Source organism: Ananas comosus, linkage group 15 (genome assembly GCF_001540865.1).
Source record: "Ananas comosus cultivar F153 linkage group 15, ASM154086v1, whole genome shotgun sequence".
Taxonomy (NCBI): Eukaryota; Viridiplantae; Streptophyta; class Magnoliopsida; order Poales; family Bromeliaceae; genus Ananas; species Ananas comosus.
The window spans coordinates 2,232,552-2,294,650 of NC_033635.1; the positions used below are offsets into that span (position 1 = coordinate 2,232,552).

At 38.2% G+C, this 62,099-nt stretch overlaps 8 protein-coding genes across 17 annotated transcripts in view; 3 read left to right on the forward strand and 5 right to left on the reverse strand.

Annotated features, from left to right (window-relative positions):
• LOC109721259 (chromatin modification-related protein eaf-1) overlaps positions 1–4,712 on the forward strand; it is a 9,469-nt gene extending 4,757 nt beyond the window's left edge. The window contains exons 8-12 of the mRNA XM_020248755.1: positions 1–1,131; positions 2,047–2,267; positions 2,366–2,499; positions 2,793–2,831; positions 2,923–4,712. The exon at positions 1–1,131 is cut by the window's left edge and continues 182 nt beyond it. Of these exons, the coding sequence (XP_020104344.1) occupies positions 1–1,131; positions 2,047–2,267; positions 2,366–2,499; positions 2,793–2,831; positions 2,923–4,392 (2,995 nt within the window). The 3' untranslated portion in view covers positions 4,393–4,712. The remainder of the gene's footprint in view (positions 1,132–2,046; positions 2,268–2,365; positions 2,500–2,792; positions 2,832–2,922) is intronic.
• On the forward strand, positions 16,430–22,105 carry LOC109721495 (probable flavin-containing monooxygenase 1). Its single transcript, XM_020249146.1, has 6 exons — positions 16,430–16,752; positions 16,936–17,059; positions 17,581–17,821; positions 19,048–19,226; positions 19,921–20,270; positions 21,168–22,105. The coding sequence occupies exons 1-6, from the start codon at positions 16,430–16,432 to the stop codon at positions 21,514–21,516; spliced, it is 1,566 nt and encodes a 521-aa protein (XP_020104735.1). The 3' UTR covers positions 21,517–22,105.
• Positions 22,187–25,797, reverse strand: LOC109721740. Of its 2 annotated transcripts, none has more exons than XM_020249505.1 (5): positions 25,672–25,797; positions 24,145–24,816; positions 23,627–23,866; positions 23,428–23,519; positions 22,187–23,135 (listed from the first exon to the last, which is right to left on the reverse strand). In XM_020249505.1, exons 2-5 carry the CDS (start codon positions 24,790–24,792, stop codon positions 22,517–22,519), a joined length of 1,599 nt encoding a protein of 532 aa, XP_020105094.1. In that variant the 5' UTR covers positions 24,793–24,816; positions 25,672–25,797; the 3' UTR covers positions 22,187–22,516. The 2 variants fall into 2 exon arrangements, with proteins under 2 accessions (XP_020105094.1, XP_020105093.1); XM_020249504.1 differs by having other exon boundaries at positions 24,145–24,819.
• Positions 27,619–34,361, reverse strand: LOC109721496 (ABC transporter B family member 19-like). The gene is made up of 11 exons (XM_020249147.1): positions 34,326–34,361; positions 33,021–33,974; positions 32,875–32,929; positions 32,617–32,792; positions 31,895–32,059; positions 31,169–31,464; positions 30,759–31,075; positions 30,414–30,637; positions 28,822–30,325; positions 28,307–28,737; positions 27,619–28,177 (listed from the first exon to the last, which is right to left on the reverse strand). The coding sequence occupies exons 1-11, from the start codon at positions 34,359–34,361 to the stop codon at positions 27,830–27,832; spliced, it is 4,506 nt and encodes a 1,501-aa protein (XP_020104736.1). The 3' UTR covers positions 27,619–27,829.
• LOC109721741 (protein FAR1-RELATED SEQUENCE 5-like) lies at positions 35,040–39,618 on the reverse strand. Of its 6 annotated transcripts, none has more exons than XM_020249506.1 (7): positions 39,415–39,616; positions 39,132–39,310; positions 38,296–38,398; positions 36,265–38,154; positions 36,110–36,172; positions 35,759–35,825; positions 35,040–35,541 (listed from the first exon to the last, which is right to left on the reverse strand). In XM_020249506.1, the coding sequence occupies exons 2-7, from the start codon at positions 39,203–39,205 to the stop codon at positions 35,501–35,503; spliced, it is 2,238 nt and encodes a 745-aa protein (XP_020105095.1). In that variant the 5' UTR covers positions 39,206–39,310; positions 39,415–39,616; the 3' UTR covers positions 35,040–35,500. The 6 variants fall into 6 exon arrangements, with proteins under 6 accessions (XP_020105095.1, XP_020105096.1, XP_020105097.1 ...); XM_020249507.1 differs by having other exon boundaries at positions 36,265–38,139; positions 39,415–39,615; XM_020249508.1 differs by having other exon boundaries at positions 35,712–35,825; positions 39,415–39,615.
• Positions 41,292–46,432, reverse strand: LOC109721742 (3-ketoacyl-CoA synthase 10). Its single transcript, XM_020249513.1, is given in 3 exon segments — positions 41,292–41,817; positions 42,051–42,676; positions 45,798–46,432. Coding segments are annotated over 3 exon segments (1,362 nt in total). The 5' UTR covers positions 46,209–46,432; the 3' UTR covers positions 41,292–41,492.
• LOC109721375 (protein ROOT PRIMORDIUM DEFECTIVE 1) lies at positions 52,410–57,800 on the reverse strand. Of its 4 annotated transcripts, none has more exons than XR_002219204.1 (3): positions 56,060–57,800; positions 53,074–53,235; positions 52,410–52,724 (listed from the first exon to the last, which is right to left on the reverse strand). XR_002219204.1 is itself a non-coding variant. In XM_020248961.1 (2 exons), exon 1 carries the CDS (start codon positions 57,398–57,400, stop codon positions 56,069–56,071), a length of 1,332 nt encoding a protein of 443 aa, XP_020104550.1. In that variant the 5' UTR covers positions 57,401–57,800; the 3' UTR covers positions 52,410–53,235; positions 56,060–56,068. The 4 variants fall into 4 exon arrangements, 2 of the variants coding, with proteins under 2 accessions (XP_020104550.1, XP_020104551.1); XR_002219203.1 differs by adding an exon at positions 54,927–55,121 and having other exon boundaries at positions 52,410–53,235; XM_020248961.1 differs by having other exon boundaries at positions 52,410–53,235.
• Positions 57,904–60,734, forward strand: LOC109721376 (ubiquinone biosynthesis protein COQ9, mitochondrial-like). Its single transcript, XM_020248963.1, has 6 exons — positions 57,904–58,268; positions 58,371–58,478; positions 59,429–59,590; positions 59,674–59,845; positions 60,266–60,339; positions 60,429–60,734. The coding sequence occupies exons 1-6, from the start codon at positions 57,999–58,001 to the stop codon at positions 60,507–60,509; spliced, it is 867 nt and encodes a 288-aa protein (XP_020104552.1). The 5' UTR covers positions 57,904–57,998; the 3' UTR covers positions 60,510–60,734.

Below are 62,099 nucleotides of genomic sequence, written 5' to 3' on the forward strand. Positions count from 1 at the left end.
GACATTGCATACAGCATCAGGTGGGAGCCAAACATTTGGGGTGAATAGCTTTTCTCATGAAGCTCCGAGAGCGACTTTACCCTTATCTTCTCAATCCAAGATTCAACAAATGGTCAACTACTCTGGTCCTGCCAATTTTGCCGGAGTCAATGCAAATATTTCTTCATCTCAAAATTTGTTTAGTCATTATGCTGATGCCGTAAATAGTAATGCCCCTCTTCCCATGAAGAGGGAGAACCAAGATGCTCAACTCCCGATGTTGGACGTTAAGAGGCCAAAGCAGGGTTCGGTGGGAATAGATGCTATTCAGCAGCAGCAGCAGCAGCAAACAGAGCCCTCACTGGTCGGCATTGGTGGACTGGATATGCAATGGAAAAACCAACTTTTGCACCCACAAGTAGACGTCAAGGGAATCCAGTATGCACCTAATTTGGGCGGTCAGAGATATCCTTCTCCTGTAATAAATAATATGCAGAATCAGGATCCAGGGGCATCTTTGTACTTTAATCAGCAAGGTATGAGATTTGCTGCCAGGGAAGAGCAAGCAGACCCAGAAAAGCAAACAGCAAACAACATGCCGGACCAGCAGCAGTCACGACCTCAACATGTATTGCAGCAACAGCCTGCAAGAAACAATATTCCAAATATTTCGCAGCTGCAAAATCCCCGATTTATGGCTGAGAAGGATAAAAGGAAGGTGGCGCAAAGCCCGCGCGTCTCTTCAGGGCCCATGGTTCAGTCTCCGGTTTCTTCCAAATCCGGAGAGAGTGGTTCAGTAGGACATTTTGGTGCCATTGCAACTGCTTCTGCAATGGGATCCCAGAAGGATGGTAATAAATTGACAGCGAACCCTAATGCTGTGGCTATTAATGCCCCTTCAGTGGCTTCGAGTCCCAGTGAGTCTATGCAGCGACAGCACCAGGCCACAGCAGCTGCAAAGAGGAAATCTAATTCTGTAAACAAAACACAAGCGATGAGTGGAGTTGGATCTCCTGCCAGTGTTAGTAACATGACTGCCTCGCTGAATGCCGGTAGCCCATCTGTTGGAGCTGCTCCTGTGGGTGGGGCTGGTCCTGTGCTCGATCAAGTAATGCTCGATAGATTTGCGAAAATCGACGCAGTAACACAGAGGTATGCAATATTATTGATGAAAATACAAATAATACTGCTGCATGTTGGTTGGACTGGTAAAGATAGATGGTTGCAGGCAAGGATTAAAGTGCCGTGGTACGGGGTCGTGCCGGAAACTTGCCGGCACGGTGCGTGCCGGGCCGTGCACCGTGCCGATACGTGCCGGTCAAAAAAATATGTGTGTCGACACGTAATAGTATGAAATGTTTATTTTCTTTAGCAACAAAATATGCCAATTATTTATTATGTATTTTTATCAAACCTTTTGAATTTTGTTGAGAAAATTATCTACTAATTTAAAGAATAGAGGGTTTCGAGTTGTGCCATTGGCACAGAGGCTGTATCGTTCCGATATCTTACTGGCACGATACAGCTCCGTGCCGATGGGCACTTTAATCCTTGGTTGTAGGTATTGTTTGGCCTAATCCTACAATAAAATGATTTTTTTGTGCTGAACTTTTAAAACAGAATAACTGCAGACGCAATGTGTTAATATAACACTATCACGTAGGCTAAACAAAGATATCTGAACATGGTGTGATTCCACAAGATTTATATGACGACCATATATTTATTACTCGCATTTCAAGATATACACTTTTGAATGTTATTATTTAAAGATGTTTTAGGGAGAAAAACTATTCCATCTCCCAAACATTTGTTGGTGTACTTTAATGAGATTTACTGCTATGTTGGCCCTTTGCAAATCGCAACCTAACAGTTGTTTTTTGGGCGTGATGTGTATGTGGACTATAATTTTGAGTTTTAACTATCCTATGGTAGGAACTTCATTGGAATAACAAGTTACTCGAGTTCTTCTTCATCAGCAACTGATAATGCAAAAAATCATAATTGCAGCTCATCTATTGAGTATCTATACATGGTTTGTTCAATCTCTTTCTCTGTTTGTTTCAGACACCATCTGAACATCAAAAAGAACAAGGTTGACAATTTTCCTGCAAGTAAGCCTCCAGCATATGAAAAACGAGAACTTGTAGCCTGTCTCTCTGATTCATTCCTTGCTGGGGACTTCACGGATCCGGCGAGACCGATATCTAGTTCTCTTTTAGGTGGATCAATAAATACCTGCAAGAAACGGATTATGAAGTTCATGCGTGCCGAACTCGTGTATCAAGGTTTGTGGTGGTTGCAGAGTCATAGCTAAAATGCGGCCTTTGTTATGGTAGTTAATCATCAACATATTTATTCTTCTAATTTGTAATGTTTTTGACAGGTGTTCCTATAAAGCCTCATTACCAATTGGTTATGGAGAAGGCCATCGATGGCACAGTGGGTATGGAGTATGGAGATGTTGAAGATTCCAATCACTCCCATTCCAAGGAATATCCATTCACATTACCCACTACGGTGTGTTCCATTTTTTCAGCGCAGCATCCATTAATATCTATTGGCTAAAAGCCTAAAATGCAGAAAGCTCCCTTGGGCATATCGCAGTTTGTGTTTTACCTCCTTCAATAATCAAAATACAGATAACTTACTAAAGTTTTAAAATTTTCATTCCTTTCTTTAATTTGATGAAGTACAAGGTTTTCTAATTAATTGAATTGCAAATCGAGATCCCTCTATAGTCATTTTCTGTATTTAAGAAAGATCTGTATATACAAATTCTTGTCTAACCTCCGAATTGCTAATTTTGCCAGCTCTATGCAGACCAACTTGCAGCTCAATTTTGTTTACTGGTGGGTATCCTCAAGGCCAACTGTTTCTTGATATTTTTAAGTTCTAATCCCATCATAACATATTGAACTCTCTTTAATCTGCATTTTCCAGATGGACCGAGATGGATATCAGAAAACTGATGATCAAATCCAACCTGTAACTATCCGACTGATGGCTCCTACCAGCAGTCCAAGTGCACTTCCGGGAATGTCATCCGAGAACCCTGCAGCTGAGGCAAAACATCCAGAAGTAGCTCCAAGTCAGCCGTCTAATAATACTGCCCCAATAAACAACAACATTATGGATTCAAATACTATGCGGGCCCTGGCCGCTGGAAATAATCCACAGGCTCTTGCGATGCCTCAGAATTATCTACCAGGGCCTACGATGCCTGGGAGGCCACAGCAGCAGCTCAATCAACCTCTGCTTCAGCAGCAGCAGCAACAGATGCAGCAGCAAAATCCGCAGACACAGCAGCAGCAGCAACAGCAGCAGCAACTCCAGCTTCCTCAAATGCAGAGATCACCTTCACTTTTATCAACAAATCCACTTGCTCACATGCTTGGGCCCAACTCAAACCTCCAAATGGGTGCTAACCCGATGGTCAACAGCAAGCCCACCACCTTGCAGCTTCAGATGCTGCAGCAGCAAGTGCAACAGCAGCAGCAGCAGCAGCACATTACCAGGAAGATGATGGGGCTGGCCTCTACCATGGCTACGGGTAACATGGGCCAGAATGTCGTTACGCTTGGTGGGCTTAATAATGTCATGGGCATGGGGAATGTACGTGGCTTATCCTCTCCGATGGGCCCCATGTCGGGCTTGGGCAACATCGGCCCCAGTCAGATGAACCTGGGAGCCACATCCAACTTCAGTGCGGGGCTGCGCATCCAGCACCAGCAAGCTGCCCTGAATAAGATGAGGATGATGCAACCAAGAGGGACAATGTATGGAACTCAATCCGCTATAGCTGGTATAACAGGGAACAATCAGTTGCTCCCTAGTTCGGCTGGTCTATCTATGTTGGGCCAAGCCCTGAACCGGCCCAACATAAACCCTTTGAACCGGAACTCTGGTGCAATGTCCCCCATGGGTCCACCTAAGATCACCGGAGCTAATTTTTATTTGACCCCACAGCAGCAATTACAGCTGCAACAGCAGCAGCAGCAGCAGCAGCAGCTTCAGCAGCTGCAGCAGCAGCAGCAGCAGCCGCCGCAGCAACAGCAAATAAGCTCTCCTATGCAGCAGGCCCCAGTGGGCTCGCCGCATGTTGTGGGATCTCCACAGGTGGTGGGCTCTCCGCAGGCAACGATGATGCCGCAGCAGCAACAACAGCAGATAAGCCCGCAACAACTGGGCCAGCAAATGGGTCAGCAAGTGGGCCAACATACCGCGATGAGTCCCCAGCAGTTGAGCTCGGGTGCTTTGCAGCAGCAAATTAATAACGGAGGCAATGCTGGAGCTACGCCGGCTAGCCCACAGTTGAGCTCCCAAACTCATGGTTCGGTTGGTAGCATCACGAGCTCTCCAATGGAGCAGCTGCAGGGTGCAAATAAGGTTGGTTCTGCAGCCAATATTTAGTGTAAGTGTATCGTTGATTGATTAGTCTGCATTGGAAAGTTATTTGATTTAGCATCCGACGCTATCCATTGAGAAGGAGGATCTTGGCAAGTTCTTTGCTTACACAGTAGCTGCACATGATCTGTAAGGCTTGGCTGTTCTAACATAATCAATCTCAGGTCGCACCAGAAAGTAATTGATGTCTTAATAATGATTATATATTTATGTTTGTGGTGCATTTTGTAAATTGGATTGGTAATTTTGTAGTGTTTAGTTTGTATTTATGGATAATGTATTGTTTTATGGGAATAAAATATGTGTAGAATAATTTTGTGAGATAATGGAGTTTCTGATCTGTTCGTAGGGTGGAATGTACTATCCAAGTTATCCTATCCTAATAAATTGATTTGAGATTATCAACTAATAGTAAGAGCTCGGTTGATTCCCGAGCTCACGCTATTATTATATATACTCGAAAACCTGAGATCGGATTCAGCTAAACATAAGATTAGCTTCTATGTTGTGGCTGAAGTTGTTTCCGCCGCAGTACTGTCTGCCACTGCAAAATCCCAAATCTCTGTCTAGACGGCGGAGGTGGGCCTTCACCAAAGCTCCGGCGCTTGGCAGAAAATTCTATGAAACTATGCTCTAGAAACCCCATAGAATGCCCTGATTTTCTTTGTGTGCTTATTATACGCGCAGTTCAAAGTGCAGTGTACGGGGGATACATCCGCCGTTTTTATTGATGGTTATTTAACATACGCTTCTCTGTTTTCCTATGTAATTACAGATATCTTATTTTAATCGACTCATTGCAATACACGTGAAATTACATTACCTAAAAAAAAAACACGACCTGTATCATTTTTCTCCCGTTGGCTTGAAGTCAAAATAAGGAATGCATCAGTAAAGCTCTGAAATTTGACCTGCACCAAACTTTGGGAAGTGTCATGTTTTACACGGTTCATGAGTTTTTCCACGCGATCACTTCCTTTTACACTTACAATTCAAACAAAACAACTGAAATTAGTCATTCATATCAGTGACTATCAGTTTGCAGCTGTACTTTTTCTTAACCAAAAACTCACGGAAGAAGAAGAACACCTGGCCTTTGTTTGGTTGGGGGTTAAGGGGTGGAATAATCCTTTAACCCCCATATTATTCCCAAACACTCAAAAATAGGTGGGGTTAGCTAACCCACCTAACCCGGGATAGCTCATTTTGGGTGGGGTTAGCTAACCCCACCTAATCCCACCAAATCCCAACCAAACATTATTTTCTATTCATAACAATCCACTATCCTTCTTACCCCACTTACTCCAACAAAACATTATTTTTCACTATTCTGGACTAACTCCAACTCCCGATCAAATACAAAAATACTTTAACCCCACCTTAACCCTGAATTTAACCTTATCCCTGGAATAACTAATTTTTTCTTAACCCTGAACCAAATGGTAGCCTAAGGATCCGCTTGGGATTGAGAGTCATCGAATCTTATTATACAAAAAAGAAGAGAAAAAGCTAGAGCAAAAGCAATATATCTTTTTGTTTTTCTGGTAAGAATGTACAAGACGCAAAATCAATTTACTATGATAGTGTTACTCTACTCTACGTAACACAATTTTTTTTTGTTTTTTCAAATCTGGTTGGCTCGGCTGGTTCGACAAGTCGGACCAATGACCCGCTCTATAAATTAGTTTAGTTTTAACCTCTTTAAACCGTTGGAGTTATCAGCTCAACTATCGAACTGGTGAATCGGTCGGCTTTAACTGAACCGACCGGATTTTTTTTGATCAAGTCATATTAAAATCCTAGAGCTGAAAATCAATTTAGCGGGTTTTATTTTCCATTATCGCATATTATTTAATTGTCATAAAAAATGAAACTTGAAAGCTTGTATCTAATTAACTTAGTCTAGAAATCGACATTTCATAAGTAATTGAATATGGAACTAGAATGATAAATACTTTTAACATCATGTGATTTTTAATTTAATAATATTTTCGGATCGCTGTTTGACCTGATGTTTAAATGTAACTCAAACACCCACATACGACGCATTCATGCGCAGCCACTGGTCGGTGAAATGGCACGTCCAAGAGGGCCCAACCCACGAACCCAAACCTACCACAACATTAAAAAGGGGAAAAAAAAAAAAAAAACTTAGATTAATTTGGGAACTTTGCGCATCGCAAGCCACATTTCTACTGTTTAATTTCCAAAAGAGGAAAGGCTCAAATTAATTAATTTGGAAACTTTGTGCATCGCAAGCCATATTTGTATATTTTTTTTTTTTTGTGGCACGTTTTCTCTCTCCTTTTTTCTTTTTTTCTTTTTTTTTTTAACTTCAAATACCATCTTTATAATTTTGCATTTTTCTATTTTAATATTCTGTGGTTTAAAATGTATCAATTTAATATCTCGTGGTTTCATTTTTTTCTTTTCTTATTCCCTTCACTAATTTTTTTCGTTAAATCAGTAATAAAGTTAAAACAAAAATGTATTAAAATAAATATTCGATAAATCTAGGTGGGATATCTAAAGCTTTTTGTATATAATTTAACGAAATGTCAACGAAGAAGCTGACAAAAAAAGATAAATGAAACCATAGGATACTAAATTGATACACTTTTAACTAAAAAGAGTATTAAAGTGAGAAAATGCAAAACCACAAGAATACTATTTGAAGTTTATCTTTTTTTTTTTTTATTTCGAGAGAGAAAAATAGTATGCTATCCATTTCGTTTATTTATTTTAGAAATAAACTTAGCTGGAAATGTGAATCGATTAGAATTCGAATTTCGGACTTCGGGTATGAACCAGTAAATTTTTTACCACTTGCGCTAAGGATGGTCGGTGACTCTCCTTCTTAGATCTTCAGGAAAAACGGGAAATGCGAGTTTAGGTACGTTTTTGTGGTGGTTGGATACCGTGACCCGCGTTTGGGCTCTTAAGATGTTGAACATAGTGTGATAGAGAGGGTTTGTCGTTGTATAAAACAAAAAAATAAATAAATAAAAAAAATTCAAGCAATATTAATAAAGTAGACAAGTGGACGGACACGTAATCATTTTTTTAAAATTTCTTAGATCGATCTTAAAAGAAATGTGTAGTATCATAGCTAGTTTTAAGCCTCCCTCTTAATAAATTTCCACGAATTCGCATTTGCTATTTTGTGACGTATTATCATTATATATTATATATATATATGGCATGTATTATGTTGCTTCTTCAGTCGCTTTTCCAAATTAATCTCACGAGTAACACACACACATTTAAGCATTCTTTTTCTGAAATTAATGTAAAACAAAAGAAAGAAATAAATGACAATGTTCGGTTTCCGGCCGTAATGCATCGTAAGCTAGCCAATAATATATATGACGTACAGAATATTAAAAAAAAATTATTTGTAAGTGTATTAATTTGCGTTTAAGAATAGTACTGCATTCCAACCGTCCCCAAAGCAAGTGGCAAAGGGTTTGGTGGTTGGTACCCGAGACCCAAGTTCGAATCCTAGTTGATTCACATTTCCAGCTAAGTTTATTTCTAAATGAAATAAACGAAGCGGGTAGCGTGCTACCTATCTCTCTCAAAAAAAAAAAAGAAAAAAGAATAGTACTGCATTACCATACAGAAGACTCTTATTATTATTATTATTATTATTATTATTATTATTATTATGTGATCGTTTGAATTAACATAACTTGTATGCGCAAATTAAAGGCCATTTCCACGAGTTCATGTAGTTTACTTAGAACCGAAGCTAGCCGTGCATGTGTTCTTCAACACCTCCGTGCTTTTCGTGGGTCAGAGTTTGATCGATACATATATATGTGTCGTGCTAAACGTTGTTGATGGATTTACACATAAGCTCCGCAAGTAAATTATATATTGATGTGAACTTCTAATTCAGTTGGGTTAATTAATTTTAACGTAAAATTTTGTTGGCGTATATGACTAAGTATGGGAGGGGACCATAAATATGTATAGCTAGAAGACGCATATATTGAATATATGAATACCCAGTTCAATTGGATCACATTCGAAAAAGATGGATAACCGCATCGTCCATGTGAGACCCAGATAGCCTTATATAGAAAATGTGATAGCATTAAAAGTCTTAAGCGGATTTAAATATTTTGGATGGTGGCTAGGTCTAAGGGGTTAAAAGAGTTAAGCGTGTTAAAACGAGAGTAGTCCTGTGATGGGTGACCTCATGGAAAGTTGGGACGTCACAGTTAGTATGAGAGCCAATTATCAGCCAGAAGTGTACGAGATGAGCCTTGGTTGAGACAGAATTATACAGCGGAGAGAGGGAGACTCCCATACTGTTAATTGTTGTGGGTGAAGCGCAATTCACCACAAGGTTAGTTTAGACTAGCGACACGAGTCTCACATCACCTGATACTTGTGAGCCTGAATCTGACGAGAACGTCAGGGCTTAAAAGGGGGAGAATGTGAGGTGGTGACTAGACCCAAAAGGTTAAGAAAGTTTAACGTGTTAGATGAAATACTATCTACCCGCTGCAAAGTGCAACGCTCCTGCACTAGTATATAAAGAACTAGGCTGGAATACTATCAATAGCACCAAGCTATTGGTGCTATTGATTTTTTAGCTCTTAGATTAAGAAATGGATGGTTAGGATGATATGGGTCCCCTAGGGTTGAGTGAGTTGTTGGTTGAATAGTATAATCTAACAGGTAAAAATAATTAGAAAGTTAAATCTAACGGTGNAGCATCAAATTCTTGGTGCTATCGATAGTACCCCTGCTGGACTATATATATATATATATATGCATGCGCATACGGCATACCCATCATACATATATATCATGTGTTCACATTTTGATGAGACTTGGGATTAATCTTAGAAGTAAAAGGATGAAATTGTAGAACAAACAAGCACATATGATTATGCCTGTGGACGCTTAATTAATATTTTTAAATCGTGGTAAAGTTGTTAGTGATTAATTGAAAATTTTGTGGAGTCCATATATGTGTTTAGTCTAATTTTTGACGCAACTCTTTTTTTTCTTTTTTTTTTTTTCTCTGGCAAAAAAATAATATTGAGAAAAAGGGTAAAAGAGGAAGAGAAAAACTCATGATATATAACGGGAAAGCTACACTACAACAAAAATAGTCTATAGCAACACTTTTAAATGTAGGTATATGTCAAAAAAGTGCTGCTAGCTAAAATTACCGACACTTTTAAAAAGTGTTGCTATATGTGGGGTCGCTAGATATATAGTGACAGTTAAAGAGTGTCGCTATAACCTACAAAAGTGCTACTAATTTATCAACACTTATTTAAGCATTTAGCAACCGCCGAAACTCTATCTCGTTGGCTGCCGTGGTGGAGAAGGATGACAGTAAAGGCTCTTCGTCTAGAATTTCAGTGAATTGAGTGAAGAGAGAAGAAAATATGGTAATTGATTTTTCTTTTTTTTTTTTTCTTTTCTGTTTGTAATCGGGCCAAATGGACTGGGTGTGGTGGGTTGAGTAGAGTAATCTTTTATTTTTGGTTGGATTGGACTTTATATTTAGCCATTAGTAGATGTGTTTTTAAGTTTTAGCATAAATGGGACACTTATTCAAAAGTGTCCCAAACATGTGTCCCTATAACCTAATTCTGTTGTAGTAAGCCGAAACAGTACTTAAGCTTTTATATATAATAATTGAAACTTCTATTTTCATTGCAATGGTAAGTGATACTTCTTTTGAGCGGTCCTAGTCAAACTATATTTCTGCAAAAGTTCTGGTTAGTTCACATAATGTTTGAGCCAATGAACTAGTATACGATATTTTTTAGCTTACTGGGCGCACAAATTGGCATTTAGAAACAAAGGATTAGAAATGAATTACTGTTTATGTAATACATTTACAGGTACAGAATATATATTTTTGAGAGCAGGGTACATAATATATTATATATTTTGTACGCAAACAGCGAAAACAAAAAGAACTATGGTGACAGATAAAAATATAAGCCAAAGAACATATATACAAGGCATTAGTGGGTGGGATCACTTATTCGTTTTAATTAAAGATAGTGTTGATTTGTGCCAATACTAATTATAACTTGTCTCGATCGGGCACAACCTTTAAGTTAGCTTGAATGGTTTCCTTACTTTCAATGCATGGAGACATTTTCTATATATAATTTATATGGTGCACATTTTGCTTCTCCTCTCATTAATTAAAGGAAAAAAAGCATTCCTGATCACCTCTTTTCCACTACTTCAAGATAATATTAATTATTTTTTCAGAGAGATAGCACGGTATCTGTTTTATTTATTTTTAAGAATCGAACCGAGCTAAAAATGTGAAATAATTATGCTTCAAATTTGAGAACTCAGACACCAACTATCAAATTCTTAGCAAACTACGTACGGTCGGTAAGATTGTATAAGTTATTGCCATATACTTTTGCCCACCATTAATATATCCCTTAGATAGCTAGAGTAAAATCCAGTTATTAATTAGAAAAAAAGAAAAAACAAAAATGGTATTAAGTTGCGTGCAAAGTTATTCTTCTTATTTCAACATCTTGCTTAATATTAGCATTCACCTATGTATGGAAACAAGCGAGGAGATTTTTGTTTCCCAATTTAATATATGACACTTTTTTTTTTTGATTATTTATAAAATAGAGATACTGCAATAATCCTTACTTAAGAATACATAAAAATGTTGAACATACAAAAAACAAGAATTAATATAGCAGTTTCTTTAAGAGCGCCCACAAACAAGCTTGTTTCTCTCCACAAAAAAAATTAATTATCATCTTAAGTGAAGATGTGAATGCGTTGCATGAAAAATTTTCTCGATCGATCTCACGTGCATCAGATTTAAGTCAATATTGGGCATGGAAAAGTATGCGCTAGATGACTTTTTTTAATCGACTACACACTGCGTGCATTAGTTCTTGGATATACCATTCATTCAATATCTATCCATCTATCGACATCGACTGCAACAAGATGGAAGATGAGTGGAAAAATTGATCTTCTTCGCGAAATGTCAAAAGAAAATAAAAAAAGAGAAATACTATTCCTAATGCATGCATTGTTGTGTTGTTCTTAAGTATCTTTTTTTCTTTTTTTTTCTTTTTTTTTGAGAGTAAATATATGTGGTTGGTCTTAATTAATTCTTTGATCTTGTAATGAAAATACATGGAAAGGAGTAGGAAGCCACAGCACGAGTCAGAAAATGCATGTCTACTAGCTAGCTTTGAGTATAAGCCAAAAATTCAAACTTGTATTCAATGTGATTTATTATTCTCATTCTTTCCATTGAACATTGAAAGGTGTTTAGAATATTACGTCATAGCTAGGTTGTGTTAATTATCTTTGTTCAACTTAAGAAAGACAATAGAATTTGCCACCTTAGAGATCTAGAAGAGTATTTGGCATAAAATGAATAGCTAAAACAAGTGGTATAAGAAAATATATATATAGAGGGGGGCCCATCTTAATTATATCTACATATATATTCCTAGTCCATGTTGCTTCTCCTATTCTAACAAGGGAGGTTGAGATAAAAGAACACATAGAATAAATGTTAAAGCACATATATATATGTGAATCTAGCTAGCTATGCATGCATGTGTTATTGATCTCATAGTGAGTCGTAGATATATTTTTTCATTAGAAATCACATAGCTAACATATCACTGCTCCAATCGCTGCTTTTGTTTCCGTATCAAAGAATATTGTGTAGAAAACTTTATGGAGAAAGCCATTTTAACTTTTATAATGGTGTTTAATCTTGAATTCTTCTCCACTTTCTCATGCACTTTTCCAAACTTGTTACCATCTTTAATTTCCATGTAATGATGCCCCACGCACGCATGTCACAAGCGTGGGTAACTTCTTGGTTGCTTCTTAATTTCCCCATCACTGTACAGCTCTTCTTAGGACCCTTGAATCATCTTAGACTAGAATAAGAATCCACAAGAAAGAAAATTACTTTTCTCCTGAAAGAGACAACAAAAATATTCATAAAGAGGGGGAAATTGATGAAATTGAATAATAAAAGAGGGAGGAATATTATGTGCTATAGTGTGTTTTGAAAATTGGGCACATATCTTTGCCAGTCGCTTTGCATGAGAAAATGTTAGGAAAATGGAATTTTGCTTTATTTAAATGGCTTACCCTCTGGCAAGTGATAACTCTTGTTTTATAATACATGCATGAAGGCTATATATTTATATATATATATAGGGAGCTAGGCTTCTATAATATCTATAGTAGCGGAGCTCTGGTATTATAGTCTTATTTTCAGCTTTAGAATGTTCAAATTAACGATCTACAGTATTAAAACTGATCTAAGATATTTAAAATTTTATATATTTTTTTAAAAAGTCAAACTATTTCAGAATTGTCAATTTTAAATGGCTATTGTAGCGACTTTGTAATTTAACGATATAAAAAAATCTAAATTTATTCAAATTTTAATAAAAAATACTTTAAACTATCTAGATCAAAATCAGTATCTTTGATCTTGAATTCAAAAGTTCTATCCTTAATTTTTAAAGATTGATCAGTTTTTACTATTCATTTTGATATGATTTATTTATTAAGTAAACGATGTCGAAAAAACTTAAATTTTTTTTCCAAAAGCTTCATATACTCTAAACCATATTTAACATATGAATCATTAATTTGAACAACCAAAAATCGAAAATAAGACTATAATACTGAAGCTTCGGGACTATACATAGTATAAGTGTATAACAACCTTTCTCTCTCTCTCTCTCTCTCTCTCTATATATATATAGATAATTGTAGGAGAAATGTCAGGAAACTGGACTTGTTATTATTTAAGTGGCTCATCTCTGGCAATCCTAGTGTTGTAATACATTAAGACTTGGTTCATATCATAATTATTAAATGCAATCAAATCCTACCTAACCTTAATTAGTACCAACATTCATTAATAATTACTGTGGAGCTTGTCAATATTGTGACACTCCACATGGGACTGCGCCAACTGCATGTCATGACTAACGATAACAAAACCATTCCACCCTAAACAAAACCACATGCATGGGAAAGCGTCAAATGCATGGTTAGACCAAATTGCAATTAACTTGATTTCTATTATTACTACTAATTTAAACATTTCCATTCCTTACAGTTTACTATTTTTTTCTTATTTTAAACTAATCTTTTAAATAAACCAACCTTTTGATTCTAATATTTGAAATAAACTGAAATAGCTAGTTGAGTTATATATATATAATTGGGCTGGAATGCTATTAATAGCACAAAGTTGTTGGTGCTATTAGGTTTTTGGCACTTAGACGAAAAAATGTACAGTTAGAATGATGTGGACCTCCTAAGGTTGAGTAAGGTGGAGTAAGTTGTTCTTTTTTTTTAGAGAGATAGGTAGCACGCTAGCTGCTTCGTTTATTTAATTTATAAATAAACTTAGCTGGAAATGTGAATCAACTAGGATTCGAACTTGGGATCTCGGGTACCAACCACCAAGCTCTTTGCCACTTGCTCTAGGGACGGTCGGTGGTTCAGTAAGTTACTGGTTGAATAGTATAATCTAACGGGTGAAAATAGTCGAAGGGTTAAATTTAACGGCGGAAAACTCGATAGCACCAAGTGTTTGGTGCTATCGATAGTATCCCAGTCGGACTCTCTCTCTCTCTCTCTCTTTATATATATATATAGAACTAGACTGGAATACTATCAATAGCACTAATGACTTGGTACTATTAAGTTTTCTGCCATTGGATTAAAAGATGTGCGGTTAGGATGATGTGGGCCCTCTAGGGTTGAGTGGGTGATTGATTGAATAGTATAATTGAACGGATGAAAATGATAAAAAAGGTAAATATAATGGGAGAAAACTTGATAGCACAAAATATTTCATACTATCAATAATATCCCAGCCGTTCTATATATATATGGAGAAAAATGGTTACTTATAAGAAAATTTTTCTTTGATTGTCAGGGATTAATATGCATTATATATATGTACATTAAAAGTTCAAGAATCTATATAAGTGCTTTACTAGAAAAGTACAGTGAATCTGTTGTAATATATATGCAGGAAAAGTATATATATATATATATATGGACTATTTTTTATACATTAAACACCCATTAAAAGCATAGATGGCTTTCATTTGGATGTGAACTGTTATACACATGCATGTCAATCCACATCCAACTCCCTGGTCTAATTAAAGGTCAACCATTCACACCCCATTAATTGCTTGTTTCAAACTTCCATTCCCCACCTTTGCTCGGCAATATGGACGTAGTGTCCAAATCCCTTTTCCTTCCTCTCCTTCTTTCTCTCTCAAAAAAGGTAAACTTTTTTTTAAGATAAAAAAGAGCCAGGAGCATCCAAAAAAATGTTAATGTGGATACTATGCCCACACAATTTTTGCCCACCTTGCTCCACCAATTCCACACACTCTTCCCTCCAAAAAAAAATCAAAAAATAAAAAATAAAAAAAATGTTAGCAGTGTGAAATGATGAAACTTTGAGTTATTAAGAAACCCGAGTTCGAAACTTTATGATGTAGCCATGACGTGGATTGAATTCAATGGGAGGGTATTAGATGAGTAGGCGCCTGATGAGATTGAAACTTAGAATCTTCACTACTGAAATCTCATGTGAAATAACTAATTGATTATTTTGAAATTTTGAGCTCCACTAGAAAAAGATTTTTTTAATATTTTGTATTAAAGAAAAAGGGAAGAACTAACTAGCAAAATGAAACGGAGCTGGTTCATGGAAATCTCTTATCACAATTGGGCACCAAACAAATATAGCAAAATATGGCAAATACACTCGAGGTAGATCTGACAATCTTGACCCAAACCCGCGGGTATTCGCGGGTTACCCATAAATTTACGAGTATTGGTACTACCTTTTTCAACCCAAAAAATTACGGATAAAACGGATGGGTACCCATTAAGCAGTGGATATTTTGGATAATCCAATCTGCCCATTTGCCAGGTGTACTCCAGGGGAGAAAACTTAAATAATTGTGGCAAAAGAATGATCCCTTCATTTAATTGGTCGGCTACTATATATGGGAACTGTTGAAAGAATTTAGCCCAAGTCCTTGATTTGTTTGAGTCAATTTTGGACTTGGGGTCAGCTCAAATTACTCACCCTATTTTACCAACCCAGTTGCTAAATTAATTATGCATGCGTTACAAGAGAGAAACAGGATACATCAAAGAGCGCATGCAATTGGTAATGACAAAAGAAGTTGCACAATTGCGAGAGCACATACATAATATCTTATCGAGATTTCAATTTTTTTTATCCGTCAATATAAAAAAGGTAAAAACATATCTAACTTAAGTTAAAATATAGACCATTATGTATCGGCTACTTAATCTTTCAATATATTTAAACTTATATAGCTGTTGACTGAATTCAATCAAACAAATTGAGGTATTGGACAGTAAAATCAGTATCTTAAAAGGTTAGATAGCCAAATCAAAATAATCTATTAATCAGATAAATTCTGTACGTTTTTATCTAATAAAAATTACTCTGGAAATACAAAATTGCTTCTAGATAAGAGATGGAGGCATCAATAATTACGTGGCTCGTGCATGGAAAACAAACATAAACATGGAACACATAGACCCAGCGCAATTATTATATATTCCAATTAATTTCGGTTGTTATTGTGAAAAGTGGGCCAAAGATTTGATTCAAAGTCAAAAGCGCCACAACGTAAGGCCAGCTTAAGCAATGTCCCTAACGTGAATTTTCGCTTCGGGTCACGCGACCTTCACGTGCGGACCCAATGGTTCGTGCTAAATTTTTCTCACGCGTTGTTTTTTATGAACAATAAAAAAAAGAAAAAAAGAAAAAAAGAAGGAAACATGCCACGAAATTCCGTAACACTCGCTATATATATCTCTCGGAGGCTCATGCTTCTCCCACACCACCACCACCACCACTTCCATTTTAGAGATTCTACTTAGAGAGAGAGAGAGAGAGAGAGAGAGAGAGAGAGGAGAATCTATATATATTTATATATATACGTAAATATATATAGAGAGAGAGATGGCGAAGAGTGGAGAGACGAGGGTGGCGATAGTCGGAGGAGGGATCAGCGGCTTGGCGGCGGCGAAGCAGCTCGCGTGGCTGAAGCCGACGGTGTTCGAGGCGACGGAGTCGATCGGAGGGGTGTGGCGGCACTGTGCGTACCGCACCACGCGGCTGCAGACGCCACGGCCCGACTATGAGTTCTCTGATCACCCGTGGGCCGACCGCGCCGACCCGACGTTCCCGACGAGCACAGAAATACTTGACTACCTCGACGGCTACGCCGACCGGTTCCGGCTTCGGGACTTCATCAAGCTGAATTCTAAGGTCGTCGAGATCAGGTACTGTTAAATAATATGAAATAACTATTATTCAATAAAAATTTAAGCTAGTAGGAAACAGCATTACATGACTCAAACTCATGACATATTGTTCTAATATCATGTTAAATAATACAATATAACTGTTATTCTTCAAATATTTAAGATATTAGAAAACGATGTTAAATATTTTATATTTAACAGGTACCTCGGCAGCCCAGAGAAGGATGCCTTCGCCGCGCAGTGGGGCGGGGACTGCACCGCGCCGCTCCCCGGCCAACCTGTCTGGGAGATCGGGGTGGTCGCCGGAGAATCGGGCACTGTTCAGGTTGTGCCCTGCTGCTTTAATATTCGCGCTCCTGTAATATTAATAACTATGTTTATTACTTTAATACCCTTATTAGAGCACTAGGGTTTTTGATAACATAAGTGACGTTGAAATTAACTAGAATTAAAGGTGTCTAGGCTAGCCAGAAGAGTTCATTTATTTGCATAATTATTCCTTCGTATAATTAATGTTTTTAACACAAAGAGTTGCTACGTACACTTATTACGTACGTACGATCTATACATGTAACAAATATATATATATATATATATATATATATATATATATATATATATAGAGTGAGACTACTATGCTATCGGAAGCACGGAGCCTTCCGTGCTTTCAGCTCGTTTTCGATGTTCCGACTTTCGAATCGTNATGAAACCATGCGATATATATTCTCAACGTTTTATGTACGTATGAGTTTTCTTCTTTTTTTTTTTCTTTTTTTTTCTCTATATATATTGGTTGACGTCTATATATCTAACCTCCATGCTATATATATATATGGTTTGAATCAGTGGTACAAATTTGAGTTCATCGTGATGTGCATCGGAAAATACGGCGATCTCCCAAAGATGCCGGTTTTTCCGTGGGGCGGGGGCCCGGAGATATTCCAGGGGAAGGTGATGCATACATTGGACTACTGTAAACTGGACGAAGAAGCTACTAAAGAGTTGATGAGAGGAAAGAAGGTTGTGATCCTCGGTTACAAGAAATCGGCGATCGACCTCGCTGTCGAATGCGCCGAGGCTAACCAAGGTAATTTATATATAGACTAAACAATCTAACACTGCAAAGTCAGCTTAATTATATGTCACTTTGTTTTATTCTTTTTTGTTTTCTTTCCAGTTTCTTACCTCCTTTTTCTGGATTCAGGTACATATTTAACCAATCGTTGAGTGTAATTAATGATGTACTCTAGTGGTTGGTTACTCACCACTAACGTACGTAACTAAGAAGATCAATAATACAACTTAGATGTACCATATATATAACAGGTAGAACAAAACCTTATATATATATATATATATATATCCTCCAATTATTCAGTTTTAAGTATGGAATACGAAACTGAAACTGGTGCCTTTTCAATAAAAGAAGACAGGAAATTTGTTTTTCATTTTCGTGCGTTCGCGCGAAAACTTTCATCTTGTATTATCAGCTCTAATCTCTCTGTACTATATTTGTAATAAGAAAAATTCTCTGTTCAGTTTTTATATATACCAACGCACGTGTTTAGAAAACGAATTAAGGCACATCAATTAAACAGGATTTCGTCTTAATTAAATACGTGATTATTCCACTATTAATAAAACGTTAATTCTAACATTAATTATATATAAGAAAAAAAAACACTTTATATACAAGAGAACAAAAATCAATCATTTTCATAAGAAATCAACAAAGGGCCATGTATTGTACTCTAAAGTGCCATCTAATGATAAATATAAACTTAATTGTGCTTATTAATTAATTCTATATGAGAACTAATAGTATGATAAGAAACACTATTAAAGTTATTCGAATGATGCTTACTTTTTGCTCAATCATGCATTTACTATAGTAAACTATTTTCAGTGGAGAGGAATTGTATATATAATACGATAAAAGTCTCANATATATATTCCAAAACAAGATGGACAATATATATACCATGTAGATTCAACATAATAACTAGAAGAATCAATGCATGCAATCACCACTCATTGGTTGGTGATCTCATGTAGTAATTAATGTGAGTTGCTAACCAATTTATACATGGACTTAGGTCAACTATTTAGCTTTATATATATATATATATATATATATATATATATATAGATAGATAGCTGGTAATTAATATTTTATCAGTTGACTTGGGCTATTTTTGTTGTATTTGTTGGGCCTAATCAAGTGTATTTTGACTTGGTTTTTCTTAAGGAAATCAACTGGTTGACTTGTTACTTAATTAATTGTGTTTGGATGTTGAATTGATGTTAATTTAGGGCCAGATGGGGAGCCATGTACAATGGTGATAAGGACACTGCATTGGACAGTTCCCTCCTATTCTATTTGGGGCCTACCTTTCTTCTTGTTCTATTCAACAAGGTTGTCTCAGTTTCTGCATGAAAGGCCAAACCAAGGATTGCTTAGATCTCTTCTTTGCCTCTTCTTGGCCCCATTGGTACATAATATTTTCTCCCACCTTTATATTCTATATTGTTGCTACATTAATATGCTTAATTTGAAGATCAAGAATTAATTATATATATATCTACATACACTTCTGTTTGAAGTTTGTTCACAATTAATTAAACTCTCACATTATTTTTTCCTTTTCCTTTTTTTTCATTTGTGTCGCGTTGATCTCGGGCCAATGGCCTGTTTCGCCTCGCTTCTGTTGTCATTTTCAATAGTAATTAGGCTCTAAATACAGCATTTTTGCAATAGAGAGAATACAAGTATATGTATATATATATATATATATGTATATATATATATATATATGTATATATATATATATATATATAAAAAATTTAGGACTAGCTTCTGTTGTTACAGAAAATGAAGATAAAAAAATTTAACACGAATCTCAAAAGAAGAAGCTCCGTTTGAAGGTTTTTAGTTTTGCTGTAAAATGAAAATCCAACACGAATAAATGAATGTTGTGTTCTAGGCCTATTTAATTTAAGTTGACCCGGACCCAACCCATTCATTTTATGGGTTTAATCAAACCACACATGTCGAGTTAGGCTTGAGCTACTTAAAACGAAACTTGTGCAGGGGAGGGACGTGTCCTAGAAAACATATATCCTAGAGAACATTTACGAGCAAAATTTGCATAAAATAATTTTTCATATTATACAAAACTTGTGCAGAGGAGGGGCGTGTCCAAGTTCATCGAATCATATCTCACGTGGAAACTGCCACTAGAGAAGTACGGTTTGAAACCGGACCATCCCTTCGACGAGGACTATGCGTCATGTCAAATGGCCATATTACCGGAAAACTTCTTCGCCGAGGCCGATCGAGGCCTGATCCGGTTCGAGAAGTCATCCAGGTGGTGCTTCTGGGAGAAGGGTGTTGTGTTGGACGACGGCACCAAGCTGGAAGCCGACATCGTCTTCCTGGCCACCGGTTTCGACGGCAAGAAGAAGCTCAGATCGGTGCTTCCCGAGCCGTTCCGCGGGCTGATCGAGGATTCCAACGGTGTCATGCCTCTCTATAGGTACAATCGAGCTACAATCCTATATATATATATATATATATATATATATATCTTATCCATCCATCTATCATTTTGATCTAGTTTTATTATCAGTAGTTGATATCATCTGCTCTTTCGATCTCTTGTAAATTTATTATCTATGAAGATATAATTTTAATTTTATCGAAATTGAAATGAACATTACGATACATCCGAATTTACTACTCACTCTGTTCTATCGTTTAGTTCTTAGCATATAACTGTAAATGATCAATGCTTTACGATCGATTTAGACTCACTATTTTTAATGGCCTTAGGACATAAGGTAAAAGATCAAATAACTCAAAAATGTTACCAATAAGGCTTCAATTCAAAGCTATTACCTTTATAATTAATATTATATAATTGAAATACTAACCACTGTTGTCACGTCAACATGTCCTTTTATTACCCTTTTGAAAAATCTATTAAGTCCACATGCATGCCCATTAGAGTACGGGGAAAAAACAAAAAAACGCCCATCTCATTGTCACAGTTGAAACACAGGGAAAAATTTGCACAAATCATGCGTGTAGACAAAAAGAGTTAGCTAATTTAATATTTGATAGCTACAGATGATCACGTTCTTTTTTGATCCATGTATGTACAAGTCCCAAATGGTCAAAAACGTGATGACCATGTAGTGCAATTTTGTTCTAGCTACTTGATTGATCACAACGGTGATTTTTGAATTTTTAATTAATTAAAGGCTTCTAAAAACAACACAAAGTTGACCGCAAAATCTATTTGATTGCTCCACCCCTCTAACACCATACGAGCAATTTTGACTTAAGCATTTCAGGCCATGTGGTTAAGCGTTCATTCGATAATATTTTTACACGTGTGTAGTATAGTAACACGTAACGTCGAATATTGCAGGGGCACGATCCACCCTCTGATTCCGCACATGGCGTTCATCGGGTACATCGAGAGCGTGTCGAACCTCCACACGTCGGAGCTGCGGTGCAAGTGGCTGGCGAGGCTGCTGGGGGGGCGGTTCGAGCTGCCGACCGTGGAGGGGATGGTCAGGCAGACGAACGAGGAGACGGAGGTCATGAAGCGCACGACGCGGTTCTACCGCCGCCACTGCATTTCGACGTTCAGCATCGACCACAGCGACGAAATCTGCGCGGAGATGGGGTGGAAGCCATGGAGGAAGGGCAACTGGCTATCTGAAATCTTTAGCCCTTACAGTAACCAGGACTATAAAGCAGATAAAAGTGACTAATTATATATATATATATTCTTATGGATACATAGTTAAGTTTTTGTTTTGTTTCTCAGTTAAGGAGAGTTTCTCTGATTATTTGTATGTGTTGATGGGGCTGTTTGATTGGTTATGAGGTTATGAAGCATTGGTTAATTGGTAAGAGGGTTATTCACATATATGTGAACTAAAAAGAGTTTTGCTGTAGCTGTTGTCACAAGGTGAATAGTTTGCAGTGTTATGCTGCACTATGAGAGTCAATCCAAAGTTGTGAAATAAAGTTGTATTGTAATGTAATTAGTACTCATTTGGAATAAAAGCAATGAGAAAATCTATACTGTTCATTTATAGTTCATGCCTTTTTACCAGAAGTAGAAAAAAAAGGGAAATAACTTTTAATGATGGATTCTTTCATTTTATAGCTGCAAACATAGAAGAGAATTACTTTGCTCTGAAAAATATCAGCTCTTTATTATCAGAAAAAGGTTTGGATGATCAAATATGCGCGGCGGTGCAGAAGTTATATAATCTTGGAGAAGAAAATGAGATGGCCGACTTGATGTATCGAAGAAATTGGACTAGTTTTTGAATCGATAATCGCGAGCTGAGGAGATTGAGAAGGGCAAATTTATAATCCAAATCCAAATTTATGAATAGGGGATAACTAAACATATTTGGTAAACCGAAAAAATGAATAGGTAGGTAAAGAAATTGGCAGATGTTTTAAGCATTACGAAAAGAATAGATTTACAAGAATGAATGAAGTATGTACACAGCATCATCTTCCTTTTAGCAATCAAATAAATAAATAAATTACCTTCTCGGAGTCGGAATCTCTTCCCTGTAAAGTTTCTCCTTCAGCACAAAACCAAAAAAAGAAAAAACCGTAATAGCAGATACCAAATATTTTCTCACTTTGTAGATCTTTCTGTCGCTGTATCGCAGAGGCTCTTCCAATAAATAATACAATCCGAAGACTCATGCAGTTTGATAATTTAGCGAGTCATTGTACCGAGAAATGCTAGCAAGCGGTTCTGCTTTCGAGTGCTGATGCCGCTGACTCGACATTTCCTAGTAAGCAAGTATAGACCTTTCGCTTCAACCGATCGATTGTCTCGACCGTTCCATCTTCTGTATTACCTACTTCACTGCGAAGTTGATCTAGCCAGTTACTGGCAGTCTTGAGCTGCGACAGTGTAACTGCAATCAGCCCGTCAGAGTCCTTCGAATTCCCTCCAGATCGATCCTTGGTACTCTTTTTAACTCGGGCCTCTAACTTAAAGCCGGTTTCTAAGGCGCCTTCCAAGAAATTTAAGAACCACGACCGCGACTCCTCCCTGAGAGTGGACCAAATTTCTTGGATCTCCTTGGAACCGTCCCCTCGCGCCCACTCAATCTTTTCGTTCGTGCACGGTTCCTCGAATTGTTTTGAAGAATTCGCACCTGCTTTTTTGTGGGAGGTCGAAGTTTTCTTGGCAGAATTCTCCTTGTCTGATGGCACTTGTTTAGGGATGTCGGGGGCGTATTCTTTCCAACTGACGATGTTTGGTTGATTTATAAGCCGACATAGTTGGAAGAACTTAGTAAGAGATTCATGGGGGTTCTCCTCGGTCGCAGATTTACGGAGATCAGCAAATATGCTGGAAAAACAACCAGAAAAGATTAACAAAAAAAGAAGAAAATCCTGTTTCTCAAACTCACAAGTATATTCGGCAGATTTGTATTCCTATATATCCACTCATGTGGTACTTCATCATACGATTCATATAAGATCCGTCTGTCTAGATATCATTATATGCATCTTGCTCAACCAAAGAAGAGGTGTTCTTTGTTGATCTTGGAAAATCTAACCAAAACCTTAACATGTACAATTTTACGATGTTGTTAGATTCTTTTCTTTTTGATATTTGTTCGGTTGTGTCCATATCTCACCAAAGTCCCTTAACAAGGGATGAAGCTGCAGTTGCTTCTCTTTGCGCCTCAGCTGCTACTACAAGAGCCAGGTTTTTCCTTCTCACAATGCCCTGTTAAGATACCAGAAAAGTTAGGAAACAAAGGGTATGTAAAAGAGAGACATATTCTCTGATCGAATCAACGGCAACCAAGATATGCAGAGTTTATCTAAACATACCTTGCCAGGTTTGATTAGGCTATTCGGAAGGGAGTCCCAAGGGATGTTATCGACAACTCTCCTTTTACTGCTAGATGCGGATGAGATCGACTTGGATGGCGATGTCTGCTTCGCAGCAGAAGCAGGCTTCGCAGATGAGCTCTTGGTGGTTGTTTTCGCATCTTTCTGACCATCCTTGGAAGCTTCTTGCTTTGTCAAAACTGAACTATTCTGACTAGGCGACGTTGTGTTTGGCCGTTCCTGTAACACTAGCAGCAAATGTAATCATCAATCGTCTCAGAGAACAATCTTATGAATCAAAAATCCTTGGACACAACTCATACCCGATGTTTCGTTTTGCGACTACATAACACAACATAAATATATGCATAGTTAGGGTCTAATTACAAATTTAGTCTCCGATTTTCAAGGACGCCAAGAGTATGATGAAAAGAACAACAAAACATTTAAAATAAACTTGCTTATCGGAATCATGTCATTGTTCATCAGGAACACGCGCTGCGACCGTATAAGCATACCTGAGATCTAAGCTCTTGTTTGGCCTTCAAAGGAGTGGCCCTCTTGTTCACTTCGGGACTGCCCCCCCTTCCATTAACTTTATCAGCATCAGCATTAGACTCAAAAATACCGCTTTTCGCGTTATTACTTGAAATTCCCTGCATGTAGCGCGAAGCAACCACAACCTTCTCCTCCTTAATAACTACTCTTCTTTGAGGATTTTCCTTCTCCCCCTCAGCCGAGTCACTTGATTTGCTACTCCTCTTTTCATTATCCACTCCCTCAAGAGTACCAGAAGGAACAGACATATGCATTAGATCCTTTGGGTTCCCGACACACGGATTCCTACCCGGCACGGGCCGCACGCCAACAAGGACCGGAACAGGGATTCTGGGCTCGACTTTGTCGACATAGATGAATTGTCCGAGTTGTAGTTTGTTAGACAATATGAGCTCATTATCATCTTTAGATAGAGAAACGTACGTCGAATGCAAAGAATCCGACACCTTTATGAAGAAGCCGTGGTCTGGGTATAGCTCGGAGCCGGTTAGGGCGGGCACGATGCTGATAACTTGCAGAAGGATGGACCGGTATTCTCCGCAAACTTTTACATTAGAGTTTATGTTCTTCAGAAGCTTTATAAGAATTCCCGGAGTAAGCGACGCCATTTTCGTCCTGGGCTCGTCTGCTTACTGCTGAAGATAGCGAGCTACATGTTAATATCATAGAAAGTATCTCAAATCTGAGTAAATCAGAGAAACCACCTGCAATTCTGTTCTTTTTTCTTCGTGGCAAAAGATGTCTTGTATAATAGGTTGATCTACTTTAATTTGAGATAATCCGCAAAATCATGTAAGGTGCACAAAGTAAACAAAAACATAATGCAGGAGAGAAGAAATAGATAGATAGCTACATTTAGCCATCTCAGATTCAACTTAAGCTATTTGCCGAGAAAAACAAAAGATTAGCAGCTGCTGCTGAGCGGAATTTTGCTGACGAAAATTCGACGAGAGCCTAGACAGAGGAAAAGAACAGGTTGCGAAATCGTCCAAGTGCCAGAATAATGTTTGGTTTCCGAACAGGCTTTTGATTCCAGAACACTTATGTAAGTTTAGAGGAAATAACAGAACAGCAGCAGATTAAGAAAGCATCCGAGGGGCCAAAATAATGGTCAGTTTTCTGATGAGATTTTCCTTTTACAGCAAATTTGAGAGCAAACATGAGATTAACAACAAGCCCACAATTTATATCTCTTTGAAATACGAATAAGAAGTGGCACCAAAAGAATTCATATAGAAGATACAATTTCCTTTTTCTTTTGCCAACACATCTTCGACAAAGAAAGGCAAAACTACAACAACAAATATAAATTCATCATCGAAACAATAATTCCGTTGCAATTCACGGCGAGGCGATCTGGTCATTCGGTTCGAAATTTATTATCTAGAGTTGGAACGGTGAATTACGAATCGGAGAAAAGTTCAGATGATTCCGCGGCATTTTTTTTCTTCTTAAGAAATTTGTTAAAAAAAGGAAAGGAAACATACCTGTGGGAAGGAGAGAGGTTTTGGGTGGAGTGTTTGGGGGGAGAGGAGTTGGGAGGAGTTCCACATCTAAAAGAAGTTTTTTTGGACTACGTGCTCATATATTTATTATTTATTATTTATTATTATTATTATTATTATATTTGAATTTCCTTGGCCGGCACGGAACGTGAGGAGAGCACCGAACCGGTATACCGTGGCTTTCAAGAGAGGAATTCCCTCTCCACCTCCGTCAAGTGAAATTACTAAAACGCCCCTTCCGCATTCCACTGCACACTTTATCGCTTTTGGGAGACCTTTTCTGGACAGGTGGAAAAGTCGGGAACGTCGGCCTCTTGCAGACGAAGGAAGAAGTTATTTTAAAAAAGTTTAACGGTTTCGCGGGCAGGTACGTTACGTACACAACATTTAATATGATTTGATTGTTCTTTTCACTATAATTTATGGCCAATTTACATAAAAAATTCAATAGTTTTAGCGATTTGTAAAAATAGGTCTTTTTTTGACTATGCAGATTCAGACCGAATTTTCAGCAAACTGACTAAAATATTTCTATACCTTTGTCTCTCTCCTTTTTTTTTAATTTCTTTCTCTTTCCAGAAAGCGGGACTTTTTTTTTTTTCCCTCTCCGACCCTTCTCTCCAGCCTTCGACAACGACGCCTATTTCACCCTCTTTCGTCATTCTCGTCTTTTCCCTCTCCCTTCTACTTCGCCTCCTCCGCCGCCTTCAACGAGGAGGCATCTTCGCCGACATCGGTGCTGCTGAGGTCACTGCGGCGGCGCAGCCTCGCAGCAGGAGATCTTTAGCTGCGTCGCCGCCGGCGCCGTGGCCGTTGGCGGAGAGGCGTGATAGAAAAAAAATTATAGAAAAAAAAAGAAAAATAAAAAAGACAAAAAATTATATAAAAGAGAAGAAGATGATGAAATTGCACTTACACTATTAAAATAATTTATTCTGCACAACTTTAGTTTGAAATTAGATATATATTTTTTGTTTCTTGTGATCTATATTATTTAATTTTATATAAAAATCTCGCCTTGTTATGGTTATGACTATGGTTATAGTGTTTTTTTTTTTTTTTTTTTTTTTTTTGTAAATAGCAAATTGGTAGGTCAAATTTAACTTCCCGTACCAGAATTTTTTTTTAAAAAAAGGATAGCAATTCCTTTTTCTTTCTGGCGCAAAATTACTAGCACGTTCAATTACTATTTTGCCAATTTAACTAAAAAACCCATTTCTAATCATTTTAATAAAAGATGATACTTCTTTTTAGTTTCAAAAATAAAAAACCTTCAACCAACTTTCAATTTTCAGAATTATACGGGTTCTACAAAATTTAGTGTTGATATATGATATTAGATGATTAATTTGTAATTCTTATAGGAGAATATAGTTGCATTTTATAATTACGCATCATTGTCATATATCGTTGGGAGAACTTAGTCCTCAATTTTTTTTTTTTTTTAAATAAAAGCTAAGTCTACGAAAAATTTTGAAAAAAAAAAATAAAAATCCCTGTTGGGTGCAGGGGAGGGGTATTATGGTAATTTGAGTTAGGCAGGTTAGACGTTGTTCTCTTCGGGATGGCGCCTATACACCTGAAACCGGTCTAGCGTCGCGGTCGCTCGGGGTACGGGTGGTTGAGTCGGGCCGAGCCCGAATTGGACCGTTTCGGATTTTGATCCAATCTGGTCCGTTGCTTCGAGTCGATTCGGGTCCCAAATGTACGGGTCACATCAAACCATTTGATTTTGTCCGTACACCGAGTTGGTGGGCCATCTCCTGGTCCCACAGCCCATGTCAAAATTTTGAAATGGTCCAGCTAAATTAGGTGTTGAACATTGTACTGCTGTGCATGATGGTGCATATAGGTCATAATAATAATAAAAACAATAATAATAACTACATGTAATCATCACTTGATGGTGTATAATAGGTAATGATAATAATAATAATTACAACATGTAAATTAAATATCGAGCATTGTAGTGGCATGCATGATGATGTATATAACTAAGTAATAATGTCGAGTTGGTCACGGAGCTATGAATAACATAAAATTTTCATCCCTATCATCGTATAAACAATGTGCAATAATATATCTATCTAAAAATTAATTTAATAAACAAAAATGTGAATTTTGTAGCTCTTCTTAAGACTTAGGAGAGAGCATGGGCCTCGATTTCGGCCTTCATCATCGTGGCATACACCCCGTCGGGATGGTTCGCCAGCAGCGCATTGTGGCTGCCGAACTCAGCAACCTTCCCATCCTTCACCACCGCGATGCGGTCGGCCTCTCGAATGGTTGCTAGCCTGTGTGCAACGATTATCGTCGTCGCCCGCTTCGATGCCTTCCTCAATGCTTCTTGCACATACTTTTCCGACTCCGGGTCTAGCGCACTGCTCGCCTCGTCCAGTAACAAGATCCTCGATTGCTTTAGTATGGCACGCGCGATCGCTATTCTTTGCTTTTGCCCGCCCGATAGCTGAACCCCACTCTCTCCCACCTGTTCAAGAAGAGAGCATAGTCTTTTTAATTTGATATGATTTAAATTTTCGCGTCAACTTAAAATCGTAATAATTTGAACTTCTGTTTTTTTTTTTTTTTAAAAAAAAAGTATATATATATTTTTTACCTCGGTTTCATATCCCTGGGGTAGCCCACAAATGAACTTATGGATATGGGCCTCCTTAGCGGCTTCCTCAATCTCGGCCCACGAGGCCTTTGGGTTGCCGAACCCGATGTTGTCCCTAATGGTCCCAGCAAAAAGCGTGGGCTCTTGGCCCACTAGAGCACACTCTCCTCTCAGCCACTTTACATCCAACTCCATCACATCCAACCCTCCAACCATCACCCTCCCTAGATCTGGATCGTAGAATCGCTGCACCAGCCAGATCACCGTCGATTTCCCGCTCCCGCTCCCGCCGACGATCGCCACCGTCCCCCCAGCCTTCACTCTTAGTGAGAACTCGTTCAGCACCGTCTGATTAGGTCTGGACGGATAGGCAAACGTCACCCGCTTCAGCTCGACGTCCAGCGGCTTTCCGCCCCTGATAGTCTTACCTGCTGAATATTAAAATATTAAAATATTAAAATATTTTTCGCCAACATCTTGAAATGTTGAATATATATATATAAAAGACACATTACCATTCTCCCGATCGGCTTCGATAGACGGGCGACGCTTAACTATCGAAAGCACTCCGGCGATCGCCGACGGGGCGGCCGACGTGTCCGGCGCGAGCCCAGCGAGCTGGCCCACTGAGAACGAGCTGAGGACCAGAATCAAGAATATCTTGAACACGTTCCCGAAATTGGATAGGCCCTTCAGGATCAAGTAAGCCCCGACCCACAGAGTCACGGTGTACGCGCCGTACATCGCCCCCTGGGAAAGCCCGAGCGCGAGGCCCATGATCTGCGTCCGCCTCGCGGAGCTCCGCGCAGGATCCGATAACGCCCGGTCGAACGACGACACGATCCGGTCTTGGGCCGAGAGCGTCGCGACCGTCCGTATGTTGGACACGGCCCCCGCGGCGATTCCGCTCGCGCGTGCGTACGCGCCGTTGTCCAACCCGGGCCCCACGTTGACGAGCAGGTTGAGGTAGTTGGCGCCGAGCGTGAAGGGGGTCACGGCCACGGCGACAAACGTGAGCCTCCAATCCAGCGCGAAAGATATGCCGAGCCCGACGCCGGCTGAGCCCAGGCCCATCAGCAGGACCGAGTAGCGGTCGCCGAGCACCGACCGGAACGCGGCGGAGTCCGTCGAGAGCCGCGAGACGAGCCCGCCGGTCGAGTTCTCTTCGAGGTCGAACCAACCGGGCTCCTGCCGGAGAATCGACCGAAACAGCAGGTCCCGGACTCTCACCGTTAGCCTCGTCCCGGCCCACCCGCAGAAGCCTTGCTGGCCCGTCATGGTGACGATGCAGCCCAGGCCCAGGCCCACTAATGCCAGGGCTAGGTAGCCCACATCTCTCTTCATTGTGGCCCTGTTGTTGTTGAAGTAGATTTGGAGAGCTTCCCCTAAAAGCAGTGGGAAAATAGAGAAAATAGCTCCGGCAATCACGCCTAGAAGAAACCCGACTAGGAGGATTGGGATCTCCGGCTTCTGCAGCTTCCATATCTCTGATGTTTGAATTTCGGCCGGCTTTGCAGCCTCGATTCGTTTATCGTCCTCGTCTTCTGATTCTGCTTCTGCTTCTGTTTTCGGTAGTAACACGGATCTTCCGTACCGTGACCTGGACAGGTCATTTGTGGACTCATCGGTAAAGCTAGCAGCATATTGGGCCTTACTATGAGTTGGGCTGTGCCGGTGAGGCCCGGTGTCGCTGTTTTCTGTGGCGAGCTTCACGAGGTTGGCGTAAAGCCCGGCCCGTTTAATGAGATCGTGGTGATGGCCGGACTCGACAACAGAACCGCGGTCGAGGACAATGATAGTGTCCGCGTGCCGGACGGTGACGAGGCGATGGGCGATAACGACGGTGGTTCGAGCGGCCGAGATTCGATCTATGGCTTGTTGGACCACAGACTCGGACTCGGGGTCGAGCGCGCTAGTTGGCTCGTCGAGGAGAAGGATTCGTGGATTCCGGATTATAGCCCGAGCTAGTGCGATTCTTTGTTTTTGCCCGCCAGACAGTTGTGCTCCGCGGTCGCCTACCTATTATTTAGAAATAAGGCATTGACGTGAGATATCACATCTTTTTTTCTAACATTAAAGTTATCGAGGGGGTAAAAAGGTAAATTACCTGAGTGTCATAGCCTTGAGGAAGGCCCAAAATGAAGGTGTGGGCATTAGCAGCAACACAAGCAGCAAGTGCCTCTTTTCTAGTAGCCCCCTCTTTGCCCATCATCACATTCTCCAATATTGATGTTGAGAACAACATAGGCTCCTGGCCCACGAGCCCAATTTGCTCCCTCAACCACTTTAATCTTAGGGACCTTAAATCGTGGCCGTCCAAGCTGATCGATCCTGTCGACACACCCAATCAAAGTATGTATCACCTTTTTTGAAAGAAAAATTTTATATTTTTGACGCGCCCTGAACATTTTCAACTTTGTCTAGTTTGACCGGAATTGAACTTGTGACTGACCTTGGTTTGGATCGTAGAATCTCTCTATGAGTGCGAAAATTGTGGACTTGCCTCCGCCGCTGACTCCGACGAGTGCTACCATTTTGGATGGAGGGATAGTCAGGTCGAGATTGCGCAGAATCTGGGTTCGAGGACGAGAAGGGTACGCAAAGTTGACTCCTTTGAATTCAAGCCGACCTTTGACCGATGATAGTGTCCGTCCTTCCGAGCCATAGGGGTCGATCTCCGGGACTCTATCGATGATCTCGAAGACGCGGCTCGCCGCCACCGTGCCTTGCGCAAATTGTGCGAAATACGAGAGTGACAAAGCCAGACCCCTGCATTACATCAAAGTCAATTAGAAGTGTTGCGAAAAATAAGTTCAAATCTAGTGTTCGGATTTTGTCACTCAAAAAGAACAAAATTCGCACCTTCCACCAACATTGACACCGAAGAAGCAAGCAATCGCATCTCCCCCGCTGATCTCCCCCTTAGCGACCAAAAGTGACCCGTACCAAAAGGCGAGAGCCCATTGCGAATAGGTGACCAAATAGATCACGCCGATCCCTGCACCTTTCGCAAATCCAATCTTGACACCGATCGGTGCCGATTGCTCGAGCCACTCGGCGTACCGGCGAGCCATGTCGTCCTCCATCACGAAGGAGAGCACCGTCCTTATTGAGCTCATTGCTTGCTGTGCTATGTTTCCCGCCTTCAGGTACGAGGCCTGCGTGAAAAATTCAATTAGTAGAACCAAGACCGTGTTGTGCCGAGTCGAATTTATGTTCTTCTGAGTTAGTTATAGTCACAAACTCATAGCAATCTTGAATTTTATTTTTCAATAACATTTCAAGCTCAGGTGAGACGAAATGGGGCTGGATCAGACCAGCATGATAGAGTGGGCCAAGCCAGGAAAGTCGAACCAGATTTCCTTAGGTCTAATTGTGATTTGCAATATTCTCGAAAGTACGATATGTTACAGTAAATAGATCAAAATGAATAGTTAAGCGATTGTAAGAGAAAAGTTTCTACCATATGCGTCTTATCAGACACAGACACACCCCTAGTCAACGTTGGATGTTACTTCCTCTCTATCTCAAAGTAGTGTAAATGATTTCTGACGATGACAAAATATGTATCTTAGTATGACGCCTTACCTGTTCCTTGGCGGTGAGGCCAACGTAGACAGCTTTGTAAGCAATGCCGCAGAACATCATTAACGGGGTGACGGAGAAGACCACCAAAGCCACCTTCCACGCCTTGATGAAGCCCACCACGTATCCACATACGAAGGTGAAGATATGGTGAACAAAATGCGCCATCTACATATGCCAGAACAAAATATGATGAAAATTTTAACATAAACTAGTTATTAGTGTGAAAGATGTTGATGAAAGATGTAAGATGATTTTTTAAAAAAGAAACATTGGAAATATCCAAACAGTTGACAATGCGATTAATTGAGAATCATGATGATGATATACTGTTGTTATTCAAAGAAGTTCTGTATTAAAATTCTCTCATCAATTTCTCTATATAATGAATTCAGAAATTTCAGGTTAGAGATTCTCTATTTTCGGGTCTTGAATCTTACTTCTGCTTTTAATTGCACTAAAAACTTCGCGTATTATAATTTCTCAAAAACTCTATTAAAAATTAGTGTTGCTGAAAAAGCAGTCAACCACCCTGACTACAACATCTAGGCCGGCAGCTGGCGCTTTCATTTTTGGCCGGCCTGCTGCCAACGGTTAAACTTTCAACCTTTAAGAACAAAACAAACCTCTATCTGAATCCTTTAAATGGATTTTAAGTGAGAATGATAATAACTTATAAGTCCAATTAATAATAATAATAATGGTAAAAATTCCTTAAAAATTACCTTCTCCCCCATGACCTCTTGGATCTGCGCGACATCGGTGGATATCCCATGCATCACGTCTCCCGTGCTCACCTGCATATCGAAGAATGCAATATCCTGCCTCAGTATCGCCTTTAAGTACTCTCTCCGTATCCTCTGCGCCGATCTCTCCCCCACCATTCTCCAACATGTTATCTCTGCACCCACACCACCAATTAATTAGAAAGAAAAATGATACACTTTGAATCGTAGAGTAATAAACTGTAAATTAAGAAGTACCCATGTACGCCCCAACGACCACTATTGCAGCGAGCACGCCCATGTAGAGACATATCTAAGCACACAAAAATCAAACACCAAATTAAGCACACAATTCAGATGAACAGTATGTTTAGAGAGAGTGTTTTTTTAAAAATTTTATTTACCATATTCACATCCTTCATCATTTGAGTCTTATCATTTATAGACTCCGACGCGATCTTATCGACGAAACTCCCGAACAAATAAGAGTACCAAGGAAGTGATCCTCCGTTGATCATGGCTCCGACGCAGCCCAAGAACACAAGAGCCAGGTCCCACGAACTCGAGTACTTGAACAAGCTAAACAGGCCCACAGGTTGGGTCACACTCTCCTCGTCCTCCTCATCGTCATCATCGATATCAGCAGAATCATAATCGTCACTTCGATAGGCCCCATCATGATCATCATCCAAATCAGACCCATGCGTCGAATCCGCGCCTCTTTCGTTCTCTCTTCGCGGGGTTACGTAGAGATTGTCGGTGTGATAATCATGGGAGAACGAAATATCGTACGAATTATTATTATTATTATTATTATTATAATGTTTTGACGATCGTGGGCTACTTGGAGGAGCAACATAATCCACCACACTGAGATCATCCTTACTAGTCAGAGAGGATTCGAAATTGGACGTCAGATTTTTCCGACGACGGCGTTGGCGGGAAGCTTTGGAGCTACCCGAATTTGTGTGCACAGTAGACGTGCTAGTGTCGAGATTTGGACTACTAAATTGGCCCGATTGGGAGTGGCTCGGACCCGAGACGTGGCTCAGGAGCTCGAGTCGCCGAGCCCATTTGGATTGCGCGTAGATCGGGTTCGAGGTCCGGGACAGGTAGTAGTCCTGGGCGGAGCGTCGGAACAGGGCCGGGCTGTGATTAGGCCGGCCCATGGCGGCCGACGGTGGGGTCCACGGGCCGAATGCCGTGCCGAGCCCGTTGGGCTGTTGGGCCCATGCCGACGTGGGCTCGGGCTGCCACGACACGGAGCTCTGCCATGACGTGTCGTCTGAATTGGGCCCCCGGTGGGCCTTATGGGCCCTCCGGCGGGGGAGGTCGGCGACGGAGGTGTCCGGGGTGGGCTGCGGGAGAAGGAGCGGCCGTCGACGTCGAATGAGAATTCAGCCGCCATTAGTGGCGACGGCGGCGGTGGCAGTGGCAGCAGCAGTGGCAGTGGGATGATAAGCAGGGATTAAAGGAAGTGAAAGGATGGAGTCTTAATCGAGGGAGTTTTTGGTTTTGATCGTGGAAATGGCTACAAAAGTTTTAGGGACTAGATATAGATGCTTTGGTTGCATCGTTTGCCTTTTTTTTTTGTATGGTAGCGAGTGTTTGCATGCTATTTTTTATTTTGTAAAAGCGGCAGGGAACAAGAAAAATTGTCCTACGTAGATTTAAATTTTATATACATTTTTCTAAATTTCTTGACCAACCCATTTTGTATCATTAATGTCACGTACAAAATTCATTACATAATCTGAGCAAATGTATACAATTATAAGATTAAAGTATCCAATTAATAGTTTGTGCTGTGCCGCCCCGGTGCGTAATTAATGGACTCATTCATTGTCCTCATTCTTATTATTATTTTCTTGTTTACTTATTAAGTACTTTGGTTTCATGGTTTCTTCCAAGTGGCGATGGCTCAACTAGTTTGGTTCGGTATTAAACAAATTTGATTAGGTAAAACAATTTGAGCTTATATTGACCCCTTCGTATTAGGGGCCACTTCATTTTAAGTTTAAAATATAATAATTATTTCACATTCTTTTATATGGTATCATAGTAAGAGCTTCAGAATTCGAGTTCTACCAAACTCCTACTATTATTTAATTTTTTATTATTTAATTAAGTTTACATTTTGTACCAATCAAAAAGTTTCGAAGTCAGATGTGAAATGAAGTAAAATACTATTCTAGAGCACCTTAAACTTGTGACGATGAAGAATAATGAATATTTTCACATAAGACTTATTACAGGCATTAAGAATAAGACTACAACGGATAAAGCAGCGAATAATATAAGAATAAATTTTGAAATTCTAAACTAATGAAAATTCTACAAAATTTAATAAAAATTTCAAAATTGACCAAAAAAATAACTACAATGGACATCGAAAATTTGTTACAGCACTTTCAAAAGTGAAATTGTCGAAGAGACTTCTATTTGAAGTTAAAAAAAATGCACACGCTCCTGCAGCCTTTTTTCAATGGGAATTTGCACATACACTTAAAAGTTTTCGACGCTCCCGATCGTCGATGCATCAAAGTATAGCACAACAATCGGAGACTGGAGAAAAGAAAAAGACAGCAGATGCTCTGAAACTAGTTGAAATGGTTATTTCCGGCCTTCGAGTGTTCTCTTACAAACATGGACTAACTAGCAACTACATGCCAACAGGCATATACTCTCTATTTTATAGATCATTTAAGATCCATAGATACTGATGATCATACAGGATTTGCAGCTTCCAAGTCAATGGCAATCGCTATCTCGTAGCTAACCTATTAATAACAATCAATGACGACGTGCGGCATATTCATCCAACCGTCAATGGTTTATTTCTCAATGCAGCGACAATTTTGCACTGAAAGTCTCTTTCTGGTGCCTAATGACTAGCTGAGACCATGACACCTGGAAGTGAGAATCCTGAAAATGGAAGATTAATACTCACTACATCATTATTGAGACAAATGATTGAAGGAAAACAAACTTTAACAAGTAAAATATAATTGACTAGCTAATATAATCATAGTATTTTGAGGGGAGTGTATGCAAAGTACCGTAAATGTAATTCTAGCTAATATGCAGAAACTTACAATGAAAGAGAGCAGTGCAAAGCAAATATGTCAGTGGCCCTGCTCACCGGTTTGATGGTTCAAATGGGAACTCCTGAGGAATAGATGGGAATGCATGTCTTGTGTAGAATAGCCCTGCAGAATTAGAATCAGGGTGAGCAATGACTATCAAATGTCGACTATTTAGGATTAAAAAAAGAATGACACTGATTTTAGCCCCCAACATTTGTTTTATTTTAATCTCTACTTGTTAGTTAAAATTCTCGATTACATGTTACTGCATTATGAGTTTTCTTCAGCAGGCAACTCGTTTTGCAAGTTTAAACACAGCCACGGCAGAAATATTAGTAAGAGAACTTCGCCACAAACAGCATAAGAAAATGAGGCATCTTAAGTCCATTCTATGTGTAAGTTTCCACCTGGCTTAGTTGATGAGCAGCCCCATGAAATGGCTGTTGATGCAAATCAGAAGCAGCAGAATCCTACAAATTATCGCGTACTATCAGATTCCAGGTATATAAGCACTAGGCATTGGAGTTTTTTTCATTTGATACATGTACTATGGTTAAATTACCTGACTATATAGATTCATGGCATGAAACCCTTGTTGGTTTGCATATGATGATGCAGGAACATTCAGCGACGAGCTTGTAGGGGATCGGGAGTCCCCTTCATTAGCAACCCCTTGATTTTCTCCTTTATTTCCAGACTTGGCGTCTTTTCTCCACCTCTTCAAGAAATATTTTTGAGGCAGCTCCTTGATGTTCCTAAAATCAAGTACCTTCAATGCATGACAACATTGAATCCCCGTAAACTCAAACTTCTTACAACTGCAGACGACAGAACAATCGCTCGACTCAAATCTAACAAAGTGTTCCTTAGGTTTCTCTGTGATGGCGACTCTGTAGTCTGATGCCGTGCCGACCTCGCCACAGCTGAATAACATAGAATCCATGAACATCTCAAACTCCTTACGGAAAATTTCAAACACCACGGGTGTATATATGTTAGCGGCTTGTCTCAACATCTTCGATGGGGGTATTCTCGGAAAGCTTTGACTTGCATGAAAGTCAGCTTGTAGTTCTGCGTAGCGGTGTTCTTCCAGTACTCTCTCGTAATTCCTGAAAAAGGACAAGAGATCCAATTGTGGACTTAAGTACTTCTTCAGCACATTGCTCAAGCTTTCGCACTGTAAAGTGCTCTTTATGTCGGCACAGAATACATGCCTCCCATAAGCCAAAGCCCATTTATCCCTCTCCTCAAATAGCTTACACAACCACTCATTGTTTGCAAGGTCATACTTCTCTAACAGAGCTCTCCATCCTAGAAGGAACTCCTCTTCTTCCTCATAATCATAAACGCACCTGCTAAAGTCCTTTGCGAAAGTTTTTGAGCCTTGAAATACATGATTGAGGTGCTTGACTGCATTTTGATACACATGCCATACACAAAGCCTATGGTTCGTACCAGGCCATGCTGTGGCAATTGCACTACTTATTGCCATAGACTGATCGGTCAACACTGTTTTTGGTTGTTTTCCATGCATTGAGATCTTGAAGGTCTCAAACAGCCACTTAAAAGATTCGATAGATTCATCATACAGCAAAGCTGCACCAAAGATAACGGTCTGTTTATGATGATTCACACCAAGGAACAGAGCCAGCGGTCTACCATATCCATTTATTTTATAGGTTGTATCGAAACAAATGACATCACCAAAGGGGTTAAAATCTGCTCTGGATTTCGCATCTGCCCAGAAAACATTGGTTATTTTATCATCTTCGTCGACTTGAATGGCGTAAAAGAAAGAAGGATTATTGAACTGCATACTCTGGAGGTACTTTAACGTGGCTCCTGCATCACCCATTTGCATAGCCTTCATACGTTTGGACTGGAGAAAATTTTTATAATCTGGAGGGGGAAAGGCGACATTTTTAGGGCCACCTACTCGTTTCACCATATTATCATTGGCTGATTTCGGTGGTGTTGTTCCCGAATCATCGGACAAATCTGCTTCAGAAGCTTGAAGCTCGGTAAGTATCCTCTGCGACCTTAACAGATGGGTGGTTGAAGGTGGGGCTGGTTGATGGTTATGGTCAGGTACAAATTCAGTTACACGATATTTACCGGTCGATGTTATTTTAATAGTCATCCGTGCCGGGCACCCAATTCTTGTTTCGGGCCGCGGCCTTTTCACTTCTTTTGCTCCCTTTTTGTCTTTACGAAAACCTTCTCTTGAGCACACAAAGGTTCTTGATCTAGTGATATTTTCGGCGGATTTATCTGATGAGCTTTTTCTGACGCTGAAACCGACATGCCCGGCGTACCGATTGTAGTACTCATATGCCTTCTCTTCGCTTTCGAATTCCATGTCAATCGTAGGGACCAGCTTCTCAATAGCAATGTCATCTAGAGGAGCATCAGAATCAATTACTTTTCTCATTTTCCCCTGTTTGTGCAAATTCTAGAATAGTTCATCACATCAGAAAGAATTGGAATTTTCACAAATAAATAGCTCTCAAATTTTAAAGCACAATGTTACAAACAAGACACAAGCCCTCGAAACTACAGTACCTAGTGGCATTGAATGCAAAAATGGAACTACCTTTGTCCATGCAATTCCACAAGCATTGCATAGAGTCCTCGGTCCCTCAGGCCCACGGCGCATATGTGGCGTCGCATTTGCACTGATGCCACAGCGTAGGCATCTGAACAACCCAAAAGGAAGCTTGAGAAATAGTCATAATTCTGTACAATGTTACCAAATAAAATAGCAATTCTCATGATTTCCTTTTAATTCTTAACGGAAAAATAAACTTTACCAGAAGAAAACTAAAGATTCTTCTCTAAACTTATCTTCAGTTTCCCAAACATTAGATGGTTGCATTCCACATTAAATAATCTAAATGCCAAATTTTGATTAGTAGTACAAATTACAGTTTATACATATCTTGCTGAACATGAAAACCATGCTCATAAGTGCTCATTAAGTCGTTTGCCGAACTACGAAAATCCTATTGGTATGCAGTTTGCAACTTTTTTTCCTGTAGAATTTGACAGTCTATATCTCTAACTAATCAATTTCTTACATGCCCTAAGAATTATGGCATTTGGCTATGTCTCTAACTACATGCCAAACTTAAGCAACTGGTGCCTTAAGAAGTTCAACACCTAAAATTGCAACTAATAAACATTAAACAGCTAATCCAACATGATAAAAAAGCTTAAATTGAAACTAACAATCAACCAATCCAGCATAATTAGCATTTTTATCAATTTTCACTAGGATTGGCTTCACAATGGAGCGAAAAATGTGCAAAATGAGAAGAATAAATCCGAAAGCTAATAAAATATTGTCCAAAGATCAAAATTTTCTTCACTGCTCCCCAAAACTGCTTCAAATATCAGCTCCAAAAGCCAAAGGATGCAATTTTCACATACCTAACGGGACCCTCCAAACCATCGTCGCCATTGTTGTTGTGGACCTCGAGCTCTTGTTCGTGCTCGTACTGCATCCTTTGGTTCCTCCCGTCCCCGGGGAAAGAGTAATGGGGCTTCAACGACTACTCCACCAATCCATCCTCTAGTGTTTCAGATTCTCCCCATATCCTCTTCCACACCTGAAATTGAACAAAAATGATCTATTTTAACTAAGAAATTTGGGGAAAACCACTTATTCAAGTTAATCTCGTGGGAACCGACGACAAAAATATAAAATTCGAACCTTGTGAGATAGGAAGGGTTCTATTGCTTCTCCAATTCGACGATCACAGACCTTTTGCAAGGGATTGATGAGCAAAAACGAAATAATACCCTAGAATTAGGGTTTTAGAGCTTGATCGAAGGTCGGGGTCTCGGGGAGGACGACGACACTCGAACTAGTTTGGGGAGTGGATCGGCTGCGAGGGCCCGAATCGGGAAGCCACGGAAACGTCTCATTTGGCGTTGCCACGTGTCCTGGTTCACTTAATCCTTTCAAATAGTCCATAGCCACGTCTACAGCATGTTTGTAATTTTTTTCGCTATAGCCCCTACAGTTTGTTAATTTTACAAATATGCCACTAAATAATCATCTAATAATTTATTTAATACAACCTACTGACGCTTCGGTATTATAGTCTTACTTTCGATTTAATAACATTCAAATCAACAATACACATAATTAAATATAATATAAAATATATAAAAATTTTAGGAATAAAATTAATATAATACTAATTAAATAATTACTATAAATAATATTTTATTTCATAAGCATTTTATGTGCCATTTGTTATGGTGCACTCGAAGCACTGATCCCCCCCTACGTGATCACAGCTTTTTCGATGTTCTGCAATTATTTATAGTAGTATGCCTATTCCGTCGATTAGTCAGTAAGTTTGTAGATTATTAATTTTTTTATTCTGCATCTGAATTAGCTGATCATACTCTTTTTTTTTTTTAGAGAGAGAGATAGATAGCACGCTATCCACTTCGTTTATTTTATTTAAAAATAAATTTAGCTGGAAATGTGAATCAACTAGAATTTGAACTTAAGTCTCGGATACCAACCACCAAATCTTTTACCAATTGCTCTAGGGACAGTTAGTAGCTGATCATACTCTTATTGGAATCTCTCACGAAAGGTTGATAGAGCCATCCATCGGTATCTAAGTATCTTTCCAATCTCTAAGGATGCTCATTTTTACTGTTTGTTTTCTGTCATTAGTTTATTTTCTTATTTCTATTCTCTTTATTTTATATTCTTGAATACTAATTGATTAATTCAATATGATGTTTTTCCTCTAAAAATGATGTAACTCTAAACGCTACAAATGCATGATTTGAATCCTAGGAGTCCTTTTTTTTTTTTTAAGACAAAAAGAAAAAAAAATTCATAGGGTCACCCCCGCACACACAAATTTCTCAATTTTATTTCATGATCCTTTTACCCCTTTTTTAATTAACAGTTGAGATTTTTGATTAGATATATTTGTAATGACAAAAAAATTATTTTACTTATAAAATAGATAGTGCTTTATACGGTAACAAACCAAATAAATATATTTAAAAAAATTAAAATTTTTATAGGAACAATATATAAAAATTGAACTTTATAGAAATATATTTGTAATTCATTATGTTTGCGCACAGAAATGTATATGAACCATTTTTTTTAATGCCAAATAGATTGGAATACAAGTGGATCCGTAAGGCCCAATCCAAACCCAACCTGGTTCATGAGATAACCATACAAGTGTAGATATACATAAATATCAACATATAGCTAAAACGAGATAATAATAATAACAACACATTAATACTTAGAACCAAGTTTTCAATGTTCAAACTTGCACACAAATTTTCCATACCACATTCTTAGGTAACCATCACACTGAAAATGCCACAAGAAAAAGCAAAAAAAAAAAAATAGAGACCAAATTAAGCAAATTGAAGAGTTTTGATCGGCCATTGTTATCGCCGGCGCTTCTTGATCACCGGTTGCGCGCGGCCTACAGCCCGGCAGGGTAGCAGTCGGCGCAGTCGAGCCAGGGGCTGCGGCTGGGTCGCCGCACGCTCCTCACTGCGCGCCACACCGCGCTGTTGCACTTGAACCCCGAGCCGAATGCGAGTTGCCAGACGCGGTCGCCGCCGCGGACGCGCCCTTTAGCCTCAAGATAGCCGAGCTCGTACCTGTTGCAGTATATATGATTGAGCTGGAATGTTTTTAAAAGCACTAAGATCTTAGTGCTTATGATTAGTTACATTGAAAATCTATCATTATATGCATAATTCAAGAACATATAGGATTTGATTTGACGATCAAAAGAAGTTATAGGACGAGCACTTTTTTGTTTTTAGAAGTATCTCGGTCGGACTCTATATATAAGTACCAGATGCGGAGGCGGATTCGGAGGTGGCCTTATTGTTGCCGGTGCCGGATTTGGAGGAGGAGGACGAGGAGGCGGAGGGGAAGAGGTGGCGGTAGAGGAGGGTGGCGAAGAAGAGGAGCTGCTCCGAGAAGGGCAGCACGAGCGGGCCCAGCGTGGTTATGTTGGTCTTCAGTGCATGCCCACCCACCTCCATTAGGTCTCGGCTTATGGCTAGCCCCTTCTTACGCTGCTCGTCCTCCTCTTGGTACACGCACCTATATATCATATTCATCGTGTGAACAAATAAAAATAAGTCGAATCATAAGTTGGTTTTATAAACTTCGACCCAACTATTGTTTTTGATTTCCTAATTTTGATCGCGTGAACAAATAAAAACCTCAGATACCAGCTATCAAGTCCATAACTCTTTTCGTTAAAAAATTTGGATGCTTCTTAAGCATTTTACTTTGTTATGATATCAGCTACATAAAATGAATTTCAGAAATACCTGAAGCTGCGGTCGTCGGCCCCCTTGTGCGTCCTGACGATGTGCTCGAGCCGGTACTTGGCCCGCCGGAAGTCCCTCCGGCGGTTCGAGAGCAGCACGGCCGAGCACCCCATGCGGAAGTAGCAGTTCGGAATGAGCATCGACCGGTTCCGGCCCGAGTACCACGTGAACGTCACCGCTTCCGTGCTCACCACGACGGCGTAGTTGTTCGGGTTCGCCTGCAGCATGTCGCGCGCGAGATCGACGGCAATTATGCCGGCGCTGCAGCCCATCCCCCCCAGGTTGTAGCTCAGAATGTTCCCCCGCATCTTGTAGTGGTTCACGATCATCGCCGACAGCGACGGCGTCGGGTTGAAGAGGCTGCAGTTCACCACGAGGATCCCGACGTCCTTGGGCCGGACACGGCACTTCTCAAACAGCTCGTCCAGGGCCCCGAACATGGCCGCCGCGGTCTCCCCGCGGCCCTCTTTCATCGTCGCGCAGTTCCCCGGCGAGAAGATGGATTTCGGGACGTAGGTCTCGTCGCCGAGGCCCGATGAATTGAGGATGCGAGCCTGGAACGCCAGGCTCTCCTCGTCGAACTTGCCGGACTTGCGCGCCTCCTCGATGAACTCCTCTTTGGATACCTGCATGGAGCGAAAAGTTTTTGAATTTAGACGCGGGAGCTCTAATTTGATGCTGATATATATTAATATAAAAATTTAATTAAATATATTTTATGTATACAGTTTAATAATCTAAATTATATATGAAAAGATTTTAATTATAGTGTATATACAAATATACATCTAGGGTAGAAAATATTTAATTAATAGGGTACACTCATAATTTTAAACTAGAGGAGAAGCTTTTGCTTGCACTGCCAATATTTTATACACCACAGAATATTAAATAATTAATGAAATATTTAATAATAATACTATAAAATAAAATATGGTATAATATTAATAATATAAAATATTTAAATAATTTATTATATTAAAAAAACTATTTTTAATTTAAATTTTAGATTCCGTTTACAGTGCCTGACTGGGCAAGAAGTTATTGAAAAATTGACTGAAGAAGCTGGTAAAAAAATTGTAAAACTTATTTTACTTTAATAATAATAATAATAATGATACATAAAAATATATATAACGTATTTAAATTATGAACTATTTTGTTTCCACTGTCCCTTTTTTTTAATATATTTGATTTAAATCAGTTAACAATGTTTTACAATTAAAATTTAAAAGACATCAATAAATTTATAGTTGTCAAAAAAACATATAATATAGTAATTAAATATATAAAAATAAACAAAATTTTTAAAATTTTAAGTTAAAACTCAAAATGGTCAATAGATCAACTATGTTATAAACGTTCTTATCTTAAGAGCAGAATTATTATGTTATTGAAAGTATAGAGTATCTGGTGCTTCCAACTTTTTAGCTTTTGGATCAATCTCTTTGATCAATTCTAATCTTTGGATTAATACTATTATTCTGTAGGGACCACTTGACCATAGAGCTACTACTTAATTCTAGAGGGGACCGCAATAATCCTAACCGTATAATTTTTTATCTAAAAGTCAAAAAGTTAAAAGCATCAAATCATCTATACTTTCGATAGTATAACAGCTCTACATCTTATCTTAATAATATTTCTATATAATATAATTTGGACCAAATAGGATATATCTTGGATTAAATTAGATCAAAATCGTCAACTATTAGAAATTAATGTGCATTGATGCTACGCCATTGACCACAAAAAAGAAATGATTATGAATTTATTAGGATCCCAGTGATTGATCCCACACCTAATTTCTTGAAACAAAGCAGCCTGACACGTGTCCAACCCTCCCCCCATCTCTCTCTCTCTCTCTCTCTCTCTCTAGTCCCCACAGGATTCAGATTGCTCTTTTATGAGCTAGGGTTTGGCAGATTGGAGAGGTAGAGGTGCATTAAATAACTCATTCATAAAATTCCCAACTACTCAGATGTTATGACATGCACCTACGAGAATTAATTAGTCCTTAAAACCACACACACAATAAATATTTTTAATTTTTCCCTATTTTCTAGGGCAGTTCGAGACACAGAGTCAAAATTGAAATCTAGTTCCTTTACATTTCTATCAGAATTTATTCGTAAGAAATAAAAGAAGTGGCTATAAATGATTGTTACCTTTTTATCAAAAAATATTTATATATATTTTTATTTTTTTTTTGATGAAAATGCATGGTGGCTGCTCAATTTTCGTTCATTCTAAAATAGCTATCTCTTTTTTTTTTTTAATAATTGTGAGCCCTCAAATTCTAATTTTTTTTATTTGAATTTTATATTTAGTTAAGTAAAAATTTTATTAAATTTAATGGCTGTATTAATTAGCAACCGTTCATTGACCTAAAAAAGGATTCTATAGAGAGCTCTTGGTCACAAAACACAACAAGAATTATTGAATAGATCGTTGACATATATGATATGTGTGTCTCACCAAATATTCGGTGGTTTTAAAATCGGATCGAGTCAGCCGCTTTGCCAGATCCAACCGGGGTGCGGTCTATAAAGTGGTTCGGTTCAAGTCTTTGAATCGGATAAGTCCAAGAATTATTTTGAACCATTCGAACAAATAGTTCAACCATTAAATTAGTGAGCCGGTCCGATTTTAATCAAACCGGTCAGACTTTTTTGGTCTAAGTTATATTAAAATTTGATGATTTAAAATCAACTTAGATGATTTTATTTTTTAGTCTTATGAAAAGTGTAAAACTTATATCTACTTAATTTGGTCTAAAAATAAGTATTTTTATAATTAAATATGATACTAGAATTATATATATATATATATATATATATATATATATATATATATATATATATATATATATNTATATATATATATATATATATATATATATATATATATATATATATATATATATATATATATTTAAATAATAATAAATATTTATGACGTTAGTCATTGACCCATTTGTTGAGCTTGCGACTCTTCACTCAGCAGTATTTTCAAATCACTATTCGACCATATTCTTAAAATATTGTAAATATTTATTTTAGAACTAAAGCTAGAGTTGTTCTAGAAATTATAAAAGAGAGTACTGTTTTCTTTAGCATGGTTTTAGGCAACAGAGCATGAAAATCGAAGATTGACTCTATTACATATGATTGAGTTTATTTGATCATCATAGAAATCTAATTTTATGATTTTATGACATCATTTTTTAAAAAATTGAGCATTCTAAAATTCAACTTATATTAGCCACTAAAAAATATTAATTTTGGAGACACTTGTATACTAGACAAATGATGCCAATTAATTTTTTCTAAAAAAAATTTAAAATCGAAAAAAAAATTAAATATCTTATATCATATATATTTAATGATACTGAATGCCTCACTGTCTGAAATAATACGGAAGTAAATTAACGATCCTACTAATTAATGCTATATAAGTATAATTAATTCTAGCCTTCCCTACTAATTAACTATCTTATCAATCTCCTTAACAATATATATATAGTTAGCTAAAATCTCTAATATTATAAATAACCTAAGACTATCTATAAAGGCGTGGTTTGAACTCTTTACCTTATGTTCTTATATTACGACAAATAATGCGAAATAGCTATTTTCTTCGAAAGTTTAAACTGGTAGAGGAGGGTATTTTTATATTTAACAGGAAAGCAAAAGTAGCCATGCGTGCGTGCGTGCATGCATGGCATGCAGGGACGTGTATACGTACCTTGAGGTCGTCGGCGGGGCGGAAGCAGGCGAAGTCGATGAGGTAAATGGGGCGGGGCCGCGACATGAAGTAGACGGAGACGGTGAAGACAAGGACGGCGAAGAAGGCGAGGACGGTGGCGAGGTCGTAGGTGGTCTCCTCCCACACCTTCCTCCAGAGCTCCTCCCTGCTCAGGCTGCCCACCTCGGCGCTGAACACGACGACCAGCGCCGGTATCGTCGCCAGGTAGACGCCGTGGCTGATCATGTAGTGGTATCCCAGCTTCACGTACTTGAGGTTCACCGACTGCAGGAAGTCCGGCAGCCGCCGCCGCACCCGCACCGAGAACGTCGGCGACCCCGCGTCCGGCCCCGTCGACTCCACCCCGCGGTTCACGATCTCCGTCGACAGCAGCGCCTGCCCCCCCGCCATGATCACCGCACTTAATCCCGATCCCGATCGATCGATCTCTATATCGTATATATATATATATATTTATATTTATATATAATTAACTGCGCTTAATTATGTCTTAGATTTGTGTGTGTGTATATATATATATATATATGGCTTGAATATATATATATATATATGTGTGTGTGTGTGTGTGTGTGTGTGTGTGTGTGTGTGTGTGTGTGTGTACGCAGCAGCTGAGGGAGGGGGATGGAGTTGGGGTGGTGGGGGAGAAGGGAGAGAGGGGTTTAATTAAATGGGGAGAGAGGGGTTGGGTGGGGGGGAGTTAATGCTTCCACCGAACTGGAGGGGATGTAGTTGGAAGAGCCCATGAATTAATCACCATTGATTTAATGTAATGAAGGTGCAATGGGCGTTGCATGTATATATGATGTGTAAATAATAATAATAATCATAATACTGATCGTACTTAATATTTTTAAACTAAAGATTTGATCCCCGTAAATTTGAAATTTAGTTGCTTCACATTTTATGCTGAGTTTATTTGTCTCCGTCACACAAATTCATTTGTGTTTATGTTTGTTCCATATATATATATATATATATATATAAATATATATAGAGTTGAGCTGGAATACTATCGATAGCAAACCGACTCGGTTGCCACCCATTTATTTTCGATGATGAAGCTTTCGAATCGACGATCGACACCGTTAAACATGATCTATACCACTTAAAGTGTCTAGAAATCAAATTTCATGATTTTCAGATGTTATTCTCTTGTCCATCAAGTGGGAGTAAAAATGAACGGCTGAAAATGAATATCCTCTAAAAAGTGATGATAGAAATTTTATAATCAAGATCGAAAGTATAGATCTTGTTCTAAATAGTTTAAAGAATTTTCTAATCAAAATTCAATTAATTTGGATAGTTTTACACCGTTAAACGTGAAAACACTTCATATCTACTATTAAAATTATAAATTTTGAAACTTTTTGATCATTAGGTCAATGATATTGAAGAGATTTAAAATTTGGTTTCTAAATACTTCAAATGGTATAGATTATATTCAACGGTGCTGATCGTCAATTCGAAGGCTCCATCATCGAAAATAAGTGGGTGATAACAGTACCCGTTTGCTATCGATAGCATTTTAGCTCAACTCTCTCTCTCTCTCTCTCTCTCTCTCTCTCTCTCTATATATATATATATAGGTAAAGTAAGTGTGAAAGATATTTCTAATTAATTATAGGAGCTGTTATGGAGGTACAGTTAGGGGCTGTTTGATTGGATGTAGTTGCAGAAACAGTGTAGTTGGAAATACATACAGTTGCAAATGCTGCAGTTGTAACTACACCTAGTCTGTTTGGTTTTACGCAGTTGCAACTGCTGCAGTTACATTTTTTTGTTTGGTAATATGAAGCTGATAGTTGTATTTGTGAATTTTGTCACCTTTTCAGATAGAGTGGTGAGATTACTTTCACTAAACATAAAATAATTGTATAAGTTTATTAATCATTTAAATTTACTATTTATAAATAAATAAGTAGATATATATAATATTCTTCAACTTATTAATCGACACATTTAAAATTTTTAATTTATTTAATTTTAATATGTAAATCAAACTTTAAAATTTAAACGATTCTCTCATTTTTTTTATCAAATTTAATAATTATAATTAATTAAAACTTATTAAATTAACATACACGATCACATTCTATAAAAATTTTTTAAAACAATTATATTTATATTTTAAATAAAATAAATTTAAAAAATTTAATTTTTTTGCACAAAACTTGTATTGTCTAAAAAATTTTATTAGTATGAGTTTATTTACAAGTATTTTTATTTACTTATATACATATATTATTTATTTATTTAGCTATTTATTTATTTATTTATTATTGTTAATTTGTGGGTGATTCTATCCCTCACCAACTGCTGCAGTTGGAACTACGGCCAATTTGGATGTAGTTTCAACTGCAGCATTTGGATCTTCTTGTGTAGTTGGAACTACAGCAGTTGAACTTAACTACACTAAACCAAACAAAAGAATTGAGCCTGCACTCATTTGCAATTGCAGTTGCAAATACGTGCAACCAAACAGCCCCTTAGTGTGAGCGAGTGTATAATAATAGTAGCATGGATATTTTATTTAGTGTTTTTTTTTTTTTGGGCACACTCACGGAGAGTACGAAGTATTAATAATGTATTTTCTCCAAGTTGTTCCATCAGAATACGAATTACTGTGTGCGTGTAAGAGATCGAACTGCACTAAAATAAAAATCACAATTTATCACCCAATAACTTGCACTGTCCACCGATATCCAAATGCAATAATCAAATTTAAATTTCGGTTGGATGGTTAGATTTGAATTTGGATCCTTTTCTCATCTGATGTAGTTAAACTCGATCCAACCCAAATATTAATTCTAGATCTCCCTAGTTTTACCAACATATATAGCCATGTTAATTTTGCCATTCAAATTAAATGTTCTTACCAACTGTCTCTAGAGTAAATGGTAAAGGACTTGGTTGGTACCCGAGATCCAAGTTCGAATCCTACTTGGTTCATATTTCCAGCTAAGTTTATTTCTAAATGAAATAAACGAAGCGGGTTGCGTGTTACCTATCTCTCAAAAAAAAAAAAAAGTTCTTTCAACAGTTAGGCTTTTTTTATATATAGGACCGTAAATCTTACATCTCTTTCGTTCAAGAGNCAGCTAAGTTTATTTCTAAATGAAATAAACGAAGCGGGTTGCGTGTTACCTGTCTCTCAAAAAAAAAAAACACCCCATGCTTTTTATAGTCTAAATTTACAAAGATACAAAATATACAAAATTTATCCGTTTTTTATATATAGGACCGTAAATCTTACATCTCTTTCGTTCAAGAGTCCACAAATTTTTTTTAAAGATTTTTCAGTATTGAAATTTTATATGTACATCTTATATATAGGTATCAATCTTACCCCTCTTCCATCAAATAGCCCAATTTTTTTTTATTTTTTTAATATTAGAAAAAAATTGATAAGACTAATAACAAAAATAGTCTTTTAAGTGAGTGGGGTGTAAATCTTATGTATAACTAAACTCAGCCAAAATTTTATTAATATATGCAAGCATAAATTTTTTTTTGTAAAACAGTTTTAAAAAATTATTTCAGAAAAATCATTTTTACCTAAACTCAGCCAAACACCCTACAGTTTTTCACCAAAATTAATTTTTCAAATCAAAAGTATTTCTGCAGAAATCACTTTTCCAAAAATTAGGCCTAACAGGTCTACAGAGGAGTTCATATGGAACTGCTCTTGCGGATATCATTAATTATTACCCTTTTCATATAAGCACATGTTCAGCTGTCCTTAATGCAACAATGATAGGTTTACAACCCAAGTTCATGCAAATTACGAACACCTAAGGGCTGTTTGGTTCTATGTAAAACTGTAAAAAAGTATTATTAAAAAAATTTCGGGAGAAAATAAATTTTATATTCTTTACTATTTGGTTTATAGGAAAGAAAAAAGTTTTCCATCATGATGATTTGGTTGAAAGAAAAAAAAAAGTTTATTATTATTATAGTTTATATTTATAAACAAATATATTTAAAACATATTATACAATAAATATGTAATATCATATATAATAATATATATTTAATACTACAAAATAAATTACTATATATTTATAAATAATATTTATATATAAATATTACATAATAATATATTTCTATAAAAAATAAAATAATATATATTTTATATATATAATGGAAGAGGGAGTGGACTCTCTCTCATATGGTCCACAAGGTGAAGATGATCTCGTAGACGGCGTGCTCAAAAAGTCCCGTGAGCTGCATGTCTGAGCATCAGTTTTCGTTAGAGACGGAAAACGAAAATTTGATTTTTGCAAAAAATTTTACAGAAAACAAAAATTTGGAAAATTTTTTTACTAACAACCAAACATTGAATTTCTACTTTTCAACCAAAGAATAAAATTTTCCGAATAGTTTTATATGGAACTAAACACACCCTAATAAGTGGAAAATTTTATACCCATATTAAATGTCTGCAGCAGTTCTAGGCAGATAATAGTAATTCTATAGCTTTAATTTTATATTAAATTCACAACTTTGGCCCAATCTTGGTGTGTGTATATATATATATACACACCAATTTATTTACACATCATCACAATCAAATTAAACCATAATATAAGTATATTAGTGTACAGCACTGATATCCAACCTTTTTTTTTGTCAATAACTGCAATTAATCTGAATTTCGAAAAGTGCAGTAAAACCAAATGTTTTTTTTTTTTTTTGAGAGAGATAGGTAGCATGCTATCTGGTTCGTTTATTTCATTTAGATATAAACTCAGAAATGTGAGTCAGCTAGGATTCGAACTTGAGACCTTGGGTACCAACCACCAAGCCCTTTGCCACTTGCGCGAGGAACAGTCGGTACCAAATGTATTTTTGAAAAGAAAAGTGTCATGATACTGAAGTACTTCAAGAAGTATTTTGTTGTTCGTTTTCAGTGAGTTGATGATCGATCCAATATCATGGTTCATTAATTCAAAAGTTATTTTACGAGATATTTTTAGAATCCATGGGTAACACTCCCTTGGGAAGTTAATTCTCGTAGGAGACATAGGTGATTCTATGACTAGATATGACATGCTTAATTAGACGGTTATTATGTAATGTCGTAGTGCGCAGGGCATAGCTATTGTTCTGAGGAGGCAGTTAATTATAGTTTTAGTTACACTTGGCGAAGGATCGAGGACCTAAAAACTTTCCTGTGTGAGTGGATAAACTCGAAGGGAACTCGGATAATTAATGAGAAAGGTGATATATNTTTTTTTTTTTTTTTTTTTTTTTTTTACCCCTTTTTCAGAAAAAAAAATCATGTAAAACTTCTTTACCAGTTTTCCGCTCGTTGGGTTTTTAAAAAAAATAATTTTTTCAGAAAGTCTTTCTCCGAATTTCATAAAAAACTAGTGTTTTTATTTTCTGATTTTTTTTTTTATAGAGCAAATGAAAATACTAGTTTTCTATAAAATCTAGAAAATAATTTTTTTAAAAAAATAGTTTTTCTTAAAATCAAATGGATGAAAAACTGAAAAAGAATTGTTTTGTACAAAACTTTTATTTTAATTTTTTTTCCAATTTTTTCCTCGAAACCAAAGAGTCTCTTAATTCAAGAAAAGATGGTTCCAAAACATTTCGCGAATCTAGTCAAAGGCCCGATCAGCTAACTACCACCTTCCTAATTAATTTCTCAAACATTTAATTTGCGTACAAAATCCATTTCTTTGATTCTTTTGAATTAATGGCATCTTTGTTTTTTGTGTGTGTGTGTGTGTTTTGGAAGTCCCTTTTGACTTTTGCCACTAGTGCTCATCCGAAGTTAGCATCAATGACTAATAAAAGTTTTTTTTTTGTTGAGAGAAAGGTACCATACTATTCACTTTGTTTATTTTATTTAAAAATAAATTTAGCTGAAAATGTGAATCAACGAGAATTCGAACTTGAATCTCGAATACCAACCACCAAACCCTTTTGCCACTTGCGCTAGGAATGATCGGTATCAATGATGAAAAGTTAATTCCACAAATTGCACATAAAAAGTAGAATTATCAATTACTCATGGTAGAGCTACAAATCGGTGATTTGGTTTGGTTCATTCTAATAAGTTCAAAAGAAAAATAGATTATTTCTGTTACTCAAAAAATCAATCTTATAGAACATGGTGTGCAATTAGCTTTAACACTCGCTTCTATACACGATGAATATCAGATAAACCATACTACATGTATCGATTGAAGAAATAGTGGAAAAGACAATGAAATAATTGACTGAACGAGAGATTCAGGAATTGAATTATACATGACCTCTCAAAATAGAGGAGCTTAAGACTAGTTCTGGTACCATATAATTCAAAGATTGGGTTTATATTTAATTGTATATGATTAGTCTTACCAATTTCAGCACTTAATAAACCCTTCATATTTTAAAATAATTGAACTCAAAATGGATATACATTTTTGAAAAATCATAAGAGGGGCACCGCAACAAAATAAGCCACTCTATAATGGCATATAACATGCTCTACATACATTAGATATCCCAAAGAACATCTCACTTCTGAATTAGAAGAGGCAACATTTAATGAGAAGCAGAGAAATTTCTAGTCAAGTCTAATAAAATAAAATAAAATAAAATAAAATACAAAAAACTCTCTCATTAATAGATGGGCCAAGTTCAGAGCAATAGGGAGTTAGCAGCTGCAGTAACACTTGGAATTGACCCATGAAGGGGCATCTTCGCTCTACACTCTTTTAAATGCAATGCAGAAAATGGTGGCAAATAACAAGCTGTAGTTATGTCTACTCCCCGGAGTCTAAAATAAGAAGAGAATCTACGCAGAAGTGATTGGTTTCATCAGGAGGTGTTCAAAGCTCACCATCCAGTGATTTGTGTAAACCTCTTGATGAGAAAGATTATGTTGTCCAGATACTGCTTCCATCTACTCTACAAACCACACATAATAATACTATTGTTTTAAATAATTAACCGATAATCACCTTATTCTCACTTTTTCATCTCTTTCTTGTCCACCGGATGAGCAGCGGACTAGAACACTTTGTGAAAGGACAAAATATTGCACAATCCTTCTCTAACAGGTGTAAGACGCAATATAGCTTATAAGAAGGGTTTATTTGCCTAGTTACTGAGTATCACATCTTGAGGCAACATACAACTTGAACTCCAATTTTCGCTTCTCTTACCATTGTATCCACTTCCCAATCTCTTCTTATAGAAATGTTGCGTTATTAATAGAGCATGTATATTGAACCAAGTCAGTGTTTACACAGTATACCTGATCTGGCTCCCCATGATCCCGCTGCTATGAGTCCTGACGAAGTCGGTGTGCACACAATTTGACTCCCATAATGCCAAACATTCAATGTATGTCCCTTCACATGGCTAAACAATATAGGTTTTCTCCAGAGATAAATTCTCTACAGAAAAATTCAATAACCTGAAAACAAAGAACACAACAATTTAATTAGTGTTAGGTATATCCAAGGAGGAAGACGATTTACCACTCTAGTCCGATGCGACAAGTGGCACCAATGTCGAGCTCTAGACACATAATTTGAATCAACATGGTTAGCTAGGTGTTGCTGAACAAGCATTTGATGCTTCTCATCCGAATCTCTTCTATAGTGATAACGACATAAAACATAAGAATTTGAAGAAGATTTTGCATAAGAACCACGTCTACATTGGGTTTGTTGGCAGGTGAGGAAGCTTTATTAAGCATATAAATATGAATATGACAAGGCATAATCAACAATGTCTTCTACGTAACTGAAAGTAATATATAATCAAGAAATAGTACAAGGGCATTTAAATGATTTCATATTAATTAAAGTATAAGACAAATACTTATCGAACATTATTGTAGAACATAAATAACACTATCGACTTCTAGATCGAAAACGACCTTGTACTGGTAGGAACCATTAGAGGAATGCTATTTAATATTCATGAATTGTTACTTACAACAACGTGCTAGGAGATTCTGGAATTGATGAATCATTAAAAAAAACAATAATAATTCAATGACTATTTTGCCATGCACTAGCTACAATTATCTGGAGCACTGAGACCATAGAGCTTTGAATAGTGACTATTGATGGATTGGAAATTGATAACCTAGATTATCACATAAACTTGATTGAGGAAAAAAAGGAAAACATACTATTTTACTAACCAAAATAGGACTGCAGTAGAAAATGTAATTACTATATAGTAGTTTTTTTAAGATTTCAAGTTATTAATGAGACCCAACCTTGGGTTGTCTGAAAAAAAAAGAGCCATAATTTGAAGTAACAACAGTGTGCAAAGCACCATCAGCATTAGCAGATTGATATACAAACATACTTGAAATATTTGTCCGAATATATTTCTATTAGAAGGCAATCAACAGTGTATAAAACCTTTCAGTTGGTTATAACTAGTGATGGGGAGAGAAATGTACAGCCATGTAGCCCATGTGGCCTCATAAAGGCACGGCCATGTGAAGATGTTTACAACAGTGTATAAGCACTATACTCAGTAAATGCTCACATGGACCATGGTAGATTTTTGCCCTCCGTTTGGCAGTGAATTTATTAAGTGCAACCCCCCATTATTAACCATGAGAAATAGTGATATGTCTGTCACCCTCAAACATGGATTTAGTAAGCAAAGGCAAGTTCATGAGAAAAGCCAAACATCTATAGCATCAATGAGGAAAGTATTAGTCCCCAAAGATTTTAAAACCTTTAGAAAAGAAGTATACATTATAAACAAAAAGTATTGGCTTGGATAATTTTCTAGGAGGGTTGACACCTATTTTTGGACCTAGGAATTTACATCATGTGCAGAACTTAATAGACTACAAATTCTTGGATGAAATGATGCAGGACTCCTTACTGCTCATAACTCGCTGTGCATCTTGAGCAGCCACTAAACAACCAGGTACGAAACAACCAACATTTACAGTTGTGGCCCCGCGCAGGTTTAAATATGCGAGTAACTGCTCTTGCCATATGTTGCAGCATGATAAATACTTAGAAGAAGGAAAACGGAAAGATCTTGCCACAATACTAGAACAATATCATAGTTATACAAACATAAAAAATATAACTTCAATTTCAAAGGCATGTATATGTACTATCTGACCTTTCCCATGGCTGTGAATTTGAAACCTCATGCGAATTGGTGATTGACATCTGAATCCTTTCAAAGTCCAAGTAGTTTAAACGAAAAAGGTACAAATCTTTAATGAAATGGCTTTCATATTGGAGTACCTCTAATATTGATGAATATCATCTTGGCAAGGAAAAGATGTGCATCCAAACCCGTGATTGCATCCAACTTCACAGGATAAAAGTTAGCGTAACAAAGTTCTTAGCCACTAAATGTCCCAAAAAGAAAAGAGGAAGCATTGAAAGCAAACAGTAGAATATCCACAAGTTAGAGAAGATGAGAGAGCTTTGCATTATTGCTTCTGCAGGCAGCGCTGGTGATACTTTTCTTTCTGGGATGAATGATATGTTAATGAGCCGTTTACTACTTTTGAAGAGGCAAACTTGGACGAAAGCACGAAACAAATAGGTTTTAATGCAATGTCAGGATAAAAATGGGGAACCACAAGGTGTATCAGATTGCAATAGAGCTTATACACTTGAAGGACGTCAACAAACACTGAGCCAGAGAAAACTAAATAAATTTAGTGTTATGTGACGCGATTGCTTGCATGCATAGAAGAGCAGTTGGGGCTTGCAATTGATACAGGTAAGTTGGCACCCAAAGGAAAAAGCTTTTGATGTGATCAAGAATCACAAAAAGATCATGTCAGCAACAACCAATTTGAGTTCAATATAAATAGACAACTGGAAATGTGTTAAGAAGCAAAGAGTAGAACATTTGATTTAGAAGCTCAACTGAAACTGGCTTAAATTGCAAGCAATCACTGAGCTCATATAGGTCCAACTGACAAATATGATACGAAATTATAAGAAACAGACTCCTAACAAATATAGCAAGTTTTAAGGTAAAGAAGGTAGTAGAAATATCTGCGCATTCATACAAGACTAAGTTGAAATCAACAAGTTATATTCAAGTAAAGTGGGGAAAAAACAAAAAAAGTGCTACAGTGTGGGATTTGTAACACATATAGTGGACTATGATTCCATCAAGAGGGAACCATTTTACTTGTCAATATACTCTTGCAGAACAAAATGGCTCAACTGAATCAAAATTTCTGAATAAATATCAAAACAGAACATACTTCCTTTCATGGATTTTCTAACCTTTAGAACTCAATCGTGGTAAGAATCATATAAATTCCCAACATCCATCTCAGAATCATCGGTAAGAGAAGCATCTTCCAAGGTGCCATCTGTCTCTTCATCTTCAATATCCATATAGCCACTCCGACTTTCACTGTGACCATCAAACAGATCATCCTCTGTATCGGAAAGCTCATCAAAACTTCTGGTTCTCTTTATCCTTCCTCTGTAACCAGTAAGTCGAAGAACTTTTTCCTTCCAAAGCACCAAAGGGCATTTTTCTATCAACTCAGAACCTTCGTACGCTTCTGTCAAAAACACACTGAACCGCTTCCCCCTCTCGGAAACATAAAAGATCCCAAAGTGCTTCAGCAGAAGCCGCATCAGCTTCTGCGGCATCACAAACTCCCTACGGAAGTGAGTGAGGTGGTCGGTCACGAGCCTCTTCTCCAATGTAAAGCTCAATATCTCATGCATAATGGCGACCGCCCTCTTATCAAACTCCTGCGAGCCAGGCGTAAGCCCCTGCGCATCGGCGTAGGGGGAAAGATACGATCTTTTTTGGAAATGTTCGATCCTGCCGCCAATTCTGAAGATTTTCTTGTAATTCGGAGGAAACCTTACTGGAAAAGGGAGGCAGAGCTCTCCAGGCGAACTTGGCAGCTGTCGATCAGTCTCATCTGTCACGGCTTTCATCTCCAGCTCAGTAACAGCCCAAGAAGGGTTCCAATTCACAAGCTTTAAGTACTCCGCATCTTCGACCCTAACGACTTTAAAGCATTCCGGAAACATATGGATCCACCTAGTCCTGAAATCGAAAGGAAGGCCCATGTCTCTTCTGAAATTGGCTATCTTGTCCACAGGAAGCCTCTTATCGACCGACATCATAAGCAGCCGCGTAACGTACTCGGCGGCTTTCTCTGAGCGCTCTTCGATAAGCCGGGCCTCTTCTTCGACGAGCTCCTCAGCTCGGCTCGTCAAACCGCACCACAGAACTCCTTTTCTGTCCCTGTAGAGATCGAAGAGCTTGGGGGATTTCCGGATGAAATCGGCAACTTTATGTGGCTTGCTCAGATTGATCTGCTGTCGATATTGCTCGAGCCGCCTTAGCGGGATCACCTGTTCCGGCTCTTTCTTCAAAACATCCATAATCACCAAAACCTTCGAAACCACCTTCCACCGCTCCGTGGTGATCTCGAGATCGTGCACGCGCTTCTTCTTGCTCCTGTCCTGCACCCTTCGACTCTTCGTCATGAAGCGCTTTTGCACGGCCATGGATATCGAATTGCACGATATGCGATCGAGAAGTGGCTTCGCATGGTTTTGTATAGCGAGAACACGAGAACGAGACATGGAACGCATTACTCCATTGATGACAAACAAAGGGTTGCACAGCTTTTTTCGGCTAGGCAATTGAGCGAACAGGTTGCGTGCATGAGAAATACGAAGCGAAAACGAAGAGTGCGTCTCTCAGAGGCAATACAACGAACACGGGGTGTGCACAACGAGGGAAGAGGAGTAGAGTAGCCGAGTAGGAGAAGAGTCTCAGTTTAAATTTTGAGCTCGTGGCTCACCCCATTGGCCCAACTTTGTAGTTGTAGCCATGTACGTTTGGACCCGTTGACTCAAACCAATGAACCCGAACCCAAACCGAAACCCAACCACACTTGAACCCGAACAATCACTTGGCGACCAGAGCTCGAACCACATGAGCACGAGAGATCCGCATAGGCGTTTTCTCATTGGATCCTCTATGCGACATCACCGATCTACCGTCCGTACGCTGATAGCGGTAAATCGTTACAATCCGCACTAAAATCTCTATGCGTATGCGACGCTCAAAAACTTTGTCTTCGTCTCCTCACTCTTACAAGTCAAAAGCTGCTTCTCACTTCGCCATTTCGTCGAACACGTAGCGATCGATCGCTCTCTTTCCCCTCTCAGTCCAGAAGCTCCGATCATGGCGTCGCTCGGGGCTCGTCGCCTCCTCCCTAGTCTCGTTTCCCGGCGCCTCTCGCCGTTCCCCCGAGCGTTTCCCCGCCTCCCCACCGGCGCCGCCCCGCTCTCCTCCGACGAGCCCCCTCCGCCGCCGCGATCGGGGCCGTCGGATCCGTCGGGGACGGCGGCTGGGGAGGGTCCGCACGGGGCACACCGGAATAGGAGGAGCGGCGGCGCCGGGGACTACGAGGAGGAGCAGGGCCGCGTCCTCCGCGCCGCGCTCTCCCACGTCGTACGCCACCGATCCTCCTAATTAATGCCCAATTCAATCTGATTTTTCACTTTTGTGTGTGGATTGATAAGTGTCGGTGTTGATGCGATCTCTCTTGATTAGTTGAAGTTGGGATGGAGCGAATCGGCGATGATCGCAGGTGCGAAAGACGCGGGAGTGTCGCCTTCGATCGTCGGCGCGTTTCCCCGCAAAGAAGCGGCGCTCGTGGAGGTGAGAATAGGTCAAATTTCTTTGATTTTAAGGCGCATTTTTGGTAATTTGGGTCGATTCATCTCAGAAATTATTGTTGAATGATAATTTCAAAGTTTTTAGTAATCTGTTAGCGTGCAAAGCTGATTTCAGATTAGGGTTTAACTAGGAGATTGAGATATTAGAAAACAGTCACCTAAATTTCTTTCTCTGGACTTCAAATTCTAATCAGATAGAACTTTAGATAGAACTAGGGTTTAGGAAGGATTCAAGCTTGTGGAAATTGTGACTGCGTTGAAATCTTATATTGTGACTAACAAGCTATTTGCCCTTCCTTTTGCGCTTGAGTAGAGGCCATGTAGAGTGAGTTGCAACTATATGTAAGCAAAATTGTGAAAAAAAAAGTCTTGGAAGTTATTCCGAGAGACTTTTTCTTCTGATTGAATCATATTTCTGTGTGCATCAAGTAACATGCAAAAAGTGATAGATAATCAAGATGGATGGACTGCATAAGATCTTCACAATCGGAAAAACCGTTACTGAATATATACCTAGATGTATAGCAATTAATTCAGTTAAACTTCAATTATCCCATAGCTAGTGAATATATACACAGAGTTATGGGTTGCACTAGTAAACATGACTGGTTTCGCGAGAAGGGAGTGAAAAACACTAAAAGGTGGATTATGGAAGGAAGAAAAATGCATTTTCCTGTGTATTGGTGGATATGACACTTCGTGGAGTTTAATGATGGAAGGAATTTGTCTAGCCAACCAAAATACTTACTAGTTAACAGTAATCGGTAGAGAATCTTTTATCTCTATCTTATGAATAGAGAGACACTTAATGGAGAGGTTAGCTTCACATCTTTCTGTAACGGTTCAGTCAATTATTATTAAGATAGAATGTAATTATTTGCATTACTTAATCATCCGAATGGTTCTATTTCGTTTTGGCATTTGCTCGCTCAGTTCTTCATGGACGACTGCCTCCAAAGACTTATTGATCGAATTGATTCGGGAGAGGAATTGAAGGATTTGATACTTAGTGAGAGGCTCTCTAAGCTTATTCGGAGAAGATTGGAGATGCAAGCGCCTTACATATCCAGGTGGCCTCAAGCACTGAGCATTCAGGTCATTGATCTTCTTGCCATCTTTCGCACTTACATGACAAGCTAGTAAGCAGATATTAAATCTCTTCGCTGACCATCTTATAGGCACAACCAGCTAATCTCCCTACCAGCTTTAAACAACGCGCAATGCTGGTAGATGAATTTTGGCATGCTGCAGGAGATACAGGCTTGGATATTGACTGGTATGTCAAACGTACGGTACTTGGCGGTATATACTCAACGTCTGAGGTGTACATGATTACCGACCACTCTCCAGGTCTTCTTCCCTTCAGATTTTACTTTCTGCATAAAATTTTCTATTGAATCCCTTTTAATATCACTGGATGGCAATAATTCTATTGTTACATGCACAAAAACAGATATGCGGCTATTTTAGTGGCAACTTTAAAGCATTAACGAGGTGTTTTCTTCAGTTACATGGTCCTTCCTAATTTACCGCTGTCTCATCTTTTCTTCTTGTCATCTTATTTTCTCTGCTTTCTTTTATTCTACATGTGTGGTTTGCAGTCATGCTAACTAAATTCTTTCGCTTGCTCTTTGTTTCTTTCGATTCTACTTTCCTCGCTTTCATCTTCTTTGTTTATTCGTACACTATTGTGGTTTTTTGCTAGATAGCCTCCATTGTGGTTTTTTGCGTCTTAAGCTTGCTTATTAAGCATATCAATTATCTGAACAGAATTCCGCGATACATGGATGTTTGTGGATAATCGCATCAAAGATGCTTTCGATCTACAGAAAACCGTTCTAGAGGTATGGTCGTATAGATTACGGCAAACAATTCTTTCCCTTTTTTATTTCCTAGTAATAGCTTAATACAATGAAACAATCACTTTCTGCAGGCCGCATACTTAGCAGAGGCTGTTGGCGCAGGAGTCGGTAATTCCATGCAGGGCTTCATGAGAAAGATCTTTCACCAGTGAAAGTTTCAGCGTTGCAGCCGCAACACGATTCCAGCTTCTTCTTCTTCTTCTTCTTCTTCTTCTTCTTCTCTTTCTATTTTTATCTTGGGTGCTTTTGATTTCTATCTTGGAGTAGTTCTCTCTTGTCAATAAAGATTTCAGATGCTCAGAAATGCTGTTATATTTCAATCTGATGTAAATTTTCATTTAGCCGAGGAATGAAGTAGTGTCATAAAGTTGGTAGCCTCTTCTTTTTTTTTTTTCTTTTTTCTTTTTTTTTTTTTTTGAGAAATAGGTAGTACGCTATTTGCTTCGTTTATTTCATTTAGAAATAAACTTAGCTGGAAATGTGAATCAATTAGGATTCGAACTTGGGTCTCGGGTACCAACTACCAAGCTCTTTGCCACTTGCTCTAGGGACGGTCGGTAGTCGGTAGTTGGTAGCCAATTTTACAATTCACAAATTGTCATGCGTCCGACCAACAGAAAATTTTTAGGTTGTCGGTGGGCCGTGTTTGGACCGGCCCAATCCTGAGCATGGCATTGGGTCCAAGCTCTGAATTAGGCCCGAGAATGCCTGAGAAGGACTCGGGACTGGGATCGAGAGGATTGAGCTCGAGCTCGAGCTTGAGTCGTTTGCTTTATTCATCTAGTCCTTGTAAGGTTTCTAACTAAAGAACCAGGTTTTGTCTTAACAATGTCACTGATTTTAAGAAATTCTTAAAATTTAATTATGTTTTTTAACTCGTCAAATGTGCTTAAGATTCCTATTTTCTTTCTTTTATATGTAGTTATATATGAGTCCGGCTACTATACTATTAATAGCACGAAGCATTTGGTGCTACCAAGTTTTTCGCCGTTAGATCTACCCTTTTGATCATTTTCATCCGTTAGATCATATTATTCAACCAACCACTCACTCAATTCTAGGAGGTCCACATCATCCTAACCGCATATCTCTTAATTCAATGGCCAAAAACTTGGTAGAACCAATTAATTGGTACTTTTAAAAGTATATAGGAGCTCAATTCTATATATATATTTGACCTATATCAAGCCGAGCATGAGTGAGCTGACCTTAACTTGTGTTCGGCTCGTTAAGATTTCGAGCTAAAAAGTTTCAACTCCGTTCGATATGTATATTCGATTTATATTGAGCTGAACACGAGCGAGCTAACCCCAACTTATGTTCGGCTAGCTTGTTAAGATTTTGAGCTCAAAAAATTCAACTCTATTCGGCTCGTTTATTAAAACCAACAATCAATTTCGAGCTCATTTTGAATTGAACATGAACTAGCTCACGAACAGCGAGCTGGATTGCCAATCTTATATAAAACTGTTGCACCAAGTTTGAAACCTTTCATCTTCCCTTCCACTTTTTTTTGCACTTTTTTGGACTAAAGCTAGAAAGAGAGAGAGAATTTGTGTATGTGCAAGAGTGAGGAAGTACACATATATTAGGGTTAATTGCATACAGGTCCTTACAAACATTGTGAATTGCAAATATATTCCTAAGAAGTTTGACTTTCATATGTTTTCTCTGCAAAAGTCCTAATATTTTCAAAATCTATTTTTAAAACCTATTTATTTCTAATAGACTGGCGACCAGGT

What these genes read in the sequence shown, in the direction of transcription:
- LOC109721495 (XM_020249146.1), top strand. Translation starts at nt 16,430, where the DNA reads ATGGCGAAGAGTGGAGAGACGAGGGTGGCGATAGTCGGAGGAGGGATC. An exon ending in GCCTCTTCTTGGCCCCATTG is followed by an intron (nt 19,227 to 19,920) that starts GTACATAATATT and finishes AAACTTGTGCAG; the next exon opens with AGGAGGGGCGTGTCCAAGTT. An exon ending in GGTGTCATGCCTCTCTATAG is followed by an intron (nt 20,271 to 21,167) that starts GTACAATCGAGC and finishes CGAATATTGCAG; the next exon opens with GGGCACGATCCACCCTCTGA.
- LOC109721740 (XM_020249505.1), bottom strand. Translation starts at nt 24,792, where the DNA reads ATGGCGTCGCTTACTCCGGGAATTCTTATAAAGCTTCTGAAGAACATA. An exon ending in GCCTAATCAAACCTGGCAAG is followed by an intron (nt 23,520 to 23,626) that starts GTATGTTTAGAT and finishes GTATCTTAACAG; the next exon opens with GGCATTGTGAGAAGGAAAAA. An exon ending in TCCCTTGTTAAGGGACTTTG is followed by an intron (nt 23,136 to 23,427) that starts GTGAGATATGGA and finishes TTGTTTTTCCAG; the next exon opens with CATATTTGCTGATCTCCGTA.
- LOC109721496 (XM_020249147.1), bottom strand. Translation starts at nt 34,361, where the DNA reads ATGAATTTTGTACGTGACATTAATGATACAAAATGG. An exon ending in GGTCGTTGGGGCGTACATGG is followed by an intron (nt 32,793 to 32,874) that starts GTACTTCTTAAT and finishes GTGTGGGTGCAG; the next exon opens with AGATAACATGTTGGAGAATG. An exon ending in AAGAGGTCATGGGGGAGAAG is followed by an intron (nt 32,060 to 32,616) that starts GTAATTTTTAAG and finishes TGGCATATGTAG; the next exon opens with ATGGCGCATTTTGTTCACCA.
- LOC109721741 (XM_020249506.1), bottom strand. Translation starts at nt 39,205, where the DNA reads ATGCAGTACGAGCACGAACAAGAGCTCGAGGTCCACAACAACAATGGC. An exon ending in CTGCTCATCAACTAAGCCAG is followed by an intron (nt 35,826 to 36,109) that starts GTGGAAACTTAC and finishes CTAATTCTGCAG; the next exon opens with GGCTATTCTACACAAGACAT. An exon ending in CCATTTGAACCATCAAACCG is followed by an intron (nt 35,542 to 35,758) that starts GTGAGCAGGGCC and finishes TTCCATTTTCAG; the next exon opens with GATTCTCACTTCCAGGTGTC.
- LOC109721375 (XM_020248961.1), bottom strand. Translation starts at nt 57,400, where the DNA reads ATGCGTTCCATGTCTCGTTCTCGTGTTCTCGCTATACAAAACCATGCG.
- LOC109721376 (XM_020248963.1), top strand. Translation starts at nt 57,999, where the DNA reads ATGGCGTCGCTCGGGGCTCGTCGCCTCCTCCCTAGTCTCGTTTCCCGG. An exon ending in GCGCCGCGCTCTCCCACGTC is followed by an intron (nt 58,269 to 58,370) that starts GTACGCCACCGA and finishes TCTCTTGATTAG; the next exon opens with TTGAAGTTGGGATGGAGCGA. An exon ending in AAGAAGCGGCGCTCGTGGAG is followed by an intron (nt 58,479 to 59,428) that starts GTGAGAATAGGT and finishes TTGCTCGCTCAG; the next exon opens with TTCTTCATGGACGACTGCCT.